This window comes from Canis lupus, chromosome 28 (assembly GCF_048164855.1).
Source record: "Canis lupus baileyi chromosome 28, mCanLup2.hap1, whole genome shotgun sequence".
Taxonomy (NCBI): domain Eukaryota; kingdom Metazoa; phylum Chordata; class Mammalia; order Carnivora; family Canidae; genus Canis; species Canis lupus.
The window spans coordinates 26,984,240-27,056,328 of NC_132865.1; the positions used below are offsets into that span (position 1 = coordinate 26,984,240).

The 72,089-nt window shown below is 38.5% G+C and overlaps 1 long non-coding RNA gene and 1 pseudogene across 1 annotated transcript; both read right to left on the reverse strand.

Moving 5' to 3' along the window:
• Positions 1 to 17,377: 17,377 nt before the first annotated feature.
• LOC140619991 (uncharacterized) lies at positions 17,378 to 44,518 on the reverse strand. Its single transcript, XR_012019746.1, has 3 exons — positions 44,257 to 44,518; positions 42,951 to 43,071; positions 17,378 to 17,614 (listed from the first exon to the last, which is right to left on the reverse strand). It is a non-coding gene; the product is annotated as an uncharacterized lncRNA (long non-coding RNA).
• LOC140619990 (programmed cell death protein 6 pseudogene) lies at positions 34,642 to 34,999 on the reverse strand (annotated as a pseudogene).
• Positions 44,519 to 72,089: the final 27,571 nt, after the last annotated feature.

Here is a 72,089-nt window from a genome sequence, read left to right on the forward strand (position 1 = left end):
AATAATCGAGAAGGAAAGAGGATGTCCATTTTTTTCCCCACTTGTGTGTATACAATCAATTTTGGAAATAAAAAGAGTAACAAATACTTTGTACCAACTAGTAATGTGTGAGACCATAGTGGTGCATAAGGTGTCAGAGATCAGGCCGCTGCATTAAGCAGGCTGCTATCTGATAAGAAAGATTATGTGTATTAAACAACCAACTTTTCTTCATTATTAACAACGTTAGATCCTGGGCATTTGTTACTCACCTTATTGCCATATTCCCACAGTGGAAGAGTAAGAGCATCTTAAGGATTTAGAATCAGACAGACTTTGTGTCATATTTTAGGTTTTAGGTTACCTCTGAGGTAGACTCTGAGACAAGTAGTTTGTTTGCAAGGTGATCCCAGCAAAGCCTGGTGGAGGGGTAGGGGCACAAGTTTGGGTAGTCAAGGGCACGCTGTCAAGTAACTTATCACTGTGGCAAATGAGCTTGATACTGTTAGGGAAAGCTGGGAGCCAGTGTTACCCCCCTTGAGGTGTGGGAGAGCTGGAGTATTTGTACCTAATTCCCGTCAGTCATTGGAGGGAGTTGTTTCCCAGACATTTCTAGCCTGCTTCAAGAGTTGGCAAAGCAGGGAGCAGAGGGAGGTGAAATCATCAGGAAAAGAATTGAGAGTTGGAAGTCAATGACCAGGTGAAGAGGATAACAGCAAGACACAAACAGTATTTACTACATCTAAGTTTGAATCCTGGCTCTGCCTCCTATGACTTTGAACCAGGTAGTTAATTCCTTGTTGTTCCAGTTCCTTATCTGCTTTACCATGCTGGTAGGATTAAAGGGGATCCTGGATGTAAATTACCAGGCATATAGTGAAGCCTCCAAAGTCATATGATCTTACTGAACCAGGGTTTGATGTGTGTATTTCATTAATTGCCTGAGTAGTTCATCACTTATCAATTACCTGCTTTTCCAGGAGGACTATCACAGAGGAGCATCAATATCCCACCAGTTTCAGGCTCTGGATCTCAGGTCCTGGAGCCCTGGGATACTGTGATGTTTAGTTAAGAGTGATGGATAGTGGCAACATCCCCCTGTACTTGAGGGGAATGTCACCGGCATCACCTAGGAGTTTGGGGCCTGATTTCAAGGATAGGTTTCTATAGAAATATGTTTTCCCAACTTTTTTATACTGAAGTCCCTTACTGGTCATTTTTTTCCCACTGATTGCTATGCCCACATTGTTAAGATTTTGCCACCTCAAGGGGCATCTCAATTTAAAGGAAGAATTACTTCAGCTTTCCTCATTTCATGGGCAAAAAGAATGCCAAGAAAGAGCAATTTGCCAGGAATCCCTATGGAGGAAAACTTTTCTATGGCCAAGTTATAATTACATACAGAATTTAGTAACATAATCTCAAATGGTTTATTGAAGATTGGAGGGTCAATGATGACCTTGAAATGCTGAATTGTGGGAATCATGTGTTGACTTTTTGTGAATACTAATCTAATTTACTATAACTTTATAAATACTGAACATTAAATATTGAAAATATTAAGAAAAAATGAGCCACATGATAAATTGTCTTTGATAGTCATCCCAATTAGCAAGGTCCTGAAAGTAATTAGTCTAGGCTGAACAGAAATCAGGCAACAGGGGAGTGCAAAATTTAATCAAACTTGGAATTCTGACCTATTAAACAAGAACCAGGTTTAGAACCTCTGATGTTTGTGCTACTTATCATTTTGGAGCCTATTTACCTGAATAGACCCAGTAAATTTTGCAGTGAATAGATTAAAAGGCAGAGTTTTCCATTCTGTGCGATTGGTTTCAGTGTCTATCGCTCCCTGTATCATTTAGTCTGTCATGTAGATGCAAATTGTAAAATCTTGACAAATATTGGAGCTCTAAATGAAACAGCCCCACTCCCAGCAATTCCTTTAGTCCATGATTAGTCACTCCAGAAACTTTTAATTTCTTCCTTCTAAGTTTAAAAAATACCCCCTCTCCTTTAGAAAGGGATTTTATTGTTGCTAAGTTATATAATCTCTTCGTAATTCTATCTGTAGAAATAGGGACATTTATGAAAAATGAAACAATAGAAAGAGTTATAAATATGATAAATGGGTGAGAAATACTTGTTAATCTTATTATTGACTATGTAGATTTTTCTTAGTTTTGTAATTTTTGTGGGGGAATTTTCAAATGTTTGCAAAATTAGAGAGCATATATTACAATGAATTATTTTTTTATTCATCTCCAAGGTTCAACACAATATATTTTAAATGTGAAGAGCCTCTGTAAATTTTCGTTTTTATCTACCAAAAGTATAACCCTGAAATTACATTTTTCACCCCTACAAAGAAATGTCTTAGTTCTTAGAGATATTACACTTTTACTTTGTTAGTTATCTATGGATGTGTTAGGATCCTCAGTTCATTTTTTCCCCCTGGGTCAAATCCTGTCTTTGTCTCTGTTTCTCTGTGTCTTTCTCCCTTTCTCTTGTTGGCTGGTTCAATCTTATACACCTGGGGCTTTCCGTGGATTAGAAATGGCCCAGAACACATTACCTTCTTCTGACCCATGGAATGCTCCAAATCCCCCTTGATATGAAGACAGCAGCTGGTCTAGAAGAGATGACCAGAATGGCTGATAGCCTGGGACAGATTTCCAAGGTCAATGAGGAGAAAATCATATCTGTTCAAACTTTGCTTAACTTGAGGGGAAAAGGTTTCCAGATCAGTGGAGAGTTTCCATTTAGAGGTTAGAGATGAATCTTCATTTCTTTGGGGTAGTTTAGCCATTTGCCCATCAGAATATGTGTTTATTGTGAGTCATGAATGAGAGAAAATGAGTTGGGGACGCCAGAATATTATTCTTGTATTTCACTGGAACTATTTATGCTGAGCTGCTTTCACTTACTACCTCCTGTGCTACCACCTGCCAGAAGCAGCCCGCCTCATCGGAGTGCCGTCTGGTATTGCTGGAGCATGAGGGCCTTGGCCTCCCTGCGAAGGTGCTGTATGTTGGCACTGCAGGCCAGCAACCCCTCATGCTTGAACATAGTTGGCACCCACAGGATGAGCAGGAGTCATTTATTTTCTGGTCCAAGTATTCTAGCTAAATCATATCCACTTACTCTGAAATCACAAAGTGATAGAAAAAATATGCAGTCTTTTCTGAAATAAATGTTTTTCTCTATTTAGAAAGTAACATGTAATTTATTGGTGAGCTAGCATAGAGCTTTTCTTGTGCGTACACACGTGTGCGTGTGTGTGTGTGTGTGTGTGTGTGTGTGTGATGTCAGCTTCCTCTTCTATCAAAATGCATTTAATTGTATTTTGGATACAGAGTGAAAGGGACTTTGAAATGCATCTTCCTAAGTCTTTTGAAGTAAAATAGTAGAAAGTGAAGAGAACTATAAGTAAATAGAGAAGTAAATAGATATGTTGATCAATTTTGACAACTGTCTTGGTTAGGTCTAAACAAACTTCAGTGTGAACAGTGAGCCTATGGTAGCTTGGGAAGATTATGAATATATTCAGTTTTCCCCCAACTTTGAATTCCTAATACAGAGAAAAAAGTACTTCTTATAAATCATCGTTCACTTTTGCTATCACTTACTTGACTATTTAACACCTAAGCGACAGTGAACCTTGTGACTTCCTGATCTTGGATGTTTTCTAGCAAAAGCAGTCATATACCAACTGCAGATAGTGGTGGTTCATTACCGAAAAGAAGGAGACTCCTTTTTCTAAATTCAATTCTATCACTTAGCATTCTAAAGTTTGCTCTGTACAAGGTGCAAAGACATTCATTAATTTGGATAACCTTGCTGTTGTAACAAATAGACTAAAAATAACAAATAGCATACACATAATAGAAGTTTATTTCTCATTTCTCTCAAGAGTCCAAGATAGATTCTGGTGAGTAGGAGAGTTCGGCTTCACACAGTAATTCTATGACTTCGTCTGATGGGTTCTGCTGGCTTCTGATGACGTTGAGGATGTCAACATCCAACAGTATGGAGGCTATCTTATGAGAGGATTTTATGACCGGGTTCCAAGGTAGTATGTTTCTAGAATGTCACTTCTCCCATACTGCTGCTTAGAATTGAGTCATGTGGTCACAACTGCAAAGGAAGATGGGAAATTTGGTCTAGCTGTGTGTCCAAGCAGAGGAGTAGGTCTTCTCTGCCACAGTTTTTTCTCCTCAGTCACTAGCTCTGGAAGAACACTAGGACACAATCAACTACAATGTGAGGTTGAATATGTAAGTTGTAATTCTACTTGGTAAATGTATAGCAAGGACCTACATTCAAGGCCTTGTGCTAGCACCAAGCAGAATGCAGAAGATGAAAAGGTGCTGGAGTTTACACTTGAGGAGGAGAGAGAGTCACCCTGGCAGTGCTGGAATGAAAAGTTGACATGAGGTAGGGCTCTTGTCTGCATTGTTTCCAGCTGAGTCCCCAACATCCAGCATACTGCATGACATATATTAGGATTTAGCAAATATGTGATAAATAATGAATACATTCTACGTTATCCCTCAAAGATTAAGGAAAGGGTGGAAAAGGTACGGATTGTACTAAATTAGATTTTGAGGCTGACATCACAACTACACAAAAGAAAACAGCTGAAATCTTTTTATAATGCCGAATTTAAAAAAAAATTATCAAAAAAAAAAAATTATCAAGGACATGATTTTTCTTCTCCATAATAAAAGTAGACTTTTCTGAACTCGGCCTTTCACACAAACTGAGAAGCCTCCAGTGGATGTGCTAAAATGAAGGTAGGTTACTCAGTGTTTTCAGGCAATAACAGTCTTCTTTTATCACTCACCATATCAATAATATTTAAAGGACCCTCCAAAGACACACTTATTAGTAGACAAATGAGGTAATAAGAATTTCTTTTACTTAAGCATGGCTACATGCTGGATTTATCTCCCCAGTATGGGTCATTACCAATGTCGTAAGTGTTTCCAGAAAAGACTTCTGCCATCATTACCAAGTTTTTATTAGCAATTGAAGTGTGGAAAATGTGACAACAGATTTTTTGCTGCTCAAGTCTGCCTGTCTCCAGTCATCCCATACCCTCACTGACCCCAGCTTCAAGATCCTTTTGGTGTTTTTCAGATTCTGAAAGGTGTTCATACTCTATTTTGTAAGCAAGAATTATTAGGTTTGTGGTACATAATCCAATACATTTAGGGAACACACTGTTTAAAAACTGTACATGTCATTTGAATGAAGGAATAAAGATCAGGATTTGGGAACTTTAAATTTTTCTTCATTTGTCTCTATAATATACCTCAGATCGAATTTGTATGATTCCATGCAGGATAGAGATGAGAAATGTATTCAGTTTTTGGAGCTCAGGGTAGTTTATTTCAAAGTGACTAAATTAAACCTTCTTCAAGTGGCTGCTTTGGGATTTTGATATAAAATAATCTGTCATTAGATTCAATCAATAAAAAGAATCATCACTTTAACTTTCCAAGCTTATTCAAGCCTTGCTGACTCTGTGTGTCTTTGCTCAGAGCTCTCTCTCAGAAATCCTATCCTTCCACGTTTTTGTCTTCTCACATCCTGTCCATTAGTCAAGGCCTGTGACAAATGCCACTGCTTTCATAGAGACTTTCCAGATGTGATCTCTTCCTGTTGTAAATATTCAACCTAGTTTGATAGTTATTTACCTACTTCTCTCTCACCCTGTTACGTTATAAAGTCTTTGTGAGCAGGCATTGCTTCTTCATCTTTCCATTTTTCTCAGAATCCAATCACTGAGTCTGTAGTACAGTAGTGATGCAAATATGTGTTCAACTGAACTAAAGCAAAAAGAATTATATTTGAAACGATGGAAAGTTTTTAAAATTTAGGAACACAAACATAAGGGGTCCTTTATTAGTAAATAGAATTACAGCTGCAAGTTTGCATTATAGTTACTGGGGTTAAAAGGTGGAATATCCCTACTTATGGTGCTGAAAAGATACGTAACTGGGTTCTCAGAGAAGACAGCCGAAGGTAGTCTCAACCATACACTAAAGAAAGAAGCAATGGCTATAGACATGTATTTTTAAAGCATTTTCCTCCAATAAAATGCGCCTGAAGGATATGAAGCACCCTGATCAGTCCCACTCGCTGAATGATGAATGTTTAACGAGACCCACACCCCATATAGGACGCATATCAATATATGGTGTTTCTTTTCTTTCAGGTGTTTCCTATATGTGTACATAGTTTACACAGGCATGACTGTAGCAAATGTATACTTGAATACCACATTAAGACTTTATATCACATAATAAGCAATATTACATGAATTTCTTGCTTGTTTTAAAAGATATATCAGCCTTAATTGATGTACTATATTGCTGTACTGCTTCACAGGCACTGGGGTTATTTTCAGAGAAATTACTATATTTTCTTCCTCAGTCTTTTTCTTGTTAAGTTTAATATGAAAGATTTCAAAGGGCAACTGGTCAGTTAAGCTAACTCTTAGTTTTGGCTCAGGTCATGATCTCAGAGCCTTGGGGTAGAGTCCTGTGTCTGGTTCTGCCCTCAGCGGGGAGTCTGCTTATACCCCTCTTCCTCCTCCTTGCCCCTCCCATTGTTCATGCACAGGCATGTGCTCTCTCTTTCAAATAAATAAAATCTTTTTTTTTTTTTAAAGAAATATTTCAAACACACCAAAGCAAAGCAAATAGTGCAATTACTTGTGGCTTCAGCTCCAATATGTGAAGAGCTGAGAGGTTGTTACTCCCATCTTTGGCAACAAGAAAAAAATGGGACAAACAAAAGTGATGACTTTCCGTGGACTTATCAGAGAATTGGGCAGCACAGCAAACTGTCATGCTGAAACCTGGAGAGAGAGGGGCATCCAGAGTACCACTGACATGATCTACACACCTGAAGCTGAAGCTGCTGGAGCCATTAACTGGTAGGAGCACTCAACTCATAATTTTGGTTAACTGTTGGTGTCTGAGGTGAACTAGCTTGAGAGTGAGAAACTCCTAGGTGCCTGGCAGGGGGAAGATAAGAGTAATCATAGAGAAATAAGCTCAGAATGCTCTCCATAACAAAAATCTACTTTCTGGAGGAAAGGTGTAGTGAGCCTTTGCTTTTGGTCTTTTCAATGGACAGAGACAAGAAGTAGCAAAATATGAATTTTTGAAAATATGAAATGAGTTCTTTTTGATATTTCCAAAATAAATAAAATAGCATATGAGTTTAATTTCTTGTGTCTTATGCTTGGATCTTTTTTCACTAAAATCTATTGGTTCCTAACATCATCATAATTTCTTATTTTCATTATCTGACAAAACAGAAAAATCTTTTCAGTATAAAGATGCAAATATTATCACTGAGAATGCTATGTGAAGTTCAAGATTTCTCTGCAGCTGAGATGTCCTTAGAACATGTACATAGATATCTAAATCTCACTACCCACAGATAATAGTGTAGCTCTTTCAAGATACCTATGATTAGGGTTTAAAGGAGGCCAATAAATAACACCCTTATAGTTGTCTGAGCTATTAAGCAACTGAGAAGTATGTCTACCTAGTAAAATGGATGGAACTAAATTAACACCTTAATAAGTATTAAAACTGATGTGGGAAGTGTGGCTTACATCCGCAGGCAAATGGTCTTCCTAATTCTGCTCCCCAGAATTAGACAGTTACCTACTCAGTCATAATCGGTGCTGAACTACCAAAGGTCTCTACCTTTCTGTAGAACAGGAGGGAACACAGAGGAATGAAAGCACTCAGTGTGTAGTTTGTGTCAAGAGACAAGAAAACAGAGCAGAGTTATGGTAATGTCTGGTTCTTCTCCCTGGAGACAGGGAGAAGCGTTTCACTAATGAAATCCTTTTCAGTTAAGGAGATATTGAAGAGAGAGTAAGTTGTTCCCCCTCCAATTATCCATTTTACTTCCCACATCTTAAAATTTATTTTCATAAATCTAAACAGTATTCTTTATAATACTAAAAGTATTGATTTTTGTCAGAAATATTTAGTTACTCTTGTTTGTGATAGATTCCTCTTCTTTCACTCTCTCTTTTGCCTTCATCCTTCCAGTTCCGACCATTGTATTATTATTATTTGTTTTTCAGTTGATTACCTTTGCAAATTCCAATCACTTAATTTCACTTTTTATCTGCTTTGGCCAGCATATCAACTCTCATGTAAATTAAGGCCTTTTTAAGGAGAAAGATTCAATCATTGGTAAAATGGATAGAATTTTCTTACATTTTATCATTTGTTTTAAATTATGCCACAGGGGTAGGGGGTGGCTCGGTAGGTTGTCTGCCTTCAGTTCAGTTCATGATCTCAGGGTCCTGAGATTCAGTGCTGTGTCAAGCTCCCTGCTCAGTGGGGAGTCTGCTTCTCCCTCTTCCTCTGCCCCTCCCCACCACTTGTGCCCTCTCACTCTTTCTCTCAAATAAATAAATAAAATACTTCAAAGTAAGTAAATTATGACACATTGTGATTTGTTTCACACTTAGACCAAGAATTTGTGTACCATTTTTTATTCTTCTGGACTTTCTTTTTCTTTAATAAAATATTTGTAATATACTCAAGTCTTTACATATCCTTAATCATGCTGCCACTAAATCATGTACCCTTTTTATCCTAGATATTTATTCCTCACAACCATCAATTATCTTAACTGTGTAGTGGCCTAGTTGCTCTACTGACCTGTTGCAGTGTTGGAATATTATGTTAAATCTGGGCTGGATCTCCTGGATTAAATTCCCTCTTTCCATAAATTGTCTTTTACCACTTGTTTTTGTTTTTCTGGAGAACACCCTTAAGTAACTCCTTAGAGAATGTGCATGAGAAGAGCATTTCTGTGTCTTTTTTTAAGTTTAAAAATGTCATTCTATTATGAGAAATGGTCATCGTTTAACTGGGTAGACAGATTTGTACAATTAAAAATAATTTTCCTTTATAACATTGGAATTATACTACCATCATTGATGCTTTTTAAAAAGCCAGTGATAATGAGAAATTTGATGCAAGTATGATTCTCATTCTTTTAAGAAGGACCTGTTGTTCCTTTTGGACTTAGTAGCCAAAAGTTTGGGCTCCAGAGTCAAATTACCTTGAGTTTGAATCCCAGCTCCATTGTTAACTTTCAGGATGAGCTTGGCAAGTTACTTAAATCCTCTGTGTTTCACTTTCTTCATTTATAAATAGGAGAAAATGCTATTTAATTGAATGGGTTAATAGAATTAAAGAAGTTAGTATTTGTGACTGTTTATAAGAGTAGCTGGTATATCTAATACTCAATAAATGTTAGCTGCAACTCTTACTACTATTCTTTATACCTTTGGTATTTAAAATTTTTACGTGGAATTTTTACATGGAACTTCGATCACTCAGAGCTTAACCGTACTTTTATTTTTCTGAAGACTCATGCTTTTCAGTTTTAGGAAACTTTTTTTATATTCAGTTTTACTTTTGAAATTATTTTCTAATTACTTTTACCATTTTTCCTTAGAGATTTTGTTATTGGGATCTCTGGGTGGCGCAGTGGTTTAGCTCCTGCCTTTGGCCCAGGGCACGATCCTGGAGACCAGGGATCGAGTCCCCCGTCGGACTCCCTGCATGGAGCCTGCTTCTCCCTCTGCCCGTGTCTCTGTCTCTGTCTCTCTCTCTCTCTAATGAATAAATAAATAAAATCTTTAAAAAAAGAGAGAGAGAGATTTTGTTATTGCTTAAATCTTCAGTTGAATTGTTTTGTTTTGTTTTGTTTTTAAAGATTTTATTTATTCATGAGAGACACACACAGAGAGAGAGGCAAAGACATAAGCAGAGGAAAAGCAGGCTCCCTGCAGAAAACCCCATGTGGGACTCGATCCCGGGACCTGGGGATCACTTCCTGAGCTGAAGGCAGATGCTCAACTGCTGAGCCACCCAGGTGTCTCTTTTCAGTTGAATTTGAATTAAGTTTCTAATTTGTGACCAATGAAAGGATTTAAAGGTATGAATTTATCTTTGTGGATTATGGGAAAATGTATGTATTTATTTTTTAATTTATTTATGTATTTATTTTAGAGAGGGGGGGGGCATGTGTGCATGCATGCACAAGCAGGGAGGTTGGGAGAGGCAGAGAAAGAGAAAGAGGGGGAATTCCCACTCAGGGCTCAATCTCACATTCTGAGATCATGACCAGAGCCAAAATCAAGAGTTGGATGCCTAACTGACTAAGCCGTGCATACATTCCCCCTTTTGTGGACATTTCAATCCATCCCAACAGCTTTAACTTTGAACTTTCTTATTTTGTGATGAAATGTGTTTTTCATTTTCTTTCAGTGATTTTATTTAATAGAGGGTTAAACTTTTTGAGAATATCGAAAATCTGTAATGTTTATTTTGTTGAATTATTTCAAAAAGTAAGATTAAAGTTCTGCTTTTCCAGGGTTTTTTTGATGGTTGAAAACATAAACAGTTATTTATAAATATTTTGTACAGTCGAATACAGGAATATTATGCTTTTTTGGTTTGGAATATTATGTTTTACGTAAGTTGTAAAATTTGGTATTTATATATTGATTTTGCCTTATTATATATAGTGTTTCTATCCTCCATGTTCTTATTTTCCTTTGATGGCACAGAGTAATACTTATATGTTAAAATTTACCAGTAGGATTGTATTTCTGTGAATTTTTCTGTACAGTTCCAACCTTTTGTTTTTTATTTATTTATTTATATTTTTAAAAGATTTATTTATTTAGGAGAGAGAGAACAAGTGAGGTGGAAGGGCAGAGGGAAAGACTCTCAAGCAGACTCCCTGCTAAGACCAGAGCCCAATGCAGGGCTTGATCTCATGACCTGAGCTGAAATCAAGAATTGGATGTTTAACTGACTTAGCTACCCAGGTGTCCCCAGTTTTAACTTTTTGGATATTGCATTTAATTGCTATAGAATTTGCCCCCCAAATTTCGATGTTGCTATGTTTTATTAATCTTAAAATATTTTCAATGGACTATCTCATGTAATATTTTTGCTTCAATTTCTACTTGCCTTTTGGAGTAATTAATTTGAAATGAATCAAAAATCTGAATGCAAGAGCTAAAACTCTCAAGCTCTTAGAAGAAAACATAGGGGTAAATCTTCATGACTTCGTGTTTATCATATATTAGATATGATGCCAAAAATATGAACAACAAAATAAAAAGATAAATTGGACTTGATAGAAATGTAAAGACTCCTTTGTTTTAAAGGAGATCACCCAGAAAGTGAAACGATAACCCACAGAATGTCAGAAAATATTTGCAAATGATATATCTGATAAGGTACTTATATCCAGAATATATAAAGAATCCTACAACTCAGTTGTAAAATGACAACCCAATTAAAAAATGGGCAAGAGATCTAAATAGACATATCTCCAAGGAAGATATACAAATGGCTAACAAGCACATGAAAAGATGCTCAAGGTCATTAGTTACAGAGAAAGGCAATTCAGACTGCCATAAATACCAGTTCATATGCACCAGGATAACAAGTGTTGACAAGATGTGGGAAATCAGAACCCTCATATGCTGCTGGTGGGAATATAAAATGGTGCAACCACTTTGGAAAACTGTCTGGCAGTTACTCAAACAATTAAACACATAATTACTATAGGACACAGCAATTCCACCTGTAGGTACATATCTGAGATAAACAAAAACATATCTACACAAATGGAGATATTTATCTATATAAATTCATGTACATGAATGTTTATGATAGCATTATTCATAACAGCCAAATACTGGAAATAACCCAAACATCCATCAATTGGATAAACAAAATGTGGTATATACATCCAAGGGGCTATTCTTTGGCCTTGAAAAGGAATAAAATACCGATACATGTTACAACGTGGATGAACCTGGAAAACATCATGCTTAGTAAAGAAGCCAATCACAAAAGACCAATATTATATGATTTATTTCAGATTAAATGCCCCAAACATGGAAATTTATAGAGACAGAAAGTAGATTAATGGTTGCTGTGGTGGAGGTGGAGGATTTGGAGGGTTGGGTGGGATGATTGATAAAGAGTATGGGATTTTTTTTTTTTTGAGGTGATGAAAACTTTCTAAGATTGTGGTCATGGTTGCACATATCGTTGAATATATTAAAACCTGTTGAATTATACACGTTAAGTGGGTGAATTGTACAGCATGTGAATTACATCTCAATAAAGTTGCTAAAAATTTAATAAATTCTACATGGTTAACATTATTGCTGATTCTGATTTATTGTTCACTAAACACCTTTGGCCAACCATTTATTTTTTGATGATATTAGTTTATATTAATTTTCATAGTTTTCCAACTGACCGGAGTTCAGTCATTGTACATTCTGTCACACATTTTAAACATTTCTGTCTTTTGCTGCGAAAAGTAGGTGTCTTTTTTGTTGTGCTATAATAATGAGCGGAATAGACAGCAGCTCTTCTCTTAGTTCTATTAGTGTTATTTAAAAAGTTTCCAAAAGTATTTTTGGTTCTGGTTCCACTGTGGTGGAATACACCCATTACAGCCTAATCCTCCAGCTGATGACAACTAAAACAAAATACCAAAGGAACCCCCTGTTAACTCTGAAAAGTAAACGAAAGCAGTATTGTGAGTAAGAATCAAATTTAAGGGTGGGTTTCTTCTGTAGCAGTTTTTTCCCAGGGCAGCTTGTGCTTAGTCACGGATTAGCACAACAGCAGAGGCAGCTAAAACCCCAAGAGAAACCCATCCTTCTGGCCAGAGGAAGCAGGCAGCAGAGTGGAGGAGTACACAGGAGGGGAGAAAGCTGCAGAATGGGGCCCCCGATTTCTGTTTATGAAACCACACAAGACACAGACTAATCCCGAGCACTACAAGCAGGAGACAGAACCAAAGCAACACAGCAAAAGCTGAATGAGCAGAAATAAGATTTGAAACATTCACCCAGTCTCAGATTAGTCCCTGAATAATGCTCAATTGAGTTGAAACCAAACCAATGCAGCAAAGGGTTAGAAAACTGAACTGAAATTTGCACTATTGCCTGTAGAACATAAGGCAGAAATAATGCCCTGAATCTAACCATGGTGACTGCCTGTTAACGTGTGTGATGTAACAAAAATAACAATGAGATGCTACTGCACACTTCTTGGAATGTCCAAAATCTGGGACACCAATGACACCAAATGCCAGCAAGGATGTGGAGCAACAGGAACTCTCATACATTGCTGGTGGGAATGCAAAATGGCACAGCCACTGTGGAAGACAGTTTGGCGGTTTCTTTCAAAACTAAACATACTCTTAACCATATGATCCAGCAATTGCACTCCTTGGTATTTACTTAAAGGAACTGAAAACTTATATCCACACAAAATCCTGCACACAGATATTTATAGCAGCTTTCTTCATAATTGCCAAAACTTGGAGACAACCAAGATGTGCTATAGCAGATGAATGGATAAATAAACTGTGGTACATCCAAACAATGGAACATTATTTAGCGCTCAAAAGAAATAAGCTATTAAACCATGAAAAGACCTGGAGGAAACTTCAATGCTTATTCCCAAGTCAGTTGTTCCCCAAATATCCTTCCCCTCCCAACTTTCATCAATCTGTAATGAAAAATTCCATATATTTGGTTAAGCATTTTATTTTAGAAACTTTATGTTCTACTTCTGCTGCTCTGATGTCAACATTTTTCTGATATTATTTATAATACTTCTCTTACTTTAGCATTTATAGCTGTTCTGTTAAATCAGCTCCCTTAATCATGACTTCCTCTGGTCATCCTTCAGTGCTGTGAACTCTATGAAGAAAGAGTATTTTTGCAGACAAGGTGATACACTCTCCAAACATTGACAAATCTGACAATGTCCTTTTTCTTTCATGTATGAACAAGTTGGAAAGAGAGAGGGAAGGGAAATATATTTAAATATCCACTATATTTTAAGCACTTTAAAAAGCCATCATCTCATTTTTTTCTTATTTTGACCCTGTGAGATAAGTATTATTTCTTTTTTACAGATGAAAAATTGCTGATGTTTCAAAAGAGAAAATATTTTGCCTAGATATGTCATAAATGGAAGAACAAAGAACATGATTTGAACCCTGGCTATTGTGCTCCAAAGCCTCTTCTCCTTCCTTTGCATCACACTTCATCTTTTTAAAAAATATTTTATTTATTTACTCATGAGAGACAGGGAGGCAGAGACATAGGCAGAGGGAGAACCAGGACTCAATCCCAGGACCCTAGGATCCTGACCTGAGCTTCTGAAGGCAGACCCTCAACCACTGAGCCACCCAGGTGCCCCCATCACACTTCATCTTGATTTATTTTCATATGTTGAGCAATCAGTCAGTTGGTCCTTACCCTCCTCAGGCCTTCTGGGTGTCAGACATGAGTGTCTTCATCCTGCTAACTCAAAAACAGTCACAGATCCTCACCCAAACAGGCAATCTGTCAGCAGCCTCTCAACTAGAAGCTGAAATAGTAATAGCTATTATTCATTGAACATCTATGATACTAGGCATTGTACCAAGTGTTTTACTACTTAAATATATAATTTCTATTTTACAGATGAAAAAACTGAGGCTACCTACCAGCACCTAGCTGGTAGGTGGTAGAGCCAAGATTAGCCTGCATGTCTCTCTAATTCCAAAGCCCATGCCTTAACTTTCATGTCACTTTGGCTTCATAAAGTCAATGTCTGGTGTCGTTGGACACATATATGCTTACCTAATAAAATTCTTACATTATTTTCCATTCTTACATTATATTGGCTTATAAAGTTTGATTGAGTCTCTACTGTGGCTCTCTAATTAGTTCTCAATTCCTTCTGTTGTGATTGGAACTTTACCCTGAATTCCAGCTCATTTTGTTGGATGTCATGTGTGACCTGCATTCTTCTTTCCATTTTTAAAAAAGATTTTACTTATTTGAGGAAAAGACAGAGATAGCAGGGGAGGGGCAGAAGGAGAGGGAGAGAATCTCAAGCAGACTCCCTGCTGAGCAGGGAGCCCCACACAGGGCTGGGTCTCATGGCCCTGAGATCATGGCCTGAGCCAAAATCAAGAGCCAGACACTTAACCGATGGAGCCACCCAGGCTCCCGTCCATTTTTTTTTTCACCTTCACTTATCCCCTGGGAGCACTGGATCTGGTATACATAGCTACCTGCTTGTTCATCTAGTATTTCTGTTGGCAACAATGTTTTCTTTCCTTGATATAACTCGGAGATTAGAATAGCTTGGATAGCATGCTGAGACACCATTTGATGCATCATCTCTATAGCCAAGTTTAGTTTCCCTGCCTTTGTTCTCCATGGAGTCAGTGTACATGAGTGAAATGGAGTTTTCCTGATAATTTGGAGATAAGATAGTCTTGCAGCATGACTAGTAATAAGGAACCCAAAAGCTATCAAATCAGAAGTATACATAAATGTTATTTGTCAGTGGGTTCATGAGATGACTTATCCTAGGAAGATAAGATTCTTTGTAAAATGAAACAAGTTAAATGTGCATTGAGAGACAGAAAGAGACACAGAGAGAAAAGAGTGACCTATAATATATCTAGAGTAGGAAAATCTAACTAACAAGAATTTATCATTTATCCAGCAATACTAAAAGGGGGGGAAATCCAGTCATTCCATTGAAAGCCAAAGATAGTTACTAAGGGTGTACAAGGTCTTGATAAAAATAACCTCTGATGCTACTTCTTTTTCTCTAATTCTGGTTACAGAAGAAAACTTCTGGTTATGAAATTAGCCTCCAAAATGTCTTGAAAAAAGAAAAAGTAGTTACTCTAGAGAAGGCAAATACTACAGCAATAGAAGTATATTTCTTTTATCAATTGGTTGTTCTGATGTCACTAGTGAGTTTGATAGGTGTACATCGGTCCTGGGAAACCAATTGACTCTAGGTTTTTTTGAATAAATTGCATTTGAGAACCAGCAAAGCTGAGGATCAGACACTGGGATGTGGGTTGCTGTGTCAATGTTTATAGCTATGTCATGGACTGTCTTCTGAGAGCCTATCTATTCCCCTTTCCTTTACTACCTCTTGGTTCTCTCAGTATTGAAAATACAATCCAGTACAACTCACTTTCCTTTCTTAACTGTGCATTGCCACTGGGGTCACTAAATGCTTTCACTTAGGCGCATGTGAATCATGAAGAAAGTTATGCACAGAGACACAAATGCACATTCTGTGGACATAAGATGACGTATGAATCTAATTCTATAAATAACCAGATTCTAGTTTAAAACTAAATGGTGTCTTATTTGCAGTGTATCTACAGTATTTTTTTTTCAGATCTCACAGGGCTCTCTCTTGACCTGCTCTTTAAGACCTCTACTCTTCAGACACTTCAATTGGTATGGCAATTTAATTTTGTTTCTAGAGTTATATCACAAAGAATTATTAGTTTTTAATTTTGACAATTTTTTTCTTGCAGCAGAAATTAATCCTATGAAAATTTTATTTCAAACCTCAAAAAATGTTGAAAAAGAAAAATAAACTTAAATATTGAGCTAGAGAAAGGAAGCTTTTGACATGGGTGAGGACTTAGTTGGATGTCTCACTATAGTCAATTCTTCCCTTGGCTGGGCTGGGTCCGTGGTCCCATGCCATAGCCACCTGGCTTAGCTAGCTCCTGCCACCCACTGATTTTTTGAAAATAGGAATTCTGGACAATAACACAGTGCTACAAAAACTATGCTTAGCCACTACTTAAATGTCACTTTGACTAAACAACTTGACTGTGTTATTTGCTTTGTGGGAAGAGAAGGGGAATTGAGTTTAAAGCTTCATGCTGCAAGAAAGAATCACTCTTCTTGGGGCACCTGGGTGGCTCAGCCAGTTAAGCATCTACCTTCAGCTCAAATCATGGTCCCAGGATTCTGGAATCGAGCTCCACATCAGGCTCCCACTCAGTGGGGAGTCTCCTTCTCCCTATGCCCATCCCCCTGCTCATGCTCTTTCCCTTTCTCTATATCTCTGTCTCAAATAAATAAATAAAATCTTCCAAAAAGTTTTTTAAAAGACTCTTTCTGCCTTTTTACTTTTTTTTTTTTTTTGAGAGAGAGTGTGTAAATAGGGAGAGCAGCAGAAGGAGAAGGAGAGAGAGAGAATCTCAAGCATGTTCCAGTCCAGTGCAGAGCCTGATGTGGAGCTCAATCCCACCACCCCAACATCATGGCCTGAGCCAAAATCAAGTGTCAGACACTTAACTGACTGAACCACCCAGGTGCCCAAAGAATCATTATTCTTCATTCTCTTATTCCTCCCCACCTCAAACATCCCTATCATGGCATCAGCACCTTTGGAACACTACCAACTTCTTATTGACATTGTACTACATAATAAGATCCAAGAGTGAGGAAGAGGGAAGGAACAGAGCTGGAGAGTTTCTAATATTGTCTTTATTAATTTTGAGCCATTTTCCACTCACTAATCATTTCCACGAACATGAGGAGAAATAGGCTTTGTTGTATGAACAAAACACATTAATTGAGAGTTTAAATCCTGAAAGCATATTTGGAATAACAAAAGTTCATGGAAAGGAAACAATCAGGATGAACTGTGGAATAGGAACTTGTATTTTTTTCTCTGGTTGGTATGCCTGAAGATATCCATGAACTCTGAAATAAAAAAAAAATGGATATTTCTATTTTATTTCATGTCATATTATTCTTTTACTCATCTTTTCTACCTTTATGTTTGTCAAGCCTTTAACTCCAGGTTTTCAGCCATAGATGCTCAAAATCTATGTCTTCATTATGTCCCACATTATTTCTACACATGTGCACCAGTGTAGGTGAAATTTGGTGGTCATTAAGTATCCATCTTTACTTGAGTACTAACCATTTTACTATCTAGGGTAGATTGGTAAATTCCTTAACTTTGTAATATGGGCAATTTATATAATACCTCATTTACAATCCCCCCCCAAGATATTATTATCCTTTATCAATTAAGTGAGTAGGGAAGAAGACATATGGAAGCTATCATGACTATCCAAGAAAGTGAAAAGTCCTTATTAGTCCTTTGATCAACAAATATTTGCTGATTAGTGTGTTTAGTACTGATTTATTAACTCAGATCCTTTTGTGTGATATTTACTGCCATATTCTATCATTAATATTTGTTCTTAAGAGCAGAGAGGAACGATATTCATTGAGCACCATGCCAGGTAAATCATGTTATGCATTTCAGTTACTTTTTAGTGCCAGTTAGGCAGGCCTCAAATTTCCATAGAGTCTGAAATAATACTTGTAAATCTCAGTATTTTCAAAATAATATTCTCTAAAATATTTTTATTCATGTTCTCCATAAAGTATACATAAATAATTAACATCTTTTTATCATTTTGTATGTACCATTTTTCAAACTACCATGCATGTTAGCCTGGAAGAAGATGATGAGACACTAATGTAATTGCATCACTGGTTAAATTACTTTATTTAAAAAGAACTATACTGGATGACTGGACAATTTTCTAATATATTTTCATTTTCCAAAAATTCCCCATTATGGAGTTAAATATTTGAAAATCTTAGTATAATATAAACATGCCAGTCTCCTAGGTTTCTCTTTTCTTCTCACTGTATATGCCTCTACATAGATTTATGTAATTTAAATTTTTTTACTTGTTTGGTCTAGTTTTCCAGAATGTGTACTCTTTAAAGAAGTTCAAGACTGTTTAAATCACTGTTTTATCCCCAAAGTCTAACTCAATAAATGTTTATTGAAAGAATCACTTTAAAGGAATCTTCTTACAAGGCAATAACTATAAATATTTAAACAACACCTTATTGCTAGCTTTTAAAGTAATTTCTCAACAGATTTAGTGAATGAGACAAGCCTGTTTAATAAATTATAGTATTCAACTTTAATTTTCCCATCCCTGATTTTCTGTCTTCTCCTTGGAACTTTGTGCACTGATTTTGTTTGCTTTTCTACAAACGTCAAAATTATAATAATATCTCTAAGAAAAAATAGTGAAGCAGAGTTAAGATTTGAATTATGGCATGAGCTTTACCTAACAATCCTAGGCTACAAATAATGCTTCTCCTATAATAAATTTGTGCCAGTCCTCATGTTTGGAAATTTTATAAAATTATTCATTTGCTCTTTGTATTAGTTTGCCATTGACACTATAACAAATCACCACAAAATTAGTGGCTTAAAACAATGCAAATGTATTCTCTTGCAGTTCTGGAGCTCAAGAGTCCATCTCACTGGGCTAAAGTCAAGGTGTCCTGGGGCTGCTTCCTTTTGGACAGAATCCATTCCTTACCTCTTTCAGCTTCTCGAGGCTGCCTATATTCCTGCCTCCTGTCCTCCTTTCATCTTCAAAGCTAGCCGTGCAGCATCTTGCTTCTGTCATTGCATTGTCTTCTTCTTTATGCAAATCTCCCTCTACTTTCTCTTACAAGAAACTGTGTGATTGCATTTATGGCCCTTTCAGATAATCCATGATAATCTACCCATGTCAGGACCCTTAATTTAATCACACTTGCAAAGTCTATTTTTTACAATATGAAGTAGCATTCACAGGTTAGGAGTTAGAACCTAGATATTTTGGGGGAGGGCATTGTCCAGCCTACCCTACCCTTCTCTGTTTAATTTGTATTTAATTTAAAATCTATGATGCTTTCCTAATAAAAGTGTCTTAAGTTATGTACTGAAACATTTATTTTTATTAAGCTATTCACTACTTTCTGTTTTAAAGAATTAAATAATTTTGATAAAAACATGCTAAATTATATTTTCACAGAAAATACAAATTTTAACCAAGTTGTCACCTCCAAAATCTCCTGAATCTGCTCTCTTTGTGGTGGTATTATGGAAGACTGTAGAAGGTCACTGGGTGGAGAGTTAGTTTGGTCAGTGTACTCTTCACACCCTAGAAAACAGCAATGGGAACTGGTAGGATTTATTTCATTCTATTCTGACATTTCTCCCCTTCTGCAAGCTTTCTCTTTCATTCATTCCTTTTTTTTTTTTTTTTTTTTTTTTTTATGAGAGGGAGAAAGAGAGAGAGAGCAATCAGTGAGCCAGGGGGTGGTCGGAAGGACAGGGAGAGGGAGAGAGAAAATCTTAAGCAGACTCCACACTCAGCATGGAGCCTGATGTGGGGCTCAATTTCACAAGCCAGAGATCGTGACCTGAGCAGAAATCAAGAGTCAGACGCTTAACCAACTTAGCCACACAGGCACCCCTGCAAGATTTTTTATTTATGGAAGATGGAAATGTTAAAAGCAAAAAAACATATGTTTACTCAATTTCACACTCCTGCTTGTACTGATGCATTGTTCTGAATATGCCACATCCTCTGAAATGTCTATCCCTCGCATCTGTGCTGTTCCCAGTCTCTGAAAAGCTGTCAACTCTATCCTGATAGCATTTTCTTAGCCATCAAATTTAGCCAGGAATCAGAGTCTCAGGGAAGTCTGTAAGCTCCTCCCATGTGACCTCAACACACCCAACCCTGTAGTTCTGATATCACTCATGATCCTAAATCACAGCTACTTATCCATTGGCCACTCTGCTCCTAGGCTGTGTGCTCCATAAATTTGGGAACTGTGTCCTCCAGATTGCAGTACCTACCATTCCACCCAACACAGAGTTGGTGTTCACGAAATGTGTATAAATAAAGGCTCATTCAATAATTGTGTGCTGACTAAAATGTATGTTTCATTTCCCAATGAGTTTACTAATTTCACTAACTTTTCTGACATTGCAATTTTTGACACATACACATTCCATAAAGCGTGATGCATAATAAGAAAATGGGGAATGTTTTTCATTTCTCATTATAAAAACATAAAACATAAATACTGGTATTATGAAAACATAAATATGTGATATATTTTCTCTCTTTGGGGGATGGAATATAGATCATCCACTGGCGCTTGAATTTGTGGTTCTGGCTAAATGAGCTAATCAAGATGGAACAAATATATATCAATACCTCTGAAAGCAGTGTCAGTGGGTCATACAGTTTCCCCCTAAGAACTGAGGCAGCATCTGACAAAGGAAATATATACATATATAATATTTATATTTTATATATTACATTAAATAGTATATAATATAAAATATATATGATTATTATAGAATCTCAGAATATTGAGACTGTGAGGACTATAGAAATTGTTGATTTTCTGTGGGTGTGTTACTTTTAAGATGAGGACAGGTATGCCTGTAGGTATTGATTTCCCCAAATCGGGGAGTCAAACCTGAGACTAGACTCTAGCCCTCCTATGTAATTAGCTTATTGCCATCTCTACTATGCCTTAATAAAATAGTTTAAACATAAGTTTTCAAAAGTCACTGAGTCTTCCAAAATTCTAAACCAGATACATAATTTGCATTTTTCTCCACCTCGTGGTAAGAAGCAGTGAAAAGAAAACTAGGTTAGGATCACACAACTTGGAGATATTGATAGAAGTTTTTTTTTGCTGCAGCCCCCAAACATTGCAGAATGGCACCTATAAGGCAGATGCTGCCTCTCCCAGGGATAGGGAGCTGCAGAATGAGGAAGCCACCTCTGCTCAGAACAGGAAGCTGCTGAGTTAGAAACCCGCTTGACAAATCAGGAAGTTGCCACTGTGACAGTCAGCTCCAATATCCTGCTGGGGATTGGCTCACACAAGAGCATCTGAACAGCAGTACCTAAATCATATGCGGAACCTTCACTCCATAGGAGTCTGGGAAATGGTGTTTTAGTATAAAAGAGAGGCCCGCCCTGGTTTTAATCTTTCTTGGGTGATCATGGGACAATTTAATCTCTGTAACCCCCAAGTAAGACAATGGATGTGAAAGCAGTTTGTCCTAAAGACTTGCAAAATGCCAGTTATTCGGTATTACTCCCATGCCATCTGTGCCCTCCTCGTTGTTACGACCCTCCCTCCTTTAGCCTCTGTGGTGTGCTAGTGGGATAAAATACAACAATCTTACTAGAATATCACTCGCTTATCCAATCCTTGAATATATCTGCCCATGAAAATAGTACAAAAGGGAATGGGGAATATGATATCTTTAGCTTGGACTTATTTCCATGGCTAAGTTTAGAAAAGTGTTTTAATGAGTCTTCTTGTTAGCAGGCTATAGCTTAATGCCATTTGGCTCTCCCTGAAGACTCTTCTAAAATTATTCCTGATCTTGAGACTTATTTTACTTTAAAGTAAAGCGGACATGCTCTGAGTCTTGAGGTGGTTCATTAATTGCCTGTGAGGAATGAGTGACCGAGAAAACTTGCCGGTGTCTTATAGCAAAATTTCGACCGATTCAAACCATGTTCAGAATCTAACTTGCTGGCCCGGGCAAACTGACCCTCCAGTGATCACTCCCCGTTTGCTGGTGGCTATGCTGTTTTTTTGCCTTCCAGATCTCAGATTGCTGGCTCTCTTCTCATTGGCCTTCCACTCACTCCCCACAATCTTTGCCATGACCCTCCTCAGTTATTTTTATTTCCAAGTCTAGGAAATAGAAATGTAAAGTACTTTCCTACATATGTTCTTTAAGTTCTCTTGGATAATGAGCCATCGTTATTGTGGGTGAGAAAGATGATCACTGATTCATTTTGTGGGGAAAACATGATACAAATTAATTTTCAGTATTGGCAGGTATTTGTACTTACACTTCCCTGTGCTTAAAATAATATTTCTTGCCATTTGAAAAACGAATTCAATATTATGATTGGTAAATATTGCTTATAAGAATTATGAAACTTTCTGTAAAATGTAGGCTATCTCAACTGTGACTACGTGGTGGTAATTGGAATTCTCTCTGATGGTGCTCAGACCCTGGGGCAACAACCTCTCTGGTCTTCCATGTTCATGTGTGTAAAAAGCAAGATGAGTTTCATCTCCACCATTCTAACATTCTTTGAGTGGATGAATGCTTAGCTACCCAGCTAAAAGTGATGACTCTTGCCTACCTCTCCGATCTATCGCTAAATAAGGATTTTAGGATATAGGATATAGGGCATTACTAGATTCACGTTTCTAATTTTCTCCTCCTTCTTCCACCTATCTCTTCTCCCTGTGCTAATAGAATTTAAGATGATAAAATAGACCCCCAGGGGTTGTCTTTCTTTACATGGTCAGAGCTAGAGGTGGACATGGCCATTAGGAGGTAACGGTGAAACCATCTTTGAGCCTTTCTTTACTTAAAGGAGGTAACAGGACAACCTCACAGAGCAATGTCAACAAGGAAAGTTTTCGCTCTCTTCCTTAGTCTGGTAGCTCATCATGAGCAGTTACATATTCAAATGAATCTGTCAGGGACAAGAGTCTGGTGCTTGAGTTCCTGCTCGGCCCGATGACATTGATTTGTGAGCATAATGCTCGGCTGCGGGATGTGTGACAGATAAATTTTATCAAAATTAAGGCACAATTAAACATTTCATCTTCCTAATTACTGGCTGTAGATTCAGCCTGATGACCATGTGCTGTAAGAAATCAGCGACCATTACACATTTTAATGGAGCACAGCTGTCTTACAGCTTGGTAATATTTGCACAGTGCCACAGAACTGTAATTTATGATAAAAAGAAAAAATGTGTATTGGCGCTTTTTTGCCAAAATAGATTAAGGATTCATATACTTTAATGAGATTTGGACCTAGTCTTGGATTATCGTTATAAATGATTTATGTGCGTGTTGGTGGACTCCTGTAGTTCAGAGTTGATTTGTGTTTTGGTCTACCAATATGTAATTCAATATCTATTCTTGAGCCAATACCGATCACTTTCCCCCTTTTCTTTTTCTTTTGCGTCTTGCATTTCTTTCGCCTCTCACAAAGAAGGACAGATGGGAAGGTAACAAAGCAAAAACGCGATGGCAGGAGGGGCCTTGTTGAAAGCAACTGTAGCTTCTTAAAAACTCATTGGGAGCACGAGTAGGGAAGGGTGGAGGTGCCCTGACTGCAGAAACAGGCAGCAGGTGGACCTGCTTCACCAACCCTGGCTTTGGGCGCAGCCACAAAAATCTATGGCTTACTGGGGCAGAGCAGCAGACAGGCCCCGCGAGGACCAAACCTGACTGCAGAACTGGCCTTTGCTCTTCTGAGGAGAGAAGTGACTGACCACTAAACCCTTCTCTTCTGTTTTTTCATTTGCAATGAGGGAAAAGACTCATTTTATCCTCTTTCCTGAGATTAGCTGAGAGTACTAATGAGGAAGACCATCAATTAGTTATTATTAGTTATTATTAAAAGGCAACATGACAGAGCTACCTTTCCTCACTACTACTACTATAAGGACTTCCAGGCTGTGATTTTGGCTCCACATCCTGTTAAGCACTGTTGGTATGTGTTCCTTTATTACCATCCTTACCGACAGAACACTTGAAAGTGAATGCTTGTGAATAAACTGCTGTCAACAAATGGTCACCAGTAGGGTCATGAGTAGCCCAAAAACGTATGCGGAAATTGTATACAAATTGTTAGTGCCTGGTGCATAGTTGTGAATAAATCAGGGAGCAAATGTAAAATGTTATATCTGATTAGTAATTACTACGCTGATTAAATTTGCCCAGGTAAATTAAAGCCATATCTTTAATCCTTATGTGAAAAGGATTCATATCTTTTCAGAAATATTTCTTTTCAGCAAGCACACTGTGGATGAGAGAAAAAGGCAAGATACCAGAATCTACATGAATCTGCTCAATTTAGGTGTTAACTTGCCTACTGAAAACAGAGAACATATCCTAATGAATTCAGAAGGCCTATATATATATATGTAACAGGGAAAGAAGAGCTCATCATTTTATCATCCCGATCTTCTCCAGGCTTGATTTATTTCGGCACTCATATGCTGGAATGTTTCATACTGTACCAGGTTGCATATGCTTGCACACTAATTCTCAATTGCCGTATGCAGTTTGTGACAACCATCTGCTTCGACCTCCCTTTGAGTTCTTTCTCCCACTCAGCCCAGCTGAAGTAAAAATATGGACAGAAACAACTTCTGCAGGGAAATGAAAAAGTTAATAGGAGAGTTAAAGTTATATTGTGTATCTGCCTTTTGCATGGATGTGCTCCTGCAACTTATGCTCCACTTATCAAATATTTCTGAAATGCAAAGCCTGACACTTAGCAGAAAGCTGTAAAGAATGCCATGTTTCCTCTGACAGGCTTGGCTGTGGAGGAAAGGTAATAATAAAATATGTACATCTAGTGCACATGGCGACGCTAGAGCCCCCTAGCACTGCTCCAGCAACCTAGACTTACAGTATGTAGCACCTTGTCACATACCAGAGGGCGAGGGGGGAGAAGAGGAAGAAAGAGAGAAATAAGCATATTTGAAAATGCCTGAAAAAAATCAACAACACATTTTGGAGTTTGACTTGAAAAGGAGGGTTGATATATATTTCCTAAAAATTTTTGCATTACGGTAGAGTTGAAAGAACCTCCATAACTACAGAGGTCATATCTCCTATCTTTTTACAGGGAGCATGAAAGGAGAAACAGGAAAACGTGTCTGAGAATTTTAAAAACAGACATTAAATTTGTGTATTTATATTTGAAAGATTTTTTTTTTATAAAGGAAATGCTTGGGTTATTAGAAAACATACCACGGTCATGAAAGTGACTGATTTATTGTAACTTCACCAAATCAAAGGCACTACCAATTGTATTGGATCTGATCCCATGAACTCTGAAATGTGAAAAAATTACATATTGAAAGCAGTGGAAGTTCTATATCTCCATCTAAATATGTTATATCTAATTCCACATCTACATCCATATCTATACCTCTCACCCAAATCGATCTAAGTAGTTCATACCATGTACATGTGTCTAACCACAAGAAAAAGAAAAATGACCTTGGGACCCAAGAAGAATGATGGTATGGGAAATTTCTGGGAGAGGAAGAAGGAGAGAAGTAATAAGAGGAGGATGAAAAAGGAGGAAAGAAAAGAACCTGAATATATCTAGAGAGGACTAGAGGCATGATCTGAGGTAAAACTGTTATACTAGTATTCAGAAGATCACCATCACAGTCTCTGTGTTCCAAAACCATTAATATTTCTACAGGAAAAGCATAAAGTGAGAACATGAGATGAAATTGGCAGATAAAGAAAAATAAATGTCCTGGATATAGCACTAATGAAGTTCAGATGGAATCAAATATAAAGGCTGGTGAATCATTACTAAAATGGGCAAAATACAAGTTCAGTGTGTTCTCTTAGAGTCTGGGCCACCAGATTCTGTCTAAATATAACTGATCACTTCTAAAAGCCACAAGTCCTACAAATATTTTGTTGCATTTTACCTTTTCCTTTAAACTTGATGGTGTATCAGAAGAACTTCAGTTGAATATATCAGAACCAGGTTATGGAATTGGGGTACATTACCTTACAATTATTGGAAAAAATTTAAAATCCTTTAAAGAGCTCAACAAAGAATAGTTAAAGATCAATTATGTAATGGTTTAGAGCATGGGCTTTGGAATCAGCCTGGGTTAAAATTCAGCTCAACTTTTGACTTTGCCATTTATCAGCTTATGAACTTACGCCTCAGTTTCTCTATTTGTAACATGACCAAGAAGAGCACCTGCTTTATTGTCATTAGGATAAAGTGAGAACGTATATGTGTATCACCTAGCACACTGCTGAGTACATAATAAATGCTCAATAAATGATAGTTCCTTTTATTACTGTCAAAGGTCTGGAGGGAACAGATGATAAAAGCTTCATGGGGGCTGGGAAGGAAGATGCAGGAAAGTCACCATGGACAGTTTGTGACAGACAGGGCACTGTGTTCTTTCATGGGCAGGTAGGGGCATGAGACGTCCAGTTTGGTTAATTGAGAAAATGTGATCTTTTGCCATCATATGATGTTGAAACTTAAATTTAAGGATTACACATTCCACTGATTCTTCGGCAAATACTCCATAAGGCCACAGTAAATGGTTCCACTTCTGGAAATATAATTCCTTTTCTACTGAACCAGATTACCTTATGAAGGCTAAGCTTTGCTACCTTTGGTTGATTAAGGCTTGAGGTCAGTGTGTGTGTGTGTGTGTGTGTGTGTGTGTGTACATATTACATATGTGAATACATAGGTGTATATATTTCCTAATATTAAAAAAAAAACACTTTTGTAATTCGGGTTTTCAAAGATGGTCTCTGCTTTGTTTCTCTTAGTCTCTTCCAGAAACCGAAAGACTTGATCACCCGCATTTTTATTTTCAGCTAACTGGTTTCATCTACTTTGATTTGTGTTGTGCAGCAGAATTTTGGGATGCCAGATGTCTAAAACACATAGGTTAAAAGCAGGTCAGTTTCAACACAAGACTATCATTTTACAGTTTAGTGAATATATTTACAAATTCCATAGTAACAAGCCCGTTGACACAGGCGCAGTGAAATTATTATCCTCTACAAATAATCTAGTACAAAAACGTCTTCTTCAGACCCTGTGTGCCTTTCTATCACTGATCAGAGCCCAGCACCTGACTGTAGGGCTTATGAAAGTTTGAAGTGGAGGAAGAGTTGCTGTAGCTTGGGGCTCTTGTTAATGACTACAGAATCCTCACTCTGCAGCCAAGCCTGGCAAAGTCCACAAGAAACAGCGGGGCTTAAATAGCTCACTGCTAGTCCTAGCAGGGTTCTTGTCAGTCAAATATATTCACTGCATACCTATTGTGTGCAGAGTGCATCTTTTCACTTGCCAATTCAGCACTGAGAGGTTGGTTTAGCTCTTTTTATCTTTATGACCTGCAGACTGGTAATAGCATTTCTAGCAGTGTGTTCATTTTAACAATAATTTATTCCAATAAAACAAGGTGGATGTTCCCTAGATATGGCCACCATATGCCCTGAATTTTCTGGGCTAATCTTGATTTCATGTCATTTTATTTTCATTCCAATAAAGGCAATTAGTGAAATACATAATGAAATGTGATTTCAATTTTTTATATTATTCTGAGATTTCATATAATGAATTGGCATATCAGAAAAAGATATTTTGCGAGGTTATGTTTATGGGTTTCTTTGGAAAGTGTGGTTACTGGGTAGGCCACAGCATTCCTTACGAAGGGGTTTTATTTTTACTTCTTGAACAAAAACTAGGCTATTTCAGGAAGGTGTGTCCACCTTTGGCTCCACTGAGGTCTTCCCCGTGCCTCCATCTCCCCCTTCAATGACCATTAAGGGCTGTATTCTAATACAGTCACGGATCTTACACCTATTAAGAATCGTTAGGTTTCAAGTCATAGAGACCCCAGTTTAAACTGACTTAAAAACACAGGAGGTTTATTAGGTCATACAGTCAAAAAGGCAAACTAGGGCTGGCTATAATTGAGACTTAACTTGGAAACTCGTATGATGTTGTCCAGGACTGGTTTTATCTCCCCTGTCCTCTGTATTGACTTCATTCTCAAATTCCCCACAAGGACCCTCATAGCCCTGTCACCTTCATGGTCTCAAAATGGCCTCAGCACTTCCAGACTTTACATCTTCACCCCTCACTGACAAGGAAAAGGAAGGTTTCTTGTGGTAGCCTCCATGGAAGAGAAATACTTTTTGTTACCAGAAGCCCTAGGAAACATTTCCATTGCTTCACTGATTCTGCTTATGTTCTGTGCCTTGTCACTAACCAGTTACTTGGTTGGAGGGATGGTATCCACCAGTGGGTTTAAGCCAATCAAGTGCCACTTTAAAATTTGGGGTGAAGTCAATCATATCTGTGCCATGCTATGTGATTAAAAACGGTTCTTCTGAAGCAAAATTTGGGTTTTGTTACTAAGATAGGGAAGGATGCTGGAAAGAATAAAATATCAAATGTCTACTACAGGTCTCTGTGTTTGTGCATACCATCAAAATACAATTTCCTAGGGTAAAAGAGCATGCAATGCAAAGCAGTCAAATCATGTTATCTGTACACGTTGAGTGTTCAGTCAGACTCACCAGCTGAATTTTTTTTTTTCTGAAGACCAGGCACATAGTTCATAAGATGAAATTTCATGCCTGAGACAGAGCTATCCAGAGATGCTCAGGTTCACTCACATGTAGTCAAAATTACAGATGTCAAATCAAGAAATTCAAATCAATCAAGTGGGCATAATAAAGAAGCATAATAGTATCAGCATTTCTTTTAAGAAGCACAGGAAATATGAGGACTCCAGAGGTCCTCGGATCCCCAAACAAAGAGAAGCGTTCTAGGATTATGAAGCTAAGATGAAATCCTTCATATGGTATCTTCCAAACTTGCTCCACTATAAGTATTACCTGGGGGAACATCTTTAAAACACAGATACTGGATTTCCACCCCAAACTTTATGAGTTGGCAGCTCCAGGGGAAGGGCCTAATATCTGTATTTTCAAAAATAATCAAATTGGGGAAACAATCAACTTACTCCACATCTCCTATTTGTCCACTGTGAAAGTCAGATAAATTTATATTGAAAGGGAGGAGGGGGGACACCCCTTGAAATTGCCTCATTTATTCATTCAGCAAATGTTTATTTTCCGTTTATTCTGTCCTAGATACCATGCTTCTAGGCAGTAAATATACAGAGAAGAATAGTCAGATAAAGCCTCTGGATTCATGGGATTTATGGTGTTTAGGGAATATGATTAATAAATAAGAAAATACATAGATAGATGACTACTACAAAGGAGAATTATAGGCTGCTAGAGGAGTGATTAGGAGACCTCTTGTCATCGGGAGATCCTTAACCACTTATTCACTAGTCCACGTATGTGATATAATTGAGTCTCCAGTCATATGTGACAAACATTAGGACAAGTCCAAGATAGACCACACCCCAATGGAGCATGACTAGGGAAGCAAACTGGCCTACATCGTTTTAAGAACATCATTGAAAGAAATATTGGGGAAACGCCCACGGCTGGTGTTTATTCTATCTTCATACATCTTCCTAGTGTTTATTCAGGCAGAGCTGAACCTATTTCTTGATTTCAAAAACCAAATCCCTAGAACCAAAGGGATTGCTGATTTTACTATCTTCAGCATTTATAAGGGCGAATATCAAGATCGTGCATGTAGATATAAATGCTGGTACTGTGTGTTTGAAACAGGCCTTGCGATTTGGTCAACTTAATCAAATAGGTCAAACTTGTCTATGTTGTTTCTCTCACATAAAATATGAATATCATAAAAGATTAAATCAGAAGATGTTTTGTCTCTTGCATTCACAAGAATAGATGACTTTCTATTCTATTTCTTTTCTATTATTACCTTTTTAGGGTAGTGATTCACTAATGTGTGAAATAGTGCTATTACGATGCTTCTTTTGTAAATGAGAATTATTGTTGGGATACATCACACATTTTTATTTTAAATACCAAAGTCCCAGGGGCTCCTGGGTGGCTCAGTGGTTGAGCATCTACCTTTGGCTCAGGTCATGATCCCGGGGTCCTGGGATCAAGTTCTGGATCAAGCTCCCCAAAAGAAGCCTGCTTCCCCTCTGCCTATGTCTCTGCCTCTCTCTGTGTCCCTCATGAATAAATAAATAAAATCTTAAAAAAAAAAAAAAAAGAAGTCCTGAAACTTGTTGATTCAAATAACAGAGTAGAAATGAACATTTTGAGTTTCTGAATATACTTTCAGCTCGGAAGTCGGTATAGAAACTGGAATCCTATTAATTCTACTAAATTGAGATTAATATATTGTCTAATAAAAATGCTATGCGTAAGGCAAAGGAATAAAAGTATTGGGTAATTATGATACAAAGATGAACATCTCTCAGGTTTTAATTTTGAATTAAAATTCTGTAGTCCAATATAGAAAGATTCTCACCTTACACCCAAGATTTCAAGATAGTGTCACCCTTGTTGTAAACCGGCTTCTTGTTTTCCTCCAAAGTAGTTAATTATGCAACATAATGTATCTTTTAACTCAGACAGGACTTTTAAAAAGTATCAAATTATAAAATGCTGCTGTGAGATTGAATTCACTGGTCAATATACCTATGATTTCCCCTGTCTTGAAAATATAACTCAAGATCCCTGTTCATTATAAAATTCTTGTTACTAGACTGATTTTGTGTCTTTGGAGAGAAAGCCCAATGGCCATTAAACTAACTCTTTACACACAATTAGTTGCTTGTTTTTTTTGTAAGTTTTGAGTTCTGCCTCAGTTGTGAAACGGAAATATCTTCAGGAAAATTAAAAATTCAATCAACAAATCAATATTTTAATTTTACAGTATAGGCATTTGAAAGTGCTGAGACTGCTGGGGCTTTTGTTGATGATGCTGTTGTTGTTGCTATTGGTTTGGTTGATTTATTTGGTTTTCTTCCAGATGTTTAACAGCATAAAGATATAGCCATAAAAAATCCATTCCTAAGTAAATGAACATGCTTCTCTTCCTTATTGTATAGAGCAGATACAGATGACTATAATCAGTATACTTGCTGGCAATTACATAACGATCTTTTGTCTGAGTAATATATGGCTCAGAGGCTACAGTATCAGCACAATAGGGTGCAATGCTTGAGGGAAATCCTTGGGAAAAAAGTCAAAAGCAGGAAAACAAAACAATTGTCTACTTATGAGTACTGGCTATTTTGAGGGTTCAGATGGTGTGCTATTTATTGGTCAGGCAGGAGGGATAGACAATGAGCAAAAGAAAACATAATTACAGAATGGAGAGAGGAAGGGACCTGACAACATCATTTGCTTTACTAGATCCAGCCATGCTGCATACAACTTCAGACTTTCCACATTTATGAGCCAATACATTTCTTTTTTAAAACTTATGTTACGTTGTACTTGGTTTCTGGCAATTGCAGGCAAAGTCCCAACTAATATATCAGGTGTTGAAAAAATATGGTGCAGAGTTCTGTTCATGGTTATGAGAGAATGAAAATAGAGCACGATGTTCTTTATTATATGTTCATGATCTTTATTAGCAAATATTGTAAGTTTTGATAAAATGCTATTTTCTTATAAATTGAAAGCTACTCAGAAAGTGGGTTAGAGCTGATAACAGTTTTATTGAAGGCAAAATAACAAACTAAGATAATGTTTTCATGCTTTTAATAATTACTTTTGTAATTAGATGATACAGGAGGCTCTGCCAAAACAAATTCTATAAACCCTTTCTAGAAGAAAAGGACAAATCAGTCTAGGATGTATTATGGTGGTTTATTGTGTTTAAGAATTTTTTTTAAAGATTATTTATTTATTTATTCATGAGAGACACACAGAGAGAGAGAGAGGTAGAGAAAGAAGCAGGCTCCATGCAGGGAGCTGGATGTGGGACTCGATCCCTGGTCTCCAGGATCAGGCCCTGGGCTGAAGGCAGCGCTAAACCATAGAGCCACCTGGGCTGCCCATTTATTGTGTTTAATAGAGTCAACCTGATGTTCCAAACCATCTGCCTCTCTAACACAGGTGACCATAAGTTCAGTAAGTTATGTTTACTAACACATAGAACTGTATGTCATACATCTGGGGAATGTTGTTATTAAAAAAAGGAAATTCAAAAATTTTGAGCACTAAACTATACGTAAAATTATTGAATAATCCTAGATAACTGAGGCCTTGTAGAAAGGTGACAGATTTTAATGATTCTTAAGCAAGAAAAAGACACTCAGAATGTAAGAAGGATTGTAGAATCCCTGGAGTTTTTAAAGACACGTTTTCTTCTGGTTTAGTGTCTGTTGCATACTTGAAGTAAATACATTCAAAATTTTAGTCTGGTGTTTCCTGACACCTGTCTTATTGAATGAAAGTTTGTATTTTAAAAAGGGTGGGAGGTGCGCCTGGGTGGCTCAGTCAGTTTAGTGTCTGACTCTTGATTTCAGCTCAGGTCATGGTCTCAGTGTCCTGAGATCGAACCCTGTGTGGGGCTCCACACTCAGCAGGGAAGTTTGCGTCAGGATTCTCTCTCCCTCTCTCTCTGCCCCTCCATCTGCTCATGCATTCTCTCTCTCAAATGAATAAGTTAATTTTTTAAAAGTAAGTTTATACCTCATTTAAATGTTTATTATAAATGACTTATACTACTTTGGATACTGGATAAATGGATTTTGTTTTCAAAGCCAACTTCACCTCTAAACCTTCATTTCTAAACCATCACCACCAAAGGTTAATCCCTGGCATCAAAGATAAAATAAAAGGTGCTCCGATGTTTGAGTATGATAGAGAGTCACCTATGAAATCCAGAACTCAGTCTTTGGATAATTTCTTCTTACCTGATAAGCATGTGTTGCTGCAGGAGTCTGCATGTTCTTTTTTACCCTTTTCTTCTGATTTTTTTTCTTTTTCTTTTTACATGCCAGTGTAATTAACATTCAGTGTTCTATAAGTTTCAGGTGTATAATATAGTGATTCGGCAATTCTATACATTACTCAGGGCTCATCACAATAAGTCTACTCTCAACCCTCTTCACCTCTTTCACCCATCCCTCTGCCCACCTCCCTTCTGGTGACCATCAGTTGGTTCTCTACAGGTTAAGTCTGATTTTTGTTCATCTCTTTGTTCATTGGTTTTGTTTCTAAGTTCCACATATGAGTGAAATCCTATTCGTCTTTCTCTTATTTCACTTAGCTATTAGCCTTTAGACCCATCCATGTTGTTGAAAACGGCAAGATTTCATTCTTTTTATGGCTGAATAATATTCCATTGTATATACATATCATATCTTTATCCATTCATCTATAAATGGTTACTTAGGTTGCTTCCATAATTTTGGCTATTGTAAATAATGCTGCAGTAAGCATAGGGATGCATATATCCCTTTGAATTAGTGTTTTTGTATTCTTTGAGTAAATATCCAGTAGTAGAATTACTGGATCATATGGTAGTTTATTTTTAATTTTTTGAAGAACATCCATATGGTTTTCCACAGTGACTATACAAGTTTGCATTCCCACGAACAGGGCACAAGAGTTCCTTTTTCTCTACATCTTTACCAATACTTGTTGTTTCTTGTGTTTTTGATTTTAACCTTTCTGACATGTGTGAGAGGATATCTCATGATTTTAACTTGCATTTCCCTGATGATAAGTAATGTTGAGTGTCTTTTCATGTGTTTGTTGGTCATCTGGATGTCTTCTTTGGAGATATGTCTGTTCATGTCTTCTGCCCAATCAAGAAAAATTGGGTGGCTTTTTTTTTTTTTTTGGTGTTGAGTTGTATAAATTCCATATATATATATATATGTATTTTTTTTGACAGGGGGTGCATTTGCTTCATCACTTATGTTGCATATTCAAACAAATACAATAAACCCTGTTCTAAAAATGTAAGGCCTCTCTGCAAGTTCTGTATTATTTTAGAATTCCTATTGGCTAATAAAAGTGGCTTTCCACTACAGAACTGGGACTATCTAGAAATAGCACGGTGAATTTTTTGCACGCAGGATATTATGTCTTATGTCATGGCACAATTGAACAGTCTGAAATCAAATGTTCATATGTGAACAATGATTATAACTATTGTTACATTTGCATTAATGCAATTGTATGTTACTTTAATGTTATAATCAGTAATAAATGCAAATCATTGTTACATTAATCAGCTTATCCACATATGTACAGTTGGCTCCCCAAACATTAACTATATAAAACTTAAAGGAATAACAGTATCTAGCTGCATATATGTTCCATTTCTTCAAAGAGAGACTTGGCATTTTCAGTCTTCCTTCCCTAAGTCACATAGCTAGTTGCAAAGGCCAATGTTATACAATGCTGAAGACCATGGACAGATACTGTTCATATGACACTGAATTCAGTCATCCTGATCCCCATCATAACACCTGTGCATATCTGTCAATGCCTGCAAGAGGATGCATCCCTGGATGAAGTCATCAAATCTGATCTGCTCCCATACTTGTCTGTCCAACTTTCAAATGAGAATGTCATGAGACCGGTCAGAGAGCCAGTACCCTGAGAGTGCTTGCTTGAGCTCGTTCTTGTTAATCATCTCAGAATTGCCCCTGTCATAGGTGTGAAAGATGTTCTGCAGTCTGTGATGGACTTCCAGATGCCATTGGACTTGCTGAAGTTCATGCCAGCCTTGTTCTCTCGGTCAAACATAGGATTGACCTGAGAGGCACTGGATTAAATGGAGCCCAGGTATTTGCCTATATATGCAGATATCTTCTTCCATTCAGTAGATGGTCTTCTGTTTTGTTGCTTGTTTCCTTTGCTGTGCAGAAGCATTTTATTTTGATGTAGTCCCAATAGCTTATTTTTGCTTTTGTTTTCCTTGCCTTAGGAGACATATCTAGAAAAATGTTGCCACTGACAATGTCAGTGAAGTTACTGTTTGTGCTCTCTTCTAGGATTTTTATGGTTTCAGGTCTCACTTTTAAGTCCTTAATCCATTGAGTTTAGGGTGTAAGAAAGTGGTGAGGTTTCTGTGTGTAGCTGTCCAGTTTTCCCAGCACCATTTGTTAAGAAGATTGTCTTCTTGCCATTGATATTCTTGCCTCCTTTGTTGAAGATTGACCATATAATAGTGGACTTATTTCTGGGCTCTCTATTCTGTTCCATTGATCTATGTCTACTTCGTGCCGGTACATACTATTTTGATTACTGCAGCTTTGAAGTATATCTTGAAATCTGGGATTGTGAAACCTCCAGTTTTGTTCTTCTTTTTCAAGATTGCTTTGGCTCTTTGGGGTCTTTGTGGTTCTATACAAATTTTAGGATTATTTGTTCTAGTTCTGTGAAAACTGCTATTGGTATTTTGATAGAGATTGTATTAAATCTGTGGATTTCTTTGGGTAGTAGGGACATTTTAAACAGTATTTGTTCTCCCAATCCATGAGCATGGAATATCTTTTCATTTGTGTCATCTTCAATATCTCTCATTAATATTTTATAGTTTTCAAAATACAGGTCTTTCATCTCCTTGGTTAAGTTTATTCCTAGGTGTTTTTAGTGTAATTGTAAATGGGATTATTTTCTTAATTTGTCTTTCTCCTACTTTATTATTAGTGTATAGGAATGCACTGGATTTGGGGTGCCTGAGTGGTTCAGTCAGTCAAGTGTTCAACTCTTAGTTTTGGCTTAGGTCATGATCCAGGTTGCGAGATCAAGCCTCCTGTCGGGCTCCATGCTCAGTGCAGAGTTTGCTCTGAGAAATTCTTACCATCTCCCTCTCCTTCCCCCTTTGCTCCTCAACCCACTAGTGGTGTCTTTCTAAAATAAATAAATAGATAAAATCTTTTTTAAAAATGCAATGGAGGGGCACCTGGGTGGCTCAGTCAGTTAAGTGTCTGCCTTCGGCTCAGGTTATGATCCCAGAGATCAGTTCTACCAGTTTTTTTTGGTGGAATATTTAGGGTTTTTTTTCTATATATAATATCATGTCATCTGCAAATAGTGAAAGTTTTACTTCCTCCTTACCAATTAGGATAACTTCCTCCTTACCAGTTAAGATGACTTTTATTTCTTTCTTATGTGATTTCTGTGGATAGAACTTCTAGTACTATGTTAACAGTGGTGAAAGAGGACATATTTTTCTTGTTCCTGATCTCCCTTATACTTGATCTATTCCCTTTGGTTTATTTTCCTTTTTTAAAATCTTTTCTCTGCTTCTTATATTTCCATGTTCTTAGTTTCTTCTTTCTTACTGGTGTTGTTCTTACTCATAGCTAATAAAAGACTCCACCAATTTTTTTAAAAAGATTTTATTTATTCATTTATGAAAGACACAGAGAAAGAGAGGCAGAGACATGGGCAGAGGGAGAAGCAGGCTCCCTCTTAGTCCCTGTCATAGGTGTGACTCCCTAAGCAGGGAGCCTGATGTGGTACTTGATCCTAGGACCCCAGGATCATGACCTGAGCCAAAGGCAGAAGCTCAACCACTGAGCCTCCCAGGTGCCCTAAGACCCCACCAATTTTTATCAATTTTTATTTTATTAATCTGTTTGTTTATTATGATCCTGGCACTTAGTATAATTTGTATGATTATGATTATTATTAAAGTATCTGGTTAAATTTGACCATGTAGTGGTTATTGAAGTTAACAATTATTTGGAGAATTAGTATGAAGCATATGACGATGATGGCTTTTTCCATTGAGAGTGTTATGGGTGGAACTGTGTCTGCCAAAATTTCACATGCTGAAATTCTAACCCCCAGCCTCAGAATAGGAACTTATTTGGAAATAGTGTTATTGCAGATGGAATTAGTTAAGATGAGGTCATACCAGAATAGGGTGGGTCCTAATACAATGTGACTGATGCCCTTATAAAAAGGGGAAATTTAGGGATCCCTGGGTGGCGCAGCGGTTTGGCGCCTGCCTTTGGCCCAGGGTGCAATTCTGGAGACCCGGGATCGAATCCCATGTCGGGCTCCCGGTGCATGGAGCCTGCTTCTCCCTCTGCCTGTGTCTCTGCCTCTCTCTCTCTCTGTGACTATCATAAATAAATAAAAATTAAAAAAAAAGGGGGGGAAATTTAGATGCAGATATGGACAGGGGGAGAATGTCATGTCATGACATCGGAGTTATTTCATTTTATGCTTTTATTTTTTAGATTTTATTTATTTACTCACGAGAGACAAACAGAGAGAGGCAGAGGGAGCAGCAGGCTCCCTGCAGGGACCCTGATGTGGGACTCGATCCCAGGACCCCAGAATCATGACCGAAGCTGAAGGCAGATGTTCAACCACTGAGCCAGGTAGGTGTCCTTGATTGGAGTTATATCACAAGCAAGGAAGTATCAGAAGCTAGGAGAGAGGCCTTTACTAGAACTTTCAGAGAGAGCATGACCCCTCTAGCACCTTGATCTCAGAAGTTCAGCTTCCCAAGCTGTGACACAATAAGTTTCTATTGTTTAAGTCACCAAATTTGTGGTTCTTTGTAATGGCAGCTTCAGGAAACTGACACAGAAGGTGTGCTTTGCATGCACTTTGAGTAGGGATAAAGAAATCCATGCCTTTGACTGGTGAGTATACCTTGTGCTTAGGAGTTTATCTTTTTAGGGTCACTTAGAATCTCTCTTGTCCTCCTCAGCAACCTAGTTGATGTAGATAGTTCCTGTCTTAGCACTCAAAAATAATAGAGTTCAAGGGCAAAAGAACACATCTATGGGATGATCCTTCAACTCTAGATTTAGCACTGATTTTTTGATCCATCACATATTATGTATTTGTGTTTACTATCTCAGGATATTAGTATCTCTTTACCGTGCACTACTCAGTCCGAGTTAAAATATGCTTTCAAGAGGATGCCTGGATACATTTATAGTTTAATGAGCCAAATAGCTCAGTATTCTAAAGATAGGTCAACTGAAAGAAGAGTTCAATACAGTCTTTCCAGCCAATTAAATATTTTTGAAAATAGCTCTTTAGTTAGGCAGTTAAACCTAAATTTTCAGAGAGAGAGTGGGTAAGCTTAAAAGCAGACTAATAAAGGAAATAAACTATTAATTATAATTAAAGACTTTATTGATTGAAACTTGACTACATTGTTAACCAACTTAATTTAATTCTAGATTTTATCCTGGCTTGAGCAGAATGTTTTTTCAAATTGTTCTGACTTTCCCAGGCCATCAAGCTAATTTCTAGACTGCTTTTTTTCTACCAGACATGCATCATCCATATTCAATCATCAGTGTTTATTTGTAAAATTCTTAATACCAGATCTTGAATTAAAAGCAGAAATAATAGTGATAATTTATATCTATAGGATGCTTTACAGTGAATAAGGCACTTTATATAACAGAGGCTTTCCTAAACTGTTTTCATATATACAGTCTACTAGGTGAAGAAAACTTTTTGTTTATTTCTGGGCACATTGAGTGCCAGGAACTAGTAGGCCCTTTGTCAATGACCTGGTCACCTTTGGGCCCCACAGTGAAGCAATTTGTATGAAGTTCTATTTGTCCTCAAAACTGTTTAAGTGAGGAGTACTTGTTACTGTAATTGTGTGATTTAAATAAATAGTATGTAAACCAGTGACATAGGAGTGCAAAAAAAGAAGATTGTATCTATAAAATCTAAATTAATACTTCAGAAGACCAAAAAAGACAAATCACATAAAAAATCAATTTGAAATTGATCATGGGACAGACATCATAAAAAATTTGAAACAAATCTGGAAGAATGCTACCCAGTTGCTTTCCAAATGCTCTAAATTAGTACATTAATTTTAAAGAAACCCAGTAAAGGGGTGCCTAGGTGGTTCAGTTGGTTGAGCATCCGACTCTTGATTTTGGCTCAGGCCATGATCTCAGAGTTGTGGGATCCGGCCCCTATGTTGGGATCCGTGCTCAGTGGGGAATCTGCTTGGGTTTCTCTCTGTCCCTCTCCCTCTCCTGATGTTCCTCCTCCTGCTCATGCTCCCTCTCTCTTGCTCTCTCCCTCTCAAATAAATAAATCTCAAACAAAAAAACAAAGGCACACACTAGAAATCATAGACAATACACTTAATGAATGATTGACAGAGGAAAGAAAACTCATCTTGAATTACAAAGCCATGTTGTGGTTGGTAGAATAATCTTGCCATCCCTATCTTCAAAGATACCCACATTCTAATCCTCAGACCCCATGAGTATGTGACCTCCATGTGGCCAAGGGGCCTTGCAGTTGTGATTAAAATAAGGATCTTGAGATGGAGACATTATCTTGGTTTATCCTGTTGGATCCAATGTAATCCCAATGGTCCTTCTAAGTGAAAGAAAGGTAGTAGAGTCACAGTGAGAGAAGGATATGTAATGAGAGAAACAGAGAGGGTGATGCTGACTTTGAAGATGATAAGGAACCCTGAGCTAAGGAATGTGGGGGAAGTCTAAAAGCTGGAGAAGGCAAGGAACAGATTCTCTCCTGGAGCTTCTGTAAGAGGCTGCCCTGCAGCCCTGGAGTCTTAAAGAGAGTGTTAAGCCCAGTGAAATCCATTGCTTGCTTTTAGCCCAGTGAAATCCATTTTGGACTTCTGACCTCCAGAAATATAAGATAATTTTGTATCATTTTAAGCCACTGTGCTTGTGATAACTTGTTATAGCCGCAAAAATAAATTAATTCACATATTTTAAAAGTTTGTTTATACACATATGGAGGATAAGTGTATATTCATGATTAAAATGAAAATAAAATTATTGTAGTATGTATGTATCATTTTTTAACAATTTTGAATTTACCTAACTTTTAATTAATTGGCTACAGGCTCCAATTTTTTGGAAGAGAGGAATTTATTCTATGTGGTATCTCATTTTATCCACAGGACAGGACACAATGAAACAGGAATTTCATGAAGTCCACATCACAACTGCATTCAAAGTTATTGTTTTGTCTCTGGCTCTGGCTTTATGATTGAGGTGAAGGAAGTCATTTCATTTCCTTCTTATTTTCATTTATGAAAACTGGGGGTTTGGACTTTTACACTCTAACAATGTATGATTTAAAAATTTTCATCAAATAATCTCGCTTATCTTCTCTCACCTGTTTAATTTGTAGCTGAAACCCTTGGGTTTATCTGTGCTTTAGCTCTGATTTAACTTGAAATTAAAGTCCGTGTGCTTCACAGCTGCTGGCTGCCCTTAACCAGGGACTTACGACTGCAATGTTTGAAGAACACTGGAGTCAAGAGACCAGGATTTCAGATCTGATTGACACTAACTAGCTGGGTGTCCTTTGACAAATCTTTTAATCTTTCTGGGCCTTAGTTTTCTCATTTATAAATTATGAAGTTGGAATCAATAATTTTTAGGGTTCTTTCTACCTTTATAATTCTATGACTCCATAATTTTAATTCCAGGAAAATTCAGCACTAAGGAATGTGGAACTTCGTTTCAAGGTGGGAAGAAAGATGGGGTGGGTTACAGGATATCTATGCATGTTCCTGTATATTCCTATGTGTATCTTTTCCAAGAAGTTGAAAATATTAAGTCCTATAATTTACCTAGTAAATCATACAAGCCTAAAAACTACAATTTAGGTGTTTAGACACAAATGCCTTTTTATTTGGACAACCTTGTCTCAGCCATGGATCTAGCTCATTCAGCAAGACACAGAAAGTTTCCATTCTGTTATGGACATTGAACTGAGTACTAGAAAATCTCCAGAATCTCACACAGGAGGAATCAGACTTGAAGACAGATCAATTATAATATCACCTGGTAAGTGCTGTGACGGGGGTAGAACAAAATGCAGAATGTGGGCAAGGGAAGAAGTAGTCAACCTTGTCTGTAGTAGTAACGAAGGCTTTTGAATTTTTTAGAGTACAAGCTTTTAGACTCATGAGATGCATCCTGAACATTCTAAAAAGCAAGTTTGGGGGCTTGGGGGGTTATTTCAGGCACAGAAAATGGCCTGTTCCAAATGCAGGGTGTGAAAGGCATGTTCCATATTTGGAACAAGGTGAAAATTTCATCATGTTTAAATATGGAGCAAGTGTGATAAAGGACTAGACAATTACATGGAGGATAAGACAGAAAAAAAGTACAGGCCATTTTATACCAAGCTAGAGGCAACAAGGAATCAACAAGTGTCTTCATGGAGAGATGACATGATCAGGTATTAGTTTTAAAGGATTAATTCTAATAGATATTGGGAATGTGTAGACTGAGTGTGGGAGGTTTTATAGAAGGAAAGGGCAGAGGAAGTTTCAAGAGATAGTAGACATTGAATTAAAGCAGTGGCATCTAGCAGCCATTTCTGAAAAAGAATCCATTGGCTTTTATAAATGAGTATTCTTTCCCAAAGCATTGCCCTCTACCCCAGCAGGGGCTTCCAGGTCACAGACCAAGTCTTGGTTTATTCTCCAGAGCAATCATGAAAGATATTTTAACAATACAGAGCTCTTGACCGCCAACAGAGATAGCACAAAACACGTCATATTTTAAAAACACATGTAAACAGAATTTACAAGGATCAATGGATTATAAAGTGGTTTCTTATCCCCTCTCCAGGCTATGAATACATTGTGAAATCTAGGGCAGTTAAACACTGTATTTAAATTCGGATGTGATATTTACATATGTTACTTATTCTTTTTATAAAGATCTGCCCTAGTGAAATTTAATCAGCCTTTGCAAGTTTATATACTGTGCCTGTTAGAAGAATAGTTTAAATGAAATTGTTGTTTTAACCTGACCAAATTATCCAACTAACCTTACCAGCAGTGGGATGTATTAGAACCAGGTTTCACTACAAGTGACAGAAAGTTCAAATAACAATGTCTTAAAAAGGATGGAAGTTTGTCTCATGGATAAATAAACAATATGTAGCATGGAGCTAGGAGTAGGTACAACAGTCATCAGAAACTGAGGCTCTTTCCATCTTGTGGCTCTGCCATCCTTAGTCCATGATGTCTACCACATGGATTCAAGACTGCTGCTAGAGCTCTAAGAATCATTTTTTACATTGCCAGTAGGAAAGAGGAAAACATGGAGACAGTTGGACCTTTTTAGGGACTTCTCAGATTTCATGCATGACACTCCTGCTTCCATATCATTAGAATATATTTACATAGCAGCAAGGTAGCTGAAAAATAGAATCATTATTCCAGATTCCAGTATTCTGACTAATAATTGGAGTATCTATAACTAAGGAAGATGAGTCTATAAGTAAGGATGGAATACATATTTAATACAAATATATACTAAATGATAACTAAACTGGCAGTCTCTGCTGGAAGGGGACACAGGACTAAGTGTGAAAATAATAGTAGTCCAAATGATCTTTTCGTGACCAGTTCCATAATTAACAAAAAAAAAAAAGCCTCTTGGTAGTTTGGATATAGACTGCCTAGGAGATACATCATCTGGGAGAGTGGCAACTGAATGGTTTAGCTGTTCCAAGATTCTTTTCTTGCTTATATATATATATATTTTTTGAGATAACAACGAGAAAGGTTGGTATGGCAGTTTGTCTCCAAGATGGCTGCCACAACTTCCTTAACTTCTGTCCATACCAATGGAAAACCCTTAAATTATTTATTTTCTTTGGGGAAAAAAGAGGATTGGTGATATATTCTTCTGGTGTTTAATATTTTATATCATTACATCACCCAACACCCTTGCCAACACTCACTCACCAACTACTACCCTGCACAGCACCCTTCCTTCCTCTTTCCAGGCTGATGAACATCATGCCCTGATGGTATTCCAGCTTCAAAGGGCAGCTGCTGTTCCAACACTTCATACTCTATTTACTCCCTAGGGAAAAGCCACGGACATCTTATAAATTAATAAAAAATTCTGGATAAAGAAGTACTTATGTTTGATTGGTCATCTCTCTCTCTTAGGTCACATGGGAGCTTGTGCCTGTCCTTATGCCCACCAGAAAGATGTTCCTGGCTCAAAGCAGAGACTGAGGAGGCTAGTTATGGGACATGACTTCAGAGTGTTAGAGCCACATAGTACCCTTAAATAGTTTCTCATGAGGTAAGGGGTGGAGGGGTCACTTTCCTGCTTGAACATAACCCTGGGACATACGTAACCCTTTAGATTAATTAGGTAGATGCTATTAGAATTTTAAAGTGGGGAAGAAAAAAAAAAGAGAATGGTAGTTGTGGCAGTTTGTCTTCCAGATGGCTGCAGCCATCGTTCCTTTTCTTTCTGTGGGAGTAAACCATCCCTTCATTGAGGGGTAGAGCTTTTTCCTCCCTCCCTTTCGAATCTGGGCTGGACTCTAAGAGACCTGCTTGACCTATGTTTGAAGCCTTGCAGGTTACACCTGGGCCTTTGGAATGCTTACTTTTGAAAGGCTCATTTGGGGGAGACCAGCTGCTCTGTGAGGAGTGTGACCTCCTGTGGCCACCATGCCATGAAAAGTCCAAGCTATGCACAAGGGTCCTGCGGGGTGGGGGTGGGGGGGCGGGATACTCTGTGTGGGAAATGAAGGGCCATGTGCCTGAGAAAGCCTTCTTAGAAATGGATCCTCCAGACCACTCACCCCAGCTGAGGCCACATGGATCAAGATGAACCATCCAGCCACAGCCATCTCACATTCCTGACCCACAAAACTGTGAGTAAAATAAAAGAAGTGTCTTAATCCCTTAAATTAATCCTTAAATCTCTTAAAACCCTAAATAGCATAAATAGGTAACTGAAAAATTAAAGAAATAATATAATACAGGGAAATTTGAAGAGAAAATGAGTAAGAGGTAAAATAAGGTTGAAGGATTCAAAATGGTGTGAAAACCATAAAAGTCTTTGATGAAGCTGAATTTCAAAGAAACAAAAATGCCAGGTGATGGGGAGCCAGATCCATAAAGCCAAAGTAGAACTATCTAAGAGAAAAGTAAGTTAACATAAGGAAAGACACTCCCAAAAGGAAAACAAGAATCTCAGGGAAAGGGAGAATTTGACTTGCATTGCACATAATCTGGTCATACTCACCCCAGAAGAACTGTGTAAAAACCAAAACTGTGTAATGTGAAAAGGAATCTAGGAGAAAGAAAAATCTCGTTGATGTTAGCATTCACATTCTAGAAGTAATGTCTATATATTGAAGGGGTATATGGGCTAGAAGTTGGTGGTTTATAAGTGGAGGAGACATAATTCTTGCCCCCAGGGAGCACATAAACATATCAGATTTTTGTCCCAGAATGATAGCGTGGTCACTGCTCCCATTATGAAGAAATATTGGAACCTCTACTCAGTAGAACATTAGTAACACTTCTGCATGAATCATATGAAGCTATGTCCTTAAGAAAAGAAGACAAAAGTATGAGGAAACTATAGAAAAGCCAAGCCTGGAAGTTAAAACCTCAAAACAGGAATGATGCTAATATAGGGCCATAGCTTCGAGGAAACCTAAGTAAAAGTTTGTTGGTAATGGATGATGAGGTTTCAACACTGGGTACATAAGGAAGTTACTCAATGAGCTGGAGGAGAACTTCCTCTTACCTTTTTGAAAAAGAGAAGAGAGGATTAAAGAAGAAATACAGAAATATACCTTGCTTCCTGTATTCCTGAAGATTCCTATATAATTGGGTTCTATTTTAAAAACCTAAGGTTTATTTGTTGCCAGGAATCTCATAGTAAACATCACAGTGTATTGCTAGGAGAGGAAAAGCTCCCCAGATATACCTGCTTTCATTTAAAAACAAAATTGATTTGATTTTCCCGTTCATGATTAAATTTACTGAGAGTGGGGCCTTCCAATGTAATGGGGGAGTAGATTTTTTTTTAAAGTCAGGTTTTACATCAGCAGTAAAGAATGAAATGAGATACAATTGCTGATGCTCCTACTCCTTTGGCAGTTTCAGTCAGTTTCTTGTAGTGACCATATATTGTCCCCCTCTAAATCAGCCTAATCTGTTTTACAAACTTTTATTCACTCTCACTTACCCCCCTCCACTCCACCCATTGCCAATGTCCCTTTACCTGTGGTATTTTACACTTGAGGAGAGCTGCTAATGGTTGACAACAAAAGGACCGCTAATCGCACCAATTAAGAGGTGTGAATGTCACCCGTTACCTACCAGCTTTGTTACTGAACATGCTAATTAGTAATTGTACAGGTGCAGACTTTTAAGTTTACAAGGTTAACACTGATGCACAGCTTTGTTTTGGCTGTTTGTTTAAATATTGAAAAATCATGGGTAAAGGGCTGGTCTATGTTGAAGAATGAACAGATGTCATTGCTGTACTTTCTCAGACAGAAAATCTTGAGCCTGACTTAAAGCAATAAAAGTGACCTTCAAGAAGTCACTGATTCTCTGTGGTCAACCTATCAAGGAGCAGGTGTTCTTGGTTCTCTTGCTCTCATGGAAGACCAGAGATCTTGCCTTCAAGCCACTGGACTCCGGAATTCTCCTGGAAGGTCAGTTAAAAGCACTAGAAGCATGTAGAGTTCATGAAGAGGAAATCCTGTATAATAAGAGTTTTCAGTAAGCCCAAAGTTGCCATTAATCTTTATGAAAGCTTTACTCTCTGAGTCAGTGTTGTAGATATGTCTTGGAGACTTCTTTTAAAAAAGTTTTGACTAATGAAATACCGGGATGAGGGGCTCTGTTTCAGAATCACATCCCATCAATTTGATAGCAACCAAGAGATCACCCTGACGAGCCTCTAATTAGGGAAATTAACAGAAATTCATGTGACCCAAGGAACAACTGAGGTCCTAGACATGACATGGCTCACCTAAGTCGACAAAACCAAGATTAACCTCAGTTCACAAAGTGAGATAGATTTTTGGGAAGAGCTAACCTTCAATTGTTCTCTAGCAGAATGAGTAATCCTGGGGAGCTGGTAATTTTTAGCTTGTCCTCAAGCCTACTGAAATATCTTTGCTCTTTCCATGCATCTGTAAGAGCAACTGTTGTTTTCAATCATTCAACGGGAAAGTGTGCGGTAAGGGCCTCTTCTATTTTTGTGGTAGACTCCACAACAAATAAAGAACGTCTCTCTGGCTCCTTGGAACCCAAACTGCAAGGTTTGGAGAACTGCTGTGCAATGGCAAAACGAGTTGATTGACTTGGGATTGGTGCTGAGACCATATTTAAGGGAGTTGACTCAGATCCTGGGTGACCAATGATCCCTTTGCTCTTGGTCATGATGTGCTTCACAAGTTACCTGCCTTACAAGCAAGGGGTAAAGTGGAGGTATGAATAGTAGAACGTCCAGGAGTATGGGTTGCCCTTCTCTGTGAACACAGGGGATAAATCTAACGTTTTATCCATGATTAAATAAACAAATGCACTCCAAATTTTTAGCATGGGACTGGATCATTGTAAATACTCCAAAAAAAAAAAATGGTAAGCATTCTTAGCAGCTTATTAGCCTCTGGTGATATTGACATCTTATATTTAATAACCATAAAAATAACTAATATTTGCACTGGGCTTTAACCTTTTCTTTTTCATGAAGCTGGGATTCTTTTCTTTCCTTCCTTTTGCATTGAAAATTCATGCCTAGGGGACGCCTGGGTGGCTCACTGGTTGAGCACTTCAGCTCAGGGAGTGATCCCATGATCTGGGATCGAGTCCCACATCCGGCTCCTTGCAGGAAGCCTGCTTCTCCCTCTGCCTGTGTCTCTGCTCCTGCCCTCCCCCTCTGTGTCTCTCATGAATAAATAAATAAAATCTTTTAAAAAAGAAAATTCATGATTAGGTTCTGGTTGTTTTGCAAAGACATGAAATGTTTAGTATAGAAAACTGTTAAAATATCTGTCTTATAATAAAAAATCTATAATCCTACCTCTAAGGGAAAACTATTATTAACCCTTGGGTATGTAACTTTAAGCACTATATTCTACATATGCATAAACATTTAAAAAGTTAAAGTGGGAATTGATTATGCAAGCTGATTTAGAAACTACATTTTCATTTATAGTTATATTTAAAACGTTTTTCTTTAAAAATATGTATTTATTTTCATTGCAATTTTTGTTAGCTGAATCATATTTCTTTGTGAGGATTTTCCATAATTTGACAAATTTTCTATTTTTGCATATATTGGTTGTTTCTAATTTTTCATAACTATAAGATCTTGTGATGAGTAGTATCCTTGTGGCTAAGTTTCTTTAGATAAATTCTTGGAAGCAATATACATATTAGTATCTATTGCTGTATAACAAATTATCTCAAACTTAGCCTAAAACCACACACTTTTATGATTTCAATTGCTGTGGGTCAAGAGTCTGGTTGCAATTTAGCTGATCCCTCCTTAAGGCATCAATCAAGGTATCAATCATCAATGGTCTCACCTGAGGGTGTACTGGGAAGCATCTACTTGCAAACTCAGTCAGGTTGTTGGAAGAATCCATTTCCTTGCTGCTGTAGGACCAAAAGCCATTGTTTGCTATAGGCTAGAGGGTGCTTTCACCACCTAGAGATAGCTGAAAGTTCACGGCCATGTGGCCTCCTAACAGAGGCAGACCCCAACATGACAGTTTGCTTCTTCAAACCAACACAAGAAACATAATCTAGCAAGACAAGTGTTAAAATCTTAGGTAACATAATCATGTAATCATGTGTATCTTTTCCCCCCCGCCCCCGCATTCATTCTATGGCCTGGACAGAAGATACGGGTCCCCTGACACTGCAGGGGAGGGTATGACATAAGGGCATGAACACCCAGAAGCAGGGTCATGGGGGCCATCCTAACTATCTGTCCATTATAATACATGTTTAAATCTTTTGATGAATATCACCAAACTGTAAATGTATCTCTATTAGCATAAAATTAGTGTGACGTTTTTCCTATAACATTGACCACTTTGTATATTATCATTAAAAAAAATAAATTACCAACTTGATAGAGAATGATACATTTTTATTTGAATATATTTGTTTATAATTGAAAATAAGTGTATATTCCTATGTTCCTTAGTTATGTGTACTTTTCTCTTTTGAGAATTGCCTCCCATGTCCCCTGGGTAGAGTATTAGCATTTTTTATTGTTACACTTATTGCAAGCATTTTTCTCCCATATGTCTGTTGATCTTTTTTTTTAGAGGGAATATTTAGGAATATGACTTATTTTACTATAGTCAATCAGACATTCTTTACCTAATTGGTATTCTCATTACCAACATGAAGAGTGTTTTCCTGCTCCAGGATTACATACATATTCTAAAATATATTTTTTTAAGATTTTATTTACTTATTCATGAAAGACACTCAGAGAGAGGCAGAGACATAGGCAGAGGGAGAAGCTCACTCCCTGTGGGGAGCCTGATGTGGGACTTGATCCCAGGACCCCAGGATCACCTGAGCTGAAGGCAGACCTGAACCACTGAGCCACCCAGGCGTCCCTCTAAAATATTTTTAAAAAACATTTTATAGGATAATCTCATGACTATTTTCATTTACATTTAATCTATCTGATACTGATTTGGTGTATAATATGAAATAGATGTTATTATTATTATTATTTACTACAAATGGTTGGCAAATTTCTAGAAACTCACTAAGACTAAAAATCCTGAAGGACTTTAAAGAATTTTTAGCATCCTGAGGGGCACCTAGGACAGAAAGACATTTAGAAAATGGAAGCCTAAATGACTCCTTGTGGTAGCTGTCCGCTATATACTTTAAGGTCCCTCTGGTCTATGAACATAGCAGAGAGATGCTGCGATAAACCCCAACCTGACAAAGTATGAAAGAACTTCCACTGGTCCCTCCCTTCCTACTGTGGCAGATTCTGCTAACTGTTCTGCAAAGCCAACTCTCCCCCTCTTCTTCTTAATAATAAAACCTCTTGAGTTGTAGCAGGACTCATGAACATCCATTTATAGTCCACATTTCCCAACTTCCTTTGCAGATGATCATGGCCATAGGACTAAGACTGGGCCAACGGGATGGATGTGAGTGAAAGTGATATGTACAATTTCCTGGTCACATACTTAAAGAGACTTTATCTTGACTCTTTTTTCCTTTTCTTTTGTGGTAGAACACGCATGTGCAAAAGATTCAGCTTTGTCTATAGAGGGGAAGACAACACGATAGGGCTTTGGTTTCCAGTGAGTGGCCTCCAAAACATCAGCATGAATATCCCATAAGAACTTGTTAGAAATGTAGATTCTTGGATCCCACCCTGACCTAATGAATCAGAAACTCTGGAGGTGATTCTGATGCCCTAGAGCAGGGACTGACAAACTATGGCCATGGGCCAAAATCACTGGGTGGCCTGATTTTGTACAGCTGGTGAGTTAAGAATGGTTTTCATATTTTTAAAGAGTTGCCACAACAACAAATAAAAACAAAGAATATTTGATTGACACTATATGTGGGCTGCAAAGACTAAGATATTTAGATATTTAGTATATGGTCCTTTACAGAAAAGTTTCACCAATCACTGCATTAAAGCTTGAGAACTATTGCCATAGGAACTGCTAAGTCAATGAGATAGAAGGAACTTAGATTCAAATAATTTTGTGGAGTAGACTTGCTCTGTCAATTTGGCCAGCTCATCTCAGGACTGCTAAGCAAAGGAAAAGTGAGTGAGCCATATGTGGGGGTGGGGTGGGGGGGGTGGGAGTCTCATTGTTAATAGCTGCTGAGCCCATACCCTAACTAATGGAACAGGTAAGAAGAAGCTACTGGTTTATAGAATGACCTCCCTTTCCACACCTCACTGTTAGCCAGTGATGGGCAATTTGCTTTTAGTTTGCCCCATCACATCTCTTTAAAGATGGTGGCTCTCTTTAAAGATTCAGATGTTGGGCTCACCTCCAGTTTTCCATATAACTTGAACCCCAGAGGCTTCAGAAAAATTCAAGGTCAAGTTCAGTCTACCTGGCTGATGACACAAATGTTTCCTGCTGAAATAATTTCTCCCAAATAATCTCATAATCAGCCATCTTCTTACCTGCATATCTTGATTCTGACATATCGGTTTGGAACGCTTGGTGTGTCAGTGCTGAGCTGACCATCATGACCCCCTCTCCGGCTGAGGCAAACAGATTGACCCTTGTTGGAAAAAATACATTGTGTGGCATTAGCTCTTAATAGATAGGATTTAATGGTGATATCCGCAGCTGTCGGCTGTGGGATTTCTTTTTAAGAGGGCGGTTATGATTTAGGCCAGACACATAAGACTATTGCAACTAGGGAGGTAACTAAAAGAGGTTTCAATGAGTTGTAAGGAGAGGGGCCTGTGTTCCCAGCCCAGCTCCCAGTGTTGGCGGGAGCGCCCTGCCTGGATCAGGGGGTGGACAGTGGAGCCCGGGCCTCGGGAAGCCTATCACAGGGGAAGGAGGGAAAGAAAGGGTGGACCCAACTACAAAGTGCAGTGGGCACATAGGGCTCCTCTCTGCCTCTCTGGAAATGTATAAGCCAACGGGCAGGCAGGGTGGCACAGCCTGATTTCCCGCGGGAGCAACGCGTCCCAAGGGAAGGCCCTGCCCACGGGAACGGAGCTCAGGCTGGGGCCGGCCCGCGGCGAGGGGGAGGGCGGGGAGGCCGGGGATGCAGGGAGCGCAGGGGCCGCGCGGCGCTTCGTAAGCGCGGTTGTGACCACAGGCTCGCTCGTGTCATTTTGTGAGCAGTAATGAAGCCTGACGAGAGGTCTCCTGCTTGCCGATAGCCGGCTGTTGTCCTAAAAATGCAAACCACCGCCTCGGGCCATGGACTCGGGAACGGGCAGAGGACGGAGGCTGCGGCGGGGCGCCCCACTGCTGCTCTCCCTTCAGCACTCCCCACTTGGACAGAGAAAGCTGCTCTTTACCCTTGTACAGAAGGACGCAGAAGAAAGGGATTTTTTTTTTTAAGGTGTCCCAGAGGCCGGTGGTTTTAATCCCGACTTCTTTTGCCGAGCAGATATTAAAGACGGGGGAGGGGATGCCCGCCACCAATCCTCGGGTCCCCATGTGTTTTCTCATGCAAAATAAGCTTTTTGAACTTGAAAGCTGCATTTTCGCCTAGTTCCCCAGCGCCCCCCTCCCGCCCCCCACCTCTGGGCCCTTTGTCTCCTCCGCGGAGTAGGCGGGCGAGCCGAGCCCCTCCGCAAGTCCTTTAACGAGGGCTCATTAATAATCGATGGGCCCGCGAGCGCAGGGCCCCGCAGCTCCCGCGGCCGCCGCAGAGCCCGCGCCCGGCGCCGAAGCCCGGCCCGGGGCAGGCCCCTGGACCCAAGGCCCCGCGGCGGGGGCGCCGCCCTGGAGACCCGCGGGCCGCCGAAAGCAGGCCGGGTCCGGGGCTGCCTGCCGGGGCCCCCAGCTTCGCTCTGCAACCGAGTCGAGCCTCTCGGCGGCCTTTGTTTGCGGTGTGTTGCTTGCTTTGGAAATTCCCCTTCCCCTTCCCCTTCCCCTATCCCCTATCCCCTATCCCCTATCCCCTATCCCCTATCCCCTTCCCCTTCCCCAGCAGCCTGCCGGTCCTCGGGCTGCAGAGACTTTTCTGGACTTGGGGAAAGGCGAGTTTTGAGTCGGATCGTGCTCCCCATTGGCGCGGAGGGGCTTTGTGGCCCGCTGCTCGCATCTCAGAAACCCTCCTCCTTCCTCTTGTCAGTCTCCTTGGAAGCAAACCCTGAAGTTGGAAGGAAAAAAAAAAAATGCATGCTGTTTCCTTGTGTTTTTAGGCATCTATTATTTCTATGGAATTCTTGACAGACAACAAAAGATTTAAAAAAAAAAAAGCTGTCGATTTTTGCTGTCAAGGAAACAAGCTGTTCTCCCCCATTTAAGGCTCCCTTGGTAAACCTGGTGGAAACTTTATTAAGAATTGATGAATATAGTCAGTGTCTCACAGAAGTCACCTGGAGTTGTTTGGAGCTACAACAGGCCACAGGAGAGCTCGATGAGTCCCAGCTAGTGAACCCCAGCTCCGGTGAGTGACCTTGGCCTGGTTAGAAGGGGGTGACCCAGGCAGGGCTTTGGCAGGAGGATGCCAGATGTGTGGCTCTGCAGTGAAATAGGAGCTCAGGCATCTCACACTTGTGTAGCACTCTCTGGTTCAAGAGCCTTCAGGGGAACCACCAAACTTGCTCCCCTGTTACCCAGCAGCACATGCAGATCAGCTGGGGCCCCGGGGAAGTTACAGGTAGATGGCCAACCTGCTGCCCCACTAGGGTTTCAAGTACTGAGAACATGTAACTTTTCTGTCTCCCTTTTACACATTTTTCTCTTTATTCTCTATTACTTCTTTGTCAATTACTTTCCTTAAAAGTCTACCTTCCAGGGAAACTGGGCAGGTAGTCGGGGTTATTCTCCTTGCTGCGTTTATATCCCTGTTGGCTCTACCTCTTTTTAAGATGCAATCCATCCTACTAACCACTCTGATCTCCATATGAGTGAATCAACTTGAACTGTGACCACATCGGTAGTACTCTGTTGTTTACACAGCGGTTTTAACTTTGTTCTCTTAGTAGACCCTGGCAAAGGTCATTTGTACATCTGGACACATAAAATGGAGGCCACCCCAATAGCCTGGCCCATGTCATGAGTCTAAACCCAAGTTGGCCTGTACTTAGGGGAAACATTTCACTGTCAGGGAAACCTGACATCCACCAATCACCATCTTCCCCCTCAGCTCTAGATAGCTTGACTTACCCTAGAAAATAGGCCCTGTGAGCCCTATAAAGAAATCCCTGGCCTAGTCAATGATGGCTTGTATCCATGTTGCTGCTTCTAACTGCTCTATGAGTCTTGTGCTTGCCCAAAATCCCTCAAGAAGAGCTCTCTCTGCATCCCTCCCCTCGCCCTGCTGCTTATATGGCAACGTGCTCCTCCAATCCGTGCATTGTCTTTCCTGAATAAACATTATCAGACTTGTTATTAAATTGTATTACTTTTGTCATTTGACAACCTTCACAGCAATCCTGTGAAGTCGGGATTCATTCCCAGGTATAAGGCAGCTAAAGCTCAAGCAAGTTATGAATTTGCTCTTTGGCCTTTGTCATGCTGCTACCCCACCATACCCAGGCACTTGCCTGGCAGTTAGGATATGTTTGCAGATGCACAAAGCTTATCCTTTTTTTCTGGGAAGCTGGTAAACCATCAGTTAGCTGTGATATATACTCAAAAGATTATAATTCAAGATAGAATTGTATTCTTCCGAAAAGAATATGAGCAAGTACTGTATCATCTCAGAGTAGAGAGAGATTCCTTTTAATGGAAGGAATATGTAGAGTGGTTGGTTAAAGGTGTAGTCCTTAGTACCACAGGGACCTGGGCTAAATCAGCTTCACTATTTGCTGGCTGTTGACATGGGACAGATTATTTAACCTCTGTAAATTTTAGATTCCTCATCTGTAAAGCTAGGTTTGTTTTACTTAGCACATTTCCATGGGAATTAAATGAGGTAATCCCATGCAACTCACTGGGCCTAGTACAGAGCGAGGACTCAATAAATGGTGGCAATTATTGGAATACTCTGCATGCTTAGGATTTTGACAGCTAGAGATGGGGCAGATGATGACATTTCTTTCTTTTCTTTTCTTTTTTTTTCTAAGTGTGATGGAAAGAATTTTAAGAAGGGGTAAGCAGGTTGTATTTACATTTTATATAAATCACTTTCTGACATTTTCTGTTTCATAGTCCTAAAATTGCACTGTGTGGTACAAGTCCCTCGCAAAGAAGGTAATTACCAAGATAGTCTACAATTTGACCAGTACTTTACAAAGCACTATCATCTCTTTTCTACAACAGTTTAGATAGATATTGTTTTCTCCTATTAATAGAGGAGAAAATAGGAAGCCAAGAGGTAAAATAACTTGTTTTTGGTCACATCTAGTCAGACCAGACTCCTTCCTTTTGCTGATTCTTGCTCAAGACTTCTTTCCTTTGAGACCATTCTATGTCTGCGTCTCTTACTCTTGTATATTAGGCATCATTTCAACCACCTTATACATTGTAAGTCAGTTAACCTGCACTACACATCTTTGAAGCAAGTACTTTCATTATCCTACAGAAAAAGGAATTGAGGACAGAGAACATTTCACATGCCCACAGTTTCACAGCATGTGCTGGACCACTGTTTAGTACTGTTCCCATGAATTTGCACCTCCCCTGGTTGTGTGCTCTGTGACCTCTGGTTTCTCTTTTGTGATTCTTTCTACCTTATTCCAATAAGAATAAGAACAGCCTGAAGTGAACAAGTCATCAACAGGTGTTTGCAACACCAGGAAGCTCAGCTCAGCAGAGACAAGAGCAGTGAGTATCTGAGCTGCTCTGTTGCACACCTTCTAGGGCCCCCTTTGACCAGGAGAGATGTGGTGTGGCTGAGAGGCTGCACAAGTAAAGATGCTGGGGTGGGTAGGGTGGGGAGAACATGGGATTTAAAATAAACAGACTGGGATGAAGACCAGTGTAGCCACAGGTACTTGTTCTTCTGGAACCCTAAGCAAATCATTGACATTGTAAGGGGGGGGGGGGGTCATAATTACTATGTCTGAAAAAACACTAAGAGTAATATGAGCAATTTTCCCACCTGCCTCACACATTGTTCTCAGGATAAAATAAAGCAATGCATGAATATGCAATGTGAAGACTCTAAATTGTGTATAAATATGAAGCACCAAAGGGCTCAAACTATTTTTAATATCAAATAAAATCCTGATTTGTCTCATCTAGAATGGCTAGTGGAAATAATTTGTTTCTATAACTGAATACAGATTAGATCTCTGGACACCAACTTTCTTTTGACCTACCTTTTTAAAATTTTTTAATCCATTGAGTTATTCTCACCTCCACCTAAGTAGACTTTTAATGATTGACTGTATTATAGTCCTTGTCTTAGGAGAGAATCTGAACCCACGGGTCTCCCCAGCCTGACACCTTTGTCCAGAGACCAAAGAGGAGACACTCTCCTGGTTAGTAGCATTAATTGATAGTCAGTGTAATCCCCTCACCAGGTTAGGGTATAGGATGAGGTCACATTTATTTTGTTATTCAAATGATATCACCTGCATTTTATCTAACTTCCTCTTCCCCTGTGGTCTTCAATGAAAAAACATAGAGGGATCCCTGGGTGGCGCAGCGGTTTGGCGCCTGCCTTTGGCCCAGGGCGCGATCCTGGAGACCCGGGATCGAGTCCCACGTCGGGCTCCCGGTGCATGGAGCCTGCTTCTCCCTCTGCCTGTGTCTCTGCCTCTCTCTCTCTCTCTCTGTGACTATCATAAATAAGAAAATTTAAAAAAAAAATTAAAAAAAAAAAGAAAAAACATAGACCTTTAGCAAGTTGCTCAGTCCAAAGAGCTTAGTCTCCATAGATCCATCACTTTATAAAGGAAGAAATTAGAACATCTGATCAAATTACAAAAGAGCCCCTTTCTCTGCCGGTGTCGATGCCTATTGTCAGGTTGCTCTGTCAAGACTGTCATGGGGTCACTGGTGGTTTCTTAGCATGAGGATGAGGGCAGGGAAGAGGATAGCTTGCCCAAGGAGGCCCAGCTTCCAGGGTTAAAGCCCTATGTGAGCAGCAGTCTCCATTCTCACACCCGCAGCCCTGTCCTGAGGACACAGTAGTTCCGGAGTGACCAACAAAAGGGAATTGAGCCTTGGCTGCTTCAGGATCCAAGGCCAGTCCTCCTCCCCAGCAATCCTGATCCTAGAGTTAGGTCATCAGTTTTGGATTCTCCTTTCCTCCTCAGGGGTCCTTTTGTTTCTCCTACAGGCAGCCTCTGTTGGATTTACTATAGTGCAGGGGTCATGAAACTACAGCCCATGGGCCACATTCAGCCTGCTACTGTTTTTGTAAACTCATTTGTTTACACAGCTTCTATGGCTGCTTTCACACAGCAGAGTTGGGGACCTGTGGTAACACCCTGTGGCCTGCAAAACCTAGAATATTGACTACCTGACCCTTTGTGGGAATGTGTGCAGACACCCACGACCATCAAAAATGTTAGAGTGACATTGATCACCAAAATAAAATGTTCTTGGTCCTGTTTATTTTTCTCCTATAAGGTTCTAGAGTCAAATAAGTGGATGGTTGTAAGTTACTGCATGTGTGAGGGGTAGCGCCAATCATCAAAGCAACTACACTCCAGGTTCTTGTCAAACTACTGCCAACAATTCTTTCATACTCTTTTCCCAGAGCGATGATTTTTTTCCCCCCAGAACAAAGAAGATGAGCTCTAAGTTGATTTGATATCTCTACTTCCAGAAATAGAAATAGGTAACAAGTTTTAAATAGAGAACAGTCTGACTCATCAGTATCCCAAACACACTCCCAAGGATAGGGAGTGCTATCATAGGAAACAGCCAATGGCTTCTCAAAATAAATAAGTGCTAGTACTCGTAGTACTAGTAGTCATTTCAGGTGACTTTTGCACTGTCAAAATATAAAGGGACGTGAAATCAATCTTTTTTGAAAGATTCTGTGAACGGTAATTTTTATACTGAAAAACATCCATGAGAAAAGCGCTAGAGTCATGTTGACCCAACTAATTAAAAATGAGAAGATTCACAATGTAGTTTGGCTTTTCCTCTCTCTCTTCAAGAGCCTTGTTGTACAACAGCCTGAGCTAAACATGCTGTGTCAATCTTATCTTTTACATTTCCTGGGTGTTTTCTTCTGAGATCATGCAACAACCCTGTCATTATTTTAAATATTTTTGCCTGTAAATTTCAGAATACTTGATCTGATTTTAATAGGACCCATGTGTGAAATCCTTTATTTTTTTTTTCATCTATCGTTCTGATTCTTTCTGCTCTTTAGTACAGCACAGCTTGGTAGCACTAGGTACGTCTTGTTGAAAGTATGTCCATAAATATGTCCCTTGCAGCATGGAACAGCTTGTTAAATTGGCAGTCCTCAGCAGTTTGCCTAGAAAAGTTTGCCTCACTTGCGATAGTCCAAATGTAGGGCAGAACACAGCGTAACTTTTTATCTAATTTTACCAATTGACATATTCTTCAAATTTTTAACTACCTCGTGTCTTTTCCTTACAGAGCCAACACCTGACTTTAAAGTGGCTAAATGTTCTTACAATTGCCAAATGTGGATAGGAAAATTACCTTTTATTACCGGAAATTAATTTGGGGGGAAATTAAAGAAAATAATACTACAATTTAAAACAGGATGCTAAATCCACTGTGGGAAATGCATCCTCATAGGCTGAGGCCACCGATTTCAATTCCTGAGGTGGGATTGGTGTTGTTCTTCATTGTTTTCAAGTTTTGTTGATATACTTTAGTGATGTACAATTCTCAGTGATACCCTGTTATTGATATTGATATACTTCGGTATTTTATTGATATGCTCTGATTTTCATCTCTCTCTGGTTAGGATCCTGTTAAGACTAGGAGTGACAAATCTAGAAGGACTTTCAATCCATGGTTTAATGTCACAAGGCTGACCCTTCAGTGCTACAGCCCTCTGCCCTCACTACTGTGAGAGGAGACTGGGTTTTCTCCCTTCCTATGTCTATAGACTATGGGCAGGCAGCACCACTTATGTTTTCAGGCCTCAGAACACCAGAAAAACCTCCCTGTCAGCCTGTAATTACACTTTTTAAAATTTGCCAAACCTTATCCTGGGGGGAAGCAGCACAACAAGACAAAACAAAACGCATATCTGAATATGGCATCGGTGAAGGGACTTGGGGCTTAGGATAGAGCACAGCACAATGGCTGTGTTCAGTGACCCTGTTTTGCTGGCCACACCCTCCAGATGGCTCTGAATGCTTTCGGGTAAGTAAGTGGCCTGAAGAGAATGCATTTTCCATGCTTAGTCCCTGTCTGCAGATTTTATCACTAGTAGATTTGCCTGTTTATGAAGAACCTATTAGAAAATATGATTTTAGGAGTTCTTGAAGAAAGCCTTCTTAGAAATCCAAAGTAGACTTTTTAAAAATGACATCCGCCCTTCCACCTTCTTAAACAGGCTTTCCCAGCTGCAGGTGAGTGAGGACCGCTACGTTTAGATCATTTAAGTCTTACTGAAATTATGTAAGACATATCACCACTTCTGATTCTTCACACCTCTCTCAAGGTTAAGGAACAGGATCTTAAGCTCTGTCTCAGTACTTCTCAAAAGTGGGGGTTTGAGGGACTCCTGGGTGGCTCAGTGATTGGGCGTCTGCCTTTGTCTTAGGGTGTGATACGGAGTCCCTGGATCAAGTCCCACATCAGGCTCCCCACAAGGAGTCTGCTTCTCCCTCTGCCTATCTCTCTCTTTGTTTCTCATGAATAAATAAATAAATAAATAATCTTTTAAAAAAGGTAGGGGTTTGAGTCTCACCTATTTCAGAATCATCTTGGGTAGATGTTACAAGTACACATTATTGAGATTTGCTTTTAATTCACTGAACCAGAGCTGCTAAGGTACTATCTAGGTAATTCTGATACACATGAAAAATCTGACACCATCACATCCATTGTCTTATGCATAGCTAGTGTCAATACAGTTTTTCGTGAAATGAATAAAAATATTCCAGGGAAATTTTTTTAAATTATGTACTTTTTAAAAAATTAAATGTCCTTCAGGCTTTATGTTGATTTAACCACATTAAAACTGTGACCAAGACTTTCTAAATTATGGAACCATGGTTGATAATTGAAAGAGAAAATCTCTTGGCATCTTGAAGAATATTTTCTAATGCTCTAGGAGGGGTCTGTAAAGCACATTTAAAATAGCTATCCTGGATCACTTTACTTTTTTTTTTAATTAGAAAAATTTAATTATTGCCAAAAGCTATTTGCTGGAATTGTATAAAAAATGTTTACAGATGCCTTAGGAAGAAAACAGCAGAATGTGGAACTAATTGTGTTGATTCAAGATAATTATGAAACACAAATGACCATTACTTACAACAAGTCCCCTGACAACTGGGGGTTGACTCCAGGGATCAGGCTCAAATGAAGGAAGTAATAATAAAAATAATAATAAAAGAGCACTGATATATTTATATGATAATAATCAAACTAGAAAATGTGCCCTATTCCCAAGTTAATAAAGGTCTGTGACATTTCAGGACTTCAATTCCACAAGCCATATTTTTACTAAGTAAAACATGCCCTGTCCCCTAATTTCAAAGGAGTACCTTGTTTTTAAAAATCTTGAATTCCTATCACATTGACTCTTGGGACTAAGAGGTGAATGAATTTCATTTCCTGACTTTTCTTTATGGTGGAAAGTGACATATTTGGGTATGAATTGTTTTCATTTCTTTTTCATCCTACATTGTCAGTGAGATTTCATGCCAGGATTGCAAGTAGAAGCCTGGAAGAGACCTTCTGGATGCTACAAGATATCTTGGCACAAAAGACTACTACATCTAATGTAGTTTAGATGATCATCGGGGTATTTGTAGGCTGTCCCCAACCTACATGGACCTCTTGTTCTATTGTGATTCCCTCATGCTCTAATTAGAGTAAAAGATAGAATTAAAAAAACAGAAAGGCCAGAAACTTCTAGTGGAAATCACCACCAATAGGGGACCAAACACAATTTTGAGTCTTCCATTGAACAGTAACATCTGGAAGAGAGAATCTAACACCTTTGTGGGAAAATAGTTAGGCTTCAATTTCACAATACGAAACTGAAAGATAAGCTGTAAATCAACATTTAAGTCCCCAGACCAACACCGTCTAATAGAAATAGAAGGTGAGCCACACATGTCATTTAAAATTTACTACCATTTACTTAAAAATAAAAGTAGAGAGAAAGAGGTGAAAGTAATTTAATAACATATTTTATTTAAACCATTTCCAAAATATCATTTTAACATTTAATGAATGTAAAAATTATTAACGAAATGTTTAACATTCTTTTATCATACTATGCCTCCACATCTCAATCTGAATTGGTCATATTTCAAGTGTTCAGTGGCCACATGTAGGTAGTGGCTGCCATACTGGATAACTTAGGCCTGGGCTGATAATCGTCCATCTGATATGAGTTCTCTAAGAGGGACTCTTTGGAGGGATGAATTATTTGAAAAGCTGTAAAATGTTGTCATTTCTATGTGATCTTGAGACTTGCAACTATGAGTATATATGGGTGAATGGCTAGAAGGAGTGAGAGTGGGGAAATCTGCTTTGATACATGTGAAGGCTAATCTTGGGTTTGCCCAAGCTGTGGAGGCTGAGCTTTTCCAGAATGATTATTTGTTCAGTTTGTGCATTTACTAGGTTGGGCTGTCAGACACCGCAGTTTGCAGTGTGCTATGGCTCTGCTGGACGACTAGACAATTGGATGATACTTTCAGATGTCTTCGCTCTCTGCTAGTGGCTGTCTCACTCCAGCTTGTGATATAGCAGCTGCTTATATCTCCTCTGCCAAGGATGCAGAGCCAGTGCACTGGTCCCATTCTAGGCTCTCACTGTTGGCTGGTAACTGACAGGCATCTCAAGGAGCCAGACGTGATGTTCATGGCAAGTGTAAGTGTCACAGGCAGAGTGAAGGTTGGGCAACACCACAACTCAGATTTTGATTTATTCTCAATCTGAAGTGTGCCACATCAATAATAGATTATTGCCCTAGAAACTTACCAGCTTTCTTGGACCATTTTAGTTTATTTCTGGGTTTCAAGTTCAAAAAGTTGTTAATTATACATCTTAGCTCATGACACCATGTCATTAGTTTGCACCGGCTTCTCTCAACCAACTGGCTGATTCACTTGTATATCATCTCTCTATCTCCCTATCATCTATCCATCCATCTTTTTATCAATCTATCTCCTCAGATTCCCGTTTCTCGATTTCTCACTGCCATTCTTGTTCTTCCTCCTATCACAAGCAGTCATATTAATGTGTTTGGTGATATCTTTTTGTTTTGTTGTCACATGTTTTTATAAGACACGCATTCAAGTTTATACAAATATCATTATGTTAGATCACTCTATTTTCTTTTTATCATTATGGCCTATTGTTTCTAAGACCTACCCCCATAGCTGTGTAAACATCCAGCTATTTGTTTCTAATTGCTGAAGGATACTTTATAATTGACATCTACTATGTTTTACCTGTCCACCAGTGATAGTCTCCATGATTGACTCCCACCACCATAATCAACAGTGTAATAAATATCATGGAAGATGCCCCCCACTGTATGAGAATATTTTTGAGAATTATATTCAGAAAAGAGTACTATTTATTATAGGGAACATTTAATTTAACTAAGTACCACCAAGTTGTTTCCAGAATGTCTGCAACAATCTATGCTTAAGTTAGCAGGCATATGAAGGTTCTGGTATACCCAAATGCCCAAAACACTGACATTATTCAGTTTTCCAATTTTAATCAATCTAATGAGTTTCTTGAGCTTTTTTTTTTTGCTATTTTGTCAAAGTGTATGGTAAAACATAAAATTGGGAAGCAAAACTAGATGATAAAATCCAGTTTTCTATTCCTTTTGAAAACATTTGACCACATGCTGGTTGTTACAGGACAAGAGGCAATAAAGTCACTTCCAGTACTATGCTGAATAAAAGTGTTAGGAGTGCGCATCGTTGATTTGTTCGTGGTCTTAGAGGAAGATTGAGTACTCACCATTGAGTATGATATTAGCTGTGGGTTTGTCATAAAAGGACTTTATTATGTTGAGGTACATTCTCTCTGTACCCACTTTATTGACAGTTTTAAAAAATCGTAAATAGATGCTGAATTTTGTCAAATGTTTTTTTCTGCATCTGTTGAAATGATCATATGATTTTAATCTTTCCTTTTGTCAATCTGGTGTATTATGCCGATTGATTTGCAGATGTTGAACCATCCTTGCATCTCTGAATTAAGTTCCTTTTGATCATGCCATACAATCATTTTAATGTATTTAAAATATAGTTTGCTAATATTTTGCTAAGGATTTTTGTATCTGTGTTCATTAGGGACACTGGCCTATAATTTTTGTGATGTTTTTGTCTTGTTTTCATATCAGAGTGATGCTGGCCTTGTAAAATGAGTTTAGAAGTGTTCCTTCCTCTTCAATGTTTTGGCAGATTTTGAAAAGGGTAGGTGTTAAATCTTTGAATGTTTGGTAGAATTCACTAGTCTGATCCTGAATTTTTGTTTGTTGGGAGGCTTTTGATTACTAATTCAATCTTCTTACTAGTAATGAGCCTATCTAATTTTTTATTTCTTCCTAACTAAGTCTTGGAAGATTGCATGTTCTGGGAATCAATCCATTTGTTCTAGATTGTTCAGTTTGTTTGCATATAATTGTTTGCTTATGATCCTTTGTATTTCTGTGATATCAGTTGTAACTTCTCCCTTTTCACTTTGATTCTATTTACTTGAGGTTTTGTCTTTTTTTCTTGGTGAGTCTATCTAAAGGCTTGTCAATTAAGTTTATCTTTTCAAAGAACAAGCTTTTATTTTCATTGATCTTTTCTATTGTCTTTTTAGTCTCTTTGTTCCCATTATGATTTTTATCATTTCTGTCCTTCTAATGACTTTGGGCTTCATTTATTCTTCTTTTTCTAATTCATTTAGGTGTAAATTCAGATAACTTATTTTAGATTTCTCTTATTTCTTGAGTTGGGTGTGTATTGCTATGAACTGCCCTCTTAGAATTGCTTTTGCTGTATCCCATAGATTTTGGTATGTCATATTTCTACTTTCATTTGTTTCTAAATATTTTTAAATTTCTCTTCCGATTTCTTTGATGACCCGGTGGTGGTGCAGTAACATGTCATTTAATCCTCAGGTTTTTGTGGGTTTTTCTTTCCTCACTGAGGTCTATTAATATTTGCTTTATATATTTTGATGCTCCTATGTTGGGTGCATACGTATTTTTAAATATTGTATCTTTTTGCTAGATTGACCCCTTCATCATTATGTAATGCCATTCTTTGTCTTTTATTACAGTCTTTGTTTTAAAGTTTATTTTGTCTGATATAAGTATAGTTACATAAGTTTTCATTTCCTTTGCATGGAATATATTTTTCCACCCTTTCACTTTCAACCTGTGTGTCTTTGGATCTCACTCACTCTGAAGTGAGTCTCTTGTAGGCAGTTTATAGATGTGTCTTGTTTTTTTTATGCATCCAGCCATAGCCTTTGACTGGAGAATTTAGTCCATTTACATTTAAAGTAGTTAGTGAGAGGTATGTACTTAGTGACATTTAAAAATTTGTTTTCTGGCTGTTTTTTTATTCCTTTCTGTTACTTTCTTATTTTTCTTTCTTCCTTTGTGGTATGATGAGTTTCTTCAGTGTCATATTTAGATTTCTTTCTCATTTTCTTTTGTGTATTTACTGTAAGTTTTTGATTTGTGGTGTAGTTCACATATAACACCCTATGGTATAGCTGTCTATTTAGGTTGATAGCAACTTAAATTTGAACACATTCCAAAACCTTTCATTTTCACCTCCCTCATATTTTATGTTTTTGATGTCATATTTTACCACTTAATCAACAGCCTGGTTTGTTCTTGATAAGTTCCTATTGTTGAGGGTATGCCAAGATCTGTCAGTGTTCCAAGGGGAGGTATCTCATTTAGCACCTAGTTTCAGGCTGATGAGAAGCCAGACCCTTAGGCAGCAGCTTTTAAAATATGCAAATATATACAGTCCGTTGGGGCCACAATTGTAAACCCTCTAACTTGGCCTCTTGACCAGGAGATCTGGAGGCTACCCCTGGGTGACAGCTGTAATAATTGGGGCTCCAGATGTGTGGGTAAGCTCCTTTCTGGGAGGTATTGGCCAAGGAAGTGTGCCAGGATGCTGTCACTTTGTTCACATTCCCTAGGAGTGCCTCCATAACTTCTAGATGTGTGGGAAAACTGAATCCTGCCTGTTAGGCAGAAGGTACAGGTTAGGTAAATAGGCCTTTTCACTGGAAGACTGGGGGTGTGTTCCAGTCTGCTGTCTGTGCAGTGCCCTGGGGGTGGTGGTCCCCCAAGACTATCTTTCTCATTGTTAACATCTCTTGGAGCTTAGGAACTCCAGCCCCCTTGTCCACCAGGGCCAGGCAAATAATGGCATCTCCTGTGTGGTTTATGTGGACCTGCTGGCTTTAGTAGGGAAACTGGAAAGTGTATGGGTGTGGCATACTCACCGGATTCAGAAAAGGAAGTGGGAAAATGTCTTGACCATCTGGCCTGGGGACATCAGTGCTGCAGGAGAGTACCTTGACTGTGGGTGTATGCCTGCTCTAGGAGAGAGGCTGAAGAATGCCATGACTGCTCCTGTTTGTCAGCCCCAGTCAGGATACAGTACAAGAGTTGCAACTGCCCATGCTCATTGACTTTAGTAACGGACTGAGAGAATGCTATGATTATTGGTGCTCAATTGCCCTAGCCAGGGAACAGAGTGTCACTGCAACTGCCTCCACTTTCTGACCTGGGCAAGGCAGTATGACAGTGTCATGAATTTTTGGTGAGACTTTGTCTCTACCTCTCCTACTCATCTCAATGTAGTCTTTTTATTCTTTGTTGTGGAGAAGTAGTTCAATCAACTTTCACAGGGAAATGATCAGTATGTACTGTAGATTTGATGTGTCCATGGGAGGAAGTGAGTTCAGAATCTTCTCTTGTTGCCATCTTGAATCCCACTTCCCATCCATCATTTTAAATAGCTTCCTATGTCCATGCACTTAAAAAACTTTCAGCAAACATTTGTTAAGTGAATAAGTGAGTAAATGAACAGTAAAAGGGAGGGCTATATATTAACTTGAATACCATGTAAAAGTGAAAGAATGTGTCTATATTCTGTAATATGAGTAACAGTGATTATAAGAAGGTGAGAATAGGATCTAAAGACAGTAAATTAGAAGATATGTAGAAAATGAAGAAAATACAAATGGAACAGTTTACACACATATTCTCTAGATATTTATTCATAACTAGATTCATTATAAAATAATTTCAGAAATGATCTTACATAGTTGGTAAAATTGTTCTTTGGAATGTTAAGAAAGCCCTTATTATCTGAACAAAATCATTTGAACAAAAGGCCATTCTATAATTTGTTACCAGTATGGGATTCATCTTCATGCACTCACTCTTCAACTGCACAACTCATTGACAGATGTGGCTAAAAACTATTCTCAATGTCCCAGTCCATTCTTTAACACCCTACAAGAGTTTGCAGAGAATTTTAAACCTCCCCTTCTGACTTTAGGTCATTCTCAGTCTAGAAGCTGTAATGGGGTGTGTGGTTTTCAAGTCCTGAGCCTTAGTCCTGCCCTTCAAAATCAGGCATTAGCTCATCTCCAGCTTACAGTGCTGGGGGATATTTCACAGTCAAAGATAGACTGGTTAAACCTAATAAGAATCTACATATCCATGGAGATCACAGATAATGTAGCAAGTCAAAATTATAGAAGTCATTACCACTGAGTATTCAGGAAGAAAGAACACTAAACACATGGGTCAGAGATGTGAGACATTTACCTACCTTAGTAAAAACAAAGGATCAAAAATAATAGATTGTGCCAGATGTTTGACATTACAGAAAGATGCTGAAGCTAGCACCACTGAAAGCTTTACTCACAGAGGTTGGCAGATTCTGAGGTAAGAGATTCAGTTGGTTGAGGGTGTGGCTTGTTGTGCTGGGGCCAGAAGCTTCTTACCACTTGTCCTACCCCCATATATTTGGGGCAAACCTAGAAGTATAGCACCTTCATCAGGCAAAAATAGAGAAAGTCAGGACAATATTTCTTCACCTGCTTCTTCTCTCCATTGTCTGGTTACTGAACACCCAGTTTTGCCAGGTTTTCCAGTTTTCATTGGAAAAGTCAACAAGTAGATAGCATATCAGAGCCCCAACAGCAAAGAGCAGAATGAGCTGATCTAATCTCGACCTCACTTCCCAGACTGTGGTGCTGATTCTGGAGCTACCACACAGGCTGGGAGGGATTCTTCTCTTCCTTTGCCTCATTTCCTCACATCATGAGGAATTAAAGGATAATATGGACTTTCTGCTTTTAAGGGTGAGCCAATACTTCAATTAGATCAGATCCCTTTGATTCTTGTTAAATTAGTAAATGAAAAGGTAGTTGAGTAGCAAATGAATCTCATGTAGCAGTTTTGCCCATTGCCCTTCTAGCAGATAATAGTTAAGGGTTTTAAGGGCAGGTTTTCATAAACAACTGACCCCAAAAATGTTGCAGGCAAACAAATTCACAGCACATCTCAGGCTACAGACATTATAAACTTTTGATTGGGATGATATGTCTATATTTCAGAAAGCCGTCAATATATTGCGTTATGTATTGATGTGTGTATCGATATTCCTGATATGTATTACACTTACACATACAAATAGGTAAATAAGAGAGGGGGAAAACTGTAGCCTGTAGCCTGTGCATTCTCTATAGCCTCTACAGAGAGATACTAAGCAGCAAAATATTGGTGTTGTTTGTTACAGAAATGGAGAAGAGTATCTTTATTTTATTTTATTTATTTATTTGAGACACACACACACACACACACACACAAACAGGATGGGAGGAGGGACAGAGGGAGAAGCAGATTCCCTGCTGAGCACTGGGCTCCATCTCATGACCCTGGGATCATGACTTGCGCTGAAGGCGGTTACTTAACCCACTGAGCCACCCAGGAGCCCCAGAAATGGAAAAGAGTATTAAACCATATTTAAGAATAAAAACAAGTAGGTAGTCAAATGCCCTAAACAAGTAAGCAAGTAAGCCAATTGGCTTAAAATAAATTTTTTTTTTTTACTTTTTATTTACCTTGGGCAGCAAAAGAATCACCACCGTTATCTCTAACCACCTCACCGTATTATCCTACCTTATTGTTATTTAAATTTGGTACATAATAATAAAGCAGCACCAAGGCACCTCAATTCATTTGACCTAAAACTCCCCTGTTATTCTAAATGCAGTAACAATTTCTAAAGTGTCATCTTCCGACTGGGATTTTAATGAAAGGATGTTCCTTTTCCTGGTTTTTTTTTTTTTTTTTTTTTTTTTTTTTGATCGTTTGTTTGTGTGATTCTGCAAAAATATTTAGCCATTTTCAGCTTCGGAGATAGTTTTCCACCTATAAAATAAATATCTGGTTTTAAGCATTTCTGCTCCAGAATGAAATGAGAAGCGAAAGGCAGTATCCATTAATTTATAATTAAACTGGTTGGGAAAAGAGAAGCACATGCTAGCAGATTGGTCCTCGGTGACTGATACGCTCCCTGCTGCAGAGCCACCGCTGGAGGATGATTTATTATTTTTCCTAATGTTTCTCATTCTCATTTCAGCCGAGAAGGTCACCCACAAAAGATGGAATCCAGAAAAGAGGCGACACAGTTTGACTTTGGGTGGCTGCCTTTCTTTCCTTTCCTTCACTTAAATTTTAGTATTTACAGCTTACTAGTCTTAAATTTGACACTCAGCAGACATAAACTGTATTCTTGAGAGGATTAAAGGATTATTCACTCACTAGCTTAATCAGATTAATCAGAGATTTTGAACAAGATATCTATTGCCATTCACAAGATGCGACGTGTGATCACTGCCTGCTAGTTGAATTTGGCTTGAGCAGACACACACACATGCACATACACATGCATACACATGTGCACACATGCACACATGCATACACTCATGTAGACACACATAGCCCTACACACACATACATAATTTTTACATATTATTTAAAAATACTTATTTTAAAAATCATGATCAATTAGTTTCTAAGGCTTACTTTGCCTAATGACAGACCAAAGAAAGAAAATGTTATGTGCCTGTATGTTTTATAATGCTATTTAGATTTGAATTACTTTATTCATTATGGGTTGTTTGAATTTATTTTTGGAACTGCCTTTTTAATTGTCATATCATTTGTTAAGCGACTCTCTGGAACTTTTTAAGGAAAAACAATCATTTCCATTTTTTTTTTGCATTCATATGAAGTAACTCTTGAAATATGAATATTACTGAATTATATTATAATGAAAGAATAAGAAATATCCTGAAAAATAGATCTGTTGTTTATTATTAATACCAATAGACAATAATAATTATTGCTTTTCCATTCCTATTAAGAGCTTAAATTCCGTTCTACATTCATTTTAATAAGCTCCTTTTTTTGCAGGAACAGGAGGCAGCAAAGACCCTTTGTACTTCAGACATATTAAACCAGGATTGGGACCAACTGTCCCATTGTAGAAACTCTTATTTTAAAGCAGCCCGAGTTAAGCAGATTTTGTTGGATTTACTTTCATTTGGGTCTTATGCTATTTGGGGGATAGACAATGCAATATTGGAAATATTCTCAAAGACAGGAAGAAGCAAAATTAAAATGCAAGCCCTATTCGTCCACTCTATTAATCAAAATCACTTGATCCTGGAACTCTGGAGACCCCTGGGAGCAGACTTTAGATATATTGGTCTTTTGGTTCAGAAGGCAGTGGATTTTGATGCTCTTGCTTCTCAACTAGAATCTTATTTCTGACAGTTATACAATTAGTATAAAATCTTCATTAATCTATATACTACTCACTAATGTTCAGTGGTGATGCTGTCTTTAATACAGTATACCAATACCTGATATTTAAGCTTATGTTGTATTTCAGATGTTTCAAAGTCCTTTCACAGATTATAGCAACCCCATGAAGTAAAAAGGCCTTCCAAGACCTATTTTATAGATACAGAGAGAAAAAGTGCTTTATCCAAGGTGAAGTAATAGAATTAGGACCAATATCCAAGTCTTGTGAGTCTAAAGAAATGCCACTCTTTCTCCTCTTGTACTTTGATGACTGTGGGTTTATGATGGTGCCAGATACACCCACCCTGCCCAAAGAATGTGTGTGTCTGTGTGTATCTATGTGTCCGTGTATGTGAGATGCAATGCAGCTTAGTAAGTTTATAGGTATGGTTTGCAGCAATGAAATAAAATAAAGGATAGTTCCAACTTAGCAAACACTGGAAACCAAAAACAGCCAATAAAAGTGAACAATGAATTTTGGTCAGTTTCCTGGGCTTCTGAGCTGCAATAAGGTTTTATAGCTACACCACAGCCAAAGTTAGCAAAGGATGAAATCATGAGCTACTATTTCACAGCCATCAAAGCCCTCGAAGCTCTGGCTAACTTTTATGTTTATGATTTGCCACGCACGTTACCTCTATTATCTCATCTAATCCTAAGATAGTTTTCTCATTGTCTCTACCGTTTTCAGATGGAGAAACCAGAACCCAGACAATTTAAGTGACATGCACAGGGTCACAGGGTTACCAACAGCAGGTAGAACCTAGAGCTGGATGCAGGACTTCTATTCTTCATCACCCTGCCATCAAGTATGCATTTACAGTTTTGGCTGCTTTACAAAATACGATTTCTATGCTGACATCTAATAATCTTCACCTATTTATTGCACTGTTTCTGTGTTTGCAGCTCTATCTTTTAACAAAAATGGTGATGTCTATTCTGGTTTCATTTCGGTCATAACATGCTTTAAAGGCTCAATACATGCCAGATACATGTGAGATATTTCTCATTCATCTCTGTTAATCCTCACTTGGGAGATTGGAATTGTTTTGCTCATTGGCAGAGAGAGAACATACAACTGGGAGAAAGTAAGCAACCTGTCCAAGTGCAAGGCCAAGGAAAAAAGCAATTTTATCCCAGTCTGATTCCATGCCCTCTTGGTTTCTCCTTGCACCTGAACACGAGGCCATAGCCCAGGGGGCAGTGCCCTGAGCTTCTGATCCTAGCCTTACTAGAAGTGACATAACCAGAACACAAATAAAAACATTCCTTATTTCAGATTTGCAGGATTATCTTCTCCCCACATGGGGGCCAGAAAGTCTTCCTCTATTTTAGCACTGAGTAATCCAACCCAGTTTTCCTTTCCTTTGCCTGGACCTCAGTAATCTTTTTTTTCACTTTAAAAAAAACACTTTGTTGGGATCCCTGGGTGGCGCAGCGGTTTAGCACCTGCCTTTGGCCCAGGGCGCGATCCTGGAGACCCGGGATCGAATCCCACGTCGGGCTCCCGGTGCATGGAGCCTGCTTCTCCCTCTGCCTATGTCTCTGCCTCTCTCTCTCTCTCTCTCTCTCTCTGTGTGACTATCATAAATAAATAAAAATTAAAAAAAGCACTTCGTTAATTTTTAATCAAAGGTACTATATTATTTCTGATTATCTTCCTTCCTTTTGGAGAGGGTGAACTGTACTTGGTGATTTGGTTTTCAATGTGAATCTCCTTCAATGGTTTTTGTTCCAAAAGTACAAAGATCAAGATCATCTGTTTAACTAGGTAGAGCTAATTCTACACTTATTCCTACCTTGCTGGGTAGAAAAATGATAAACGTTGGGAAGAATGCTGTTATTTTTTTGTTAAATCCATGTGCTTAAGTATTCGAGGCTATCTATGTTCAGGGACCAGGAATTATTTTAGAGAGGCATGACTAATTTTTTCTTGTTTGTGTTTTTAACCATCATTTGCAAAATAGCTCAAGTATAGTGAGCACACAAGCTTATCAAATACATACATTTCCTGCACACACCCACATCCCCACACAGCGTTATGGGCACACATTTCCTCATGCCCCAAAGTGGAAAAAAAAAAAGCTGGTTTAAGAATAGAAGTGTATCATAAACCTCTCCTCTGAAAAAACATATGCATTGGATTAAAACCACACTAAATTTCTTCCTCTAAAAATATTTGGTAGTGACTTTATTCTGTTAAGAGCAGTTGTTTTATTTCACAGAAAATGTAAATAAAGCAGTACCATCATGGAAGTTGATCGGGTTACAAAAATAAAGTTGGTCCGTTTGATACAACGGTTTGTCTTGTATTCAAATATATACTGGAAAGGTCCATAATATGTTACCTAAACATGTGAAATAACTTTTGGACTTGGTTTGAAGTGATTTGGACTCAATTACTTTTTGAGGAGACATGGATATGTGAGCAGCTTGAGGTGTGTGTGTGTGTGTGTGTGTGTGTACACACACACGTGTGCACTCTCCAGTGGGATTTCTCAGTTATTTTTTTATTTACAACTACTCTGTTGTTGCTTATCCTGCATTCTCAATGAAGGCCAATACTTCTGGAAGAGCCAGGTCCTTGAGAAATCGTGTATAGAAGATGGTCTCGACTTAGCATTTCACGGAGAGAGAAATCTGATGCCATTTTAACCTAAACCAAAAGAGATTATGTGACTGTTTTAGTGGGCTCCAGGATCACTTAGATTTAGTGTCTGAGCAAAGATATTGGATTTCGGTAATTGCAACCATTGGGTTAACATGGCAGTTATTCGAAATGAATGACCCATGTAGGTGAGACTTCAAGGTTATGGGTCACTGGAAACCTTTCCCTGGTTTCTGCATACAGCTGCTCACTGGTGGGGGCTTTCCCACTAGCTGGGGTCTCCTTGTGGCAAATGCCAAGCCCCACTCTCTTTCCCTCGCTCTTCTGTATTGGGGTCGGGGGAGGAGAGTGAGGCACAGAAGAGACTTCTCAGCTTGAGTGTATTGTTTATGGAAAAAGCAGTAGAGACAGAGGACGTGGGCTTCGTAGTGAATCTGCTTATAAGTATTTATTTATTTATTTATTTATTTATTTATTTATTTATTTATAAATAAGCCTGCTGCTACTGACTTCTGGAAATGTCCTACATCCAGACCTAGGTGGAGTATTTATATGCAAAACCAAAAATCTACATTTAAGATGTGTGTGCTTTACACGTAAGTTATAACTATAAAATCAAAAAGTTGAGAATCCATTCATTTACAACAGACAGGTACTTATTTTGTCAGTATTTATTTTTGCATGGGTTACAGTTCCACTTAGAGCTCTTTTGGACCCTCTTGGAATCCCTAAGAGTCAGTGACAATGGTGGTATAGAGATGCACGTTTTTACCAGCCATCGCTTAGATCTCTGAGCTATGTTTGCTCAGTTCTCCAGACGCGCCCCCAGCCTCCCACATTCTATCTCT